At 38.7% G+C, this 62,789-nt stretch overlaps 1 protein-coding gene across 3 annotated transcripts; it reads left to right on the top strand.

The window, feature by feature from the left end:
- The first annotated feature begins 5,512 nt into the window (after positions 1-5,512).
- On the top strand, positions 5,513-37,959 carry LOC114900842 (desmocollin-2-like). Of its 3 annotated transcripts, XM_029232347.1 has the most exons (17): positions 5,513-6,025; positions 12,483-12,567; positions 13,460-13,659; positions 14,773-14,892; positions 16,168-16,323; positions 17,587-17,731; positions 18,725-18,891; positions 22,979-23,113; positions 23,365-23,550; positions 24,970-25,220; positions 25,349-25,491; positions 30,194-30,421; positions 32,712-32,942; positions 33,321-33,445; positions 34,710-34,997; positions 35,555-35,598; positions 35,683-35,806. In XM_029232347.1, the coding sequence occupies exons 1-16, from the start codon at positions 5,957-5,959 to the stop codon at positions 35,579-35,581; spliced, it is 2,556 nt and encodes an 851-aa protein (XP_029088180.1). In that variant the 5' UTR covers positions 5,513-5,956; the 3' UTR covers positions 35,582-35,598; positions 35,683-35,806. The 3 variants fall into 3 exon arrangements, with proteins under 3 accessions (XP_029088180.1, XP_029088172.1, XP_029088187.1); XM_029232339.1 differs by lacking the exon at positions 35,555-35,598 and having other exon boundaries at positions 35,683-37,959; XM_029232354.1 differs by lacking the exon at positions 35,555-35,598 and having other exon boundaries at positions 34,710-34,966; positions 35,683-35,849.
- Positions 37,960-62,789: the final 24,830 nt, after the last annotated feature.

The following is a 62,789-nucleotide window of genomic DNA, read 5'->3' on the forward strand; positions in this document are numbered from 1 at the left end:
CCCGTGAGCCATGGCCGCTGAGCCTGAGCGTCCGGAGCCTGTGCTCCGCGGCAGGAGAGGCCACAGCAGTGAGAAGCTCGCGTACTGAAAAAACAAAACAAACAAAAGAAGATACTGATCATGACCTTAACGTGGAACTCCTGAACCTGGATATGAGTTTCATCTGCAGCCACATTCAACTGTGAGTGTGTAGCAGTTGGGAGGGTGGAGAGTTAGATTTAATCAGGGAGTCACTTTGACAAGGAAGCGTGAGCTTCCTAATTTTTGTCAGTCCAACAGGTGTAAAGGATATTTTATGATTTTAAAATGCACTTCTCTGGTTTCCTAAAATATGCGTTGTAGGCTTTGGGATTCCTTTATTGTAAAATGCCTGGTCACACCCTTTGCCCATTTTTTTCTATTGTGGCTCCTGTCATGTGTAAGAATTCTTTGCACATTCTAGATATTATTCCCTTGTCTGTTTTAGTCATAACTAATGTATTCTCCCAATCTATCACCTATTATCTTTATTCATGGTGTCCTTTGTTGAATAGAAAGCCTGAATTTTAATGTAATCAAATGTATCTTTTAAAATTTTCTTTATGGTATATGCTTTTTGGGTGTTATTTTAAAAATCTTTCTCTACCCCTGGGTCATAGAGATGTTCTATATTGTCTTCCATTAACTTATATCTTTGTCACCACAGGAAGTTTATCCCATCTGGAGTCCACTCTGTACATGATGTTAAGTAGAGAATCAGTTCTGTTTTGCTCCAATAAAGAATCAGTTTTCCTAACGACACCACTAAATAATTTCTTCTTTTTTCAGTGGCGTGTGCTGTCCACACTTTTATCATATATTAAGTTCCTATTTCTGCACTGGTCTCTTTCTGAATTTTAAAACTCTTTAGCCTATTTGTCTGTTCTTGTGCAAAAACCATACTAGAAATTCTTGGTAGGCCCAGCTCACATTTTAACAAATATACTAGTACATGTCCATTATGTTTGAGACCAGATTAGGAACACTCACCCTGCTAAATTTGACTCAAGACATCATTTTAGTAGGCCTATAAACATTAAAATTAGAAAAACAAAGAATTACTTACCAAAAAAACCTCCCAGGAGTCATTCATTCATTTATTCATTTACTCACTCATTCAACAATTATTTATTAGGCATCTACGATGTGCCAGGATTCATGCTGGTTAGTGCCAGGGATACAGGGAGAACCAAAAAAGGTCAAGTGCAGTCATGAAAATGTATAGTCTTTGGTGAAAAACAAATATTAATCAAATAATTACTCAAATTTAACATTGTAATTGTGACAAGTGCTCTAAAGAACAGGCAGTTGGTTTTTTGGGGGGTTTTTTTTGTTTGTTTTTTTGCAGTACGCGGGCCTCTCACTGTTGTGGCCTCTCCCGTTGCGGAGCACAGGCTCCAGACACACAGGCTCAGCGGCCATGGCTCACGGGCCTAGCCGCTTCACGGCATGTGGGATCTTCCCGGACCAGTGCACGAACCCGTGTCCCCTGCATGGGCAGGCGGACTCTCAACCACTGCGCCACCAGGGAAGCCCTAGGCAGTTTTTTAATGAGGAAGATTTGACCTGATCAGAGAGGGATTTGACCTGGTGGGAGAGAAAATAAAAGTTGCTATTTATTGGATGGGCCAGGCCAGAGACAGAAGAAAGTTCCAGGTAAGGGAAGAGCATATACAAAACACCCATGGTAGAAGGAGCCTCTCGAGTACAGATCTGAAAAAGTGCAAATGTGTCTGTGTGTGGCAATATTTAGAAGTCAGGTCGAGCAGAGGAATCCAGGCGAGGAGAATGCACAGACCCAGCCAGCAAGGGAAGAAGAAAACAGGAAAAACAGGAGACATGACTGTCAAAGAAGCCAAGAGCAAATATGTTCTAAGTGAAGTGATCTCACAAAACAGTGAGTTTCCTGTCCCTAGGTCCGTTTCAGAATTTAACACATGAATTTTAGTCGGTGATTTTTCATCCTTATAGAACACTCTTTATATATCATTTTGCACTTAACTTGAGATTAGTCTTTTCTTTCACAAAAGAGTCCGCATGAGGTGAATAGCAGGTGGAGAGTACTTGTTCAGCCCAATTGTACTTCCTTAGGCGTTTCCTTCCAGCACATGCCCTTTCTGTTTTGCTCACCACAGCATTCCCAGGGCTGAGAAAATGCCTGAGACATAGTTGATACTGAATAAATACTTGTCAAACTAGTTAGTTAGTAAAGCAAATAATTGAAAATTCTGTGGTTTTAAAGATATATTTGCTCACAGCACTCCAGAGTGGCACATGTCAATGGCATTCTATTAAAGGCAAGAGTAGACATGGTCATGTTCAACACAACTGCCTCAGAATTCATTCATTGGCTTGTTTTTTAATTGAGGGTCTTTTAAGTGAAAGTACTTCGATAAGAACGGACTGATTGTTTATTTCACACTCTACCCCGTATTTATTTCAAAAATATATTTTGAAAGGTAATGGAAGTTGAATTTGATTAGTACACTCTTTTATTGAGGACAATTTTGAAGAGAACTTCAAAGAAATATGGCAGCATTAAAAAATAAATATTTTATTTATCGAACAAGGCAGCACTTAAAAAGCTTTTCTCCCATCATATAAGAATTCTGATGGTCCTTGCCCTAAGAAGCTCACAGTGTAAAATGAGAAATAGAAAAAGTGAACAGAATTTCTATTCAGTATGTTAACTGCAATACTAGGAATGCATGCCAAGAGGGCTATGGGCATACAGGGTAGACATTCAATAAATGTTTGTTAAATGTTGAAAACAAATTGGTCCCAATTTTCAGTAAGTACAAAACCAGCGCGAGCTGCGGCATCTCATTTTGGTATTGCATAGTTAATCCTTCTGAATCAGATGAGGTCTGGGGGTTGTGTTGGGGGGACAGAGCCTGAAGGATTTGGAAGTGGTGAGTGAATTAACACTGGGGTTCAGCCCTAGACCAGTACCTGAGCAAAGAGGAAGAACAGGAACTAGGGAACTGTCATGAGCATGAAGCCTGGTGGGCGATGAGTGGGTTGTAAAGGTATGGTAGCAGTGGGCAGAAGAGGGATACCCATATTAACCAACATTCATGGAGCTCTTAGAATATGCTAGGTTTTATTCTGCATCATTTAATCTTGTAACAACTCTGAGAGGTAAATAGTCTAATTGTGCTCATTTTATTATGGTTATCTGATGTTTTCCTCTTCACTTTCACCTGTAAAGTAACTAGACAATGTTCTTCAACCTCATTTTTCCCCCCTTAGGTCTGTTTCCTTTGCTTTGAGGTTCCATTCTGTGTCATTGGCCACGCCAAGATAGAGGCACCCTAAAGATCACGTGTCCACATGGACCCTTCTCCCCAGGCTTCAACAGTGGAATCACGCAGCTCAAAGAGAGCTGTCCCTGTGTACATATCAGTAAGTGGTATTTTTTTGTTGCCATTAATATGTTCAGTTTCCGGTTTCTGAAATTAGAAAACTGTGAAGCTAGGTTGCAGAGATGTGCCCCAAGTGCCTTGCTGTTTGTTCAGTTTTTTAAGGACAACTCTGGTTCTGACTTTCTACTTGGAAAGGAACACCTATTTCCAGCTAACTTCTCAAAAATAAGCCACAAGGAGTCTAAGTAGTTTAATTTTAGATGTGGAAGGTGCCATAGACAGCACCTAGTATTACTTTAATTATCTTACTTAACAAACAGGCGTGCTGAGCGCTAAGGTTACATGAGTGGCCCAAGACACAAAGGAACTTGGTCCTGACTTTTGGTCCGGTGCACTCTTTACTATAGCAGAATGGAAAACCAGTTCAAGTCAGCAAAATCATCTTCACAGCCAAAAGACATACTTAAAAATTTCATCTTCCCATATTTCATTGTCTCTTCAAATTTATACCTGTTGTTTCAAAATTGTAGTATAGAAGAATCTATTTCAGAAGCCATATAGTCTAATTTAAATCGATTAAATTAATTGGGCCCCTTGTTTAGAGTTTATAATTCATTTCTTTGTTTAAAGAATCACAATGAAACAAACAAATCACCATCTTAGTAGCCTCAATCAGTTACGTAATGTGAAAGATGAAAATAAATATCTAAGGCGAATTCTTTTCAAATTGCTCTTCTCCCCTTTTCTGGAATGTGGAAAAACATGAGCTACCCTTAGGCATTTTAGTTGAGGGGTAGGCAAGAGTTTGGAAATGTCCTATTGTCAAGGGCTATGATGACAGCCTGAGTAGATTTCTTAAACCTGAAACTAGCTTGCTTCTCTTCCTCTGGAAAGCTTCACGCTAGAGATCATGATATCTTCATTAATAGGATGAGGTGTGTTTATGAAAGCATTGCTGGAAAAAACATGAGGGTTAAAAAATTATGGAAACAGAACGATGTCAACCATAGTCTCGTGCTGATGACCCAGGCTTATTTTACAAGCAAAGTTTCAATGATAAATTTTATATACATGGAGACAACAGAACAGCTCATTATTTGTCATTCAGTAATAAAACAGAGCATGGGACTAATACATAGAATGTAACGCGGGTACTGTTTGACAATACTTTTGAATTTAAGTATATGGTCAATATTATAATAATTTTGGCTCTGTGTATAATGGTATTAGGACTGTACATGTTTTCAAGAGCTGAAATGTATCACGGCTGGCTTTTCAAACAAGTTTTCTCCACACATCCCTGTGGAGACAAACCAAATGAAATGGAACAGACAAGTTTCTCCTTTGTGGTCAGCATTCCCTGGTTTAAGCCATAATTGAAAAGAGGTGCAGGAGGATGATTCAGAATGCCCTGTCATTGCTTTCTGAAGAGCTGCAAGCATACCTCTTTTATACTTTAATCTTCCAGGTTAAGTACTCCTATAATTCATCTAGTTTAAGTATACTTCAAACCAAAACATACATTTTATCCTATTCTTTTTCTTTTCTTACCACGAACTCTGGTTTTTATGGTGGAAAGGGAAGAGAGAAATCTCAGACGTCCGGGAGTCCAATTTAGGAGGTAAGTTACAAGAAGGTCAGTGGTTGGCTTTAACTGTGACAAAGGAGGGTCTTGGATGAAATCAGTAGGCCCACATTTAACCAACGTCTACAAGATGTATTTTCAGTAGTAACTCACCCTTGATGCCTGGATTCCCTTATTTTAATTGATTAATTATTGTAATTTCCTTGTATCATTGCTATACTGGCCAGGACATTTCTGTTAAAAAAAAAAAAAGACCAACAACAACCAAACAAGACCCCAAGAAAGGTGTGCCACAGATGAAACCTCTGTCTGAATTGCACTTGGATGTCTGCAGTAAATTAACTCCAGCAAAGAGTGTATAAAACAGTCTACCTGGGGTCAACCCTCTAATAGGCGGGTCTTAGCTAGCTGTGACACAAAACGCGACCTCTCCAGCTCCCAGGCGGCCTTTGCGGGTCTGAAACTGGCCGCTGCGCACGGGGCGGAGTCGGGGCCGGGAGCGCGCCCCCTCCTGCGGCAGGACGCGCTCGGGGACCGAGTCTCGTTACAGTCCGGACTTCTGCTGGGCAGGGTCAGCTGTTAATCCTCAAGGCGGATACCGGGGCGGTGGGGAGATGGGGCATATGGGTGGTGTCCGTCGGTGAGAAACACCTAGCACAGAAAAAGGGTGGCGGCGAGAGGGAGTTCCCACCTGTTGGCGTTCTTCCAGAAATAAAGACTTGAGAAAATACCAAGGAGGGGCCGATCGGTGTGTTTCGGACGCGCCTGGAACCCCACCCTCGGTCAGAGGAAAAGCTCCTGGGGTGAGACGCAGGAGCTTCAGAAAAACCAAGAAGAAAAGCAGCTCCCTCCGCGCGCCACGTCCTCTGCCTCGCACTCCTGCGCGGCCGGCCCAGCCTGCGCCTGGCCCGCGGCCCTTCGCCTGGCTGCGCCTTCCCACCCCGGCCTTCCGGGTGCCTCAGCCGGCGACCTGCCTCCGAGTCCTCCCATGGCGGTAGCGCGACCCACAGGCTCCGCGAGCGGAGCCCTTTGCTGGCAACTCCTGCTGACCCTCGCGGTGAGTGGCTGCCCGGACCCCGGTCCCGAGTGGGCGCACGGACCCATGGGGGAGGGAGGGGAAACTTTGGGAGCGGGGGTTGGTGGTGGCGGCGGCCCATGCGGGCTGTTCTTGGCCCTGGGGCTGGCTGAAAAAAGTGCCGTAGGCTGGGGGAGGGGGGAGGGCAGACAGAGGAGAGCGAGCTGGGCGCAGCGATCCCGCAGGGGAGGGGAAGAGTGTCTCCGGTAGATGTGATCAGCGCAGGCAGATGAGCGGCTGCAAACGCCCGTCCCAAACCGTGGCCTCTGAGTACAAGCCGGCGAGCGCTGCGCGCCGCGCGCTGCTCCTCTGCGCCTCGCGCACCTCCCCGGGCGGGGCAGTCCGTTCGACCTCAGTGCCGGGCTCCGGGCGCAGACGAGGGGAGCCGCTGGGGATCGAAATCGCAGGTCCTTGGGTGAAAGGACTAGGCGACTTTTGATCTTAGTGTGTGAGTGAAGGGGGGAGGGAAGAGCTGGGGCTGGGGCGGTCTCCACCCTCTGCGCCTAAAGATAGTAGATGGGCCGGCCCTAGGTGGTCCTTGGTACGGTTTCCATTGTTGTCAGCACGTGAGATTTCATCCCCCTTGAACTTCGGGGAAGTGGCTTTCCCGATCTCTCGCCTCGGAGGCATACAGATTCTCCCCGCTCCTCCATCCCCCGCCAAGCCCTCTAGCTCTAGTTTCCTTCCCGCTTTAAAGAACCCAATAGCAAAGACCCCAAAGCTGGGAGGGAAAAAGGAGGTGGCCTTATTCGGAAGGGATAGCCCCCCTCCCTGGCAGGAAAGACCGAGGTCTCTTTGGGGGACCTCAAGGCATAGGAATCCAGTGCGGGGAGAGCAGCCCCTGGGAGACTGTGGGATCAGAGGTTCCCCAGTCAGGGCTTCCTGGGTCCCCTGGAAGGACAAAATTTACATAGACCAAGTACAGAGGTCAAAGCGCGTAGTGTCCTTTCACGTTGAGCCGCAGGCGTTAGGGCTCCAGTCCCTAACCCTGAAGGACAAGGGGACGAACCTGGAGAACAGACAGAGGGAGGATTCCTTCTGGGAGGGGTGCAACTGGCGGCGGGAAATATCCGTGTAATTTCCCTTACTCTACCGCTCTCGTTTTACAACGAAGTCCTGAAATTTTTAACTAATGAAATTGTAGTTGTTACTGTTATTAGAATGCCTTTCCCATGGAACTCCAGGGACTTCAAACCCTTAACTAAATTCCCGGGGCACATTAATAACATACACAGGGCCGGGTGCACAGCAAGTAATAGTTCACAGCTGAGGAAATCAAGAGGGGAGTAAATAACGGTCGTAAGATATGTCTTTGATGACAAAAGGAACGGATTTTGCTTAGATTCTTAATAAAGTTGACGCTTTTTTTTTTTTTGACACTTCTTTTTAAACATTGCCCTTGAAGGAAAAGGCATGATTAGGCACGGGTACTAAAAGGCACAGGCCATAAATAGCTTTGATCTTATATACGGACACACACAACTTTCCGTGTGTTCTCACTTCCTTTTTAGAAGAAAGCACATATAAGGGAATAATAATAAAGTTGAATAATAAAGTTGAATAATCCTCATTCTTTGGCCTTCCTTAGCTTCAAAGCTGGATAGGCCAGAAGTGGGGTGGCTGTGGCTACCCGCCTCATCCTACTGCATTCTGGCTGGAAGGCTTGGTGGGTCTTAAGCTGTTCTGATGCTCATGTGCATGTCTGTGCAAAGTCCTGCTAGCCTCAGATGCTTGTTGTGGTTGTGAGCCTCATGTGTGATAGACGTGTTAAAGAAAAGTAGGAACATTACTAAATAAAAATGGCTTGGGGGACACCCCTTACATTTCCCTTCCATCACCCTTCTGTGAATCAGCTTCTCCCAACTTCCTCATCTTGCCTCACCTCACACATTTAGTAACCACTTGAACGCTGCCTCTACCTAAACACCTAATGAAGTTTCTGTCTCTCTGAGGTCATCAGGGATCTCCACTGCTAAATCGAAATCATTCCTTATACAATTCCATCTTGTGGTTGGAGCTCTTCTAAGTCAAGAAGTCCAGCATGAACATGGACCTGAAAAACCATAAAGTAATAAAAATGTCCCATAAAATATTTCAGCCTTACTCATAGTAAGGAAAGATGAATTTAAAACTACATTGGTTGTAAAGCAATTATACTCTAATAAAGATGTTAAAGGAAAAAAGAAAAAAAATGGTCTATATCAGAAAAAAATCTTTAAAAAAAATAATTAAAAAATGGTATTGCAAAAAAAAAAGAAAGAAATACATTGAAATGTCATTTCTCATTTGGCAAACATCCAAAAGTTTGACAACAGGCCCTGTAGGCAAGAATGTGGAGAAATAGAAACTCATAAATGGCTAGTGAGTGTTAACAAAAAGTTACAACCCCTATGGTCTATATACAATTGTAACAAATGTAAATAGAAACTTTTACTTCTTCCTTTCCAATTTATATGCATCTACTCTCTTTCTGTCTATTCATATACCAAATACTGCATTGTTTTAATTATTGAGACTTCATAAGACCTTTCAGTATCTGCTAAAGCTAATATCCTTTCATTGCTTTTCTTTTTCATAATGTTTCTATCTTTAATTGTTTATTTTTCCTTATTACATTTTATATCTGCTTGTCTAGTTCCAGAAAAAATATTGATGGGATTTTTTTTTTTTTTTTTTTTTGCGGTACGCGGGCCTCTCACTGTTGTGGCCTCTCCCGTTGCGGAGCACAGGCTCCAGATGCGCAGGCTCAGTGGCCATGGCTCACGGGCCCAGCCGCTCCGCGGCATGTGGGATCTTCCCGGACCGGGGCACGAACCCGTGTCCCCTGCATCGGCAGGCGGACTCTTAACCACTGTGCCACCTGGGAAGCCCAATGGGATTTTTATTGGGATCATAAACTTTATAATTTAACTTAGTGTAAATTGATATACTTACGTTGTTGATTTTTTACTATCCAAAATAATAATATATATTTCTTTTGTTCAAGTCTGCTTTTGTGTCCTTCAGAAATAGTTTCAGGTTTTTCTCAAATAAACTTTACATGTTTCTTGTTAAGTTTACTTTTTGGTATTCTAACTTTTTATCACTTTTGAAAATGATTTCTTCTTTTCCATTATATTGTTTAACAGATTTTGTTTATGTGTAGGATGACTAATGATTTCTGTATTTTAATAGCTGTTTCTGCTCCCTTATGAAATTTTCTTATTGTTTTGTGGTTAATTTCCTTGGGTTTTCCAGATAAATAGTCATATCAAATGCAAATAGTGGTTTTTTTTAACCTCTTTCTTTTCAATTCATATGCCATCTAATATCATTCTCTTGCCTAATATACTTTAATGTAATGTTAGCTGTAGATGATGACCCTTGGGAAGTCTATCTTGTTTCTGAGTTAAGTGAGGCTACTGCTAATGCTTTTCCGTCGATGATGTCATTATAATATAAAATAAAATTCTATTGAAGTAGCACTTATCAATTCTTATTGGGGGCACTTTTTTTAAAAATTTAAGAATGGTTATTGACTTGGTCAAATGGTTTTCAGCACCTATGGTGCTGATCACATGCCAGGGCTTCTTTAAACTAATTAGCGGCTTGTGTTTCCTAGAACAAATGAGTGATGTGAATGTGGATCACAAATCCATGTGAGGACCAGTTTACTTCTAGCTTACTCTTACAATGAAGGTTTCGCATTTGGAGATCCAGATTAATGTGGACGGATCTTCTCCTAGATCTTAGGCAGGTCTGTGCTTTGATTTCACTCCCCTCTCTTGAGGCCAAAAAGCCAGAATCTAATCTTTTCAGATTAGAAGTTGTTTCTGGTTACTACTGTGTTCCAGCTTTATCCTCAGGTTTTGCCTAGCTGGATGGTTTTAGGATGGTTTAAAAACATGTATCCATCATTTTTAGTTTTGGCCTGGGGGTTGGACTGAATGCCCTAAGTCCCATTATTGGAAATGAAAATTGTTCCCCTAATTCATTTGTCACACTGGTCAGAGTTAACCTTATTCAAATAGAAAGCTGCTTATGTAATTTATCTGCTTAAAACAAATCTTTGGTTTCTTATTATCTTTAGGAAGAAAAATATATGTGTGTACTTTGTTAAGGCTGTTCAGGACCTGTCCCACACCTACTTCTGTGAATCCATTTTAAACTCCTGTCCCTCTTGTGCTATATGCATCAACCATCGCAAATTGCATTTTCAAGTCTGTGTCATCTCTGGGCCTTTGCATATGCAGTTCCTATGTTTGCAGCATACAAGCTCTGCCTCCCTGTGACATGGCTAACTTGTTGCCCCTCTTCACCTGGCTCTTAGAGGAGGCTGGTTCCTAGTGCTCTCCCAAAGCATCCTGTACTTCCCTGTCATAGCTTTTATCCTCCATTATTGAAATTACAAATAAGTCTTATCCTTGAATTGAATGTTTCATGAGAATCCCTTTTACTGTGCTGTGTCTAGTACATATTAGAACATTCAGTAAGTATTTGTTGAATGCATGAATGACTGGATGTCCAGGATACTGTTATCTGAAATATTGTCTTAATTCGGCCACTTCTCACCTTTTCCATCGTTTTTACCTTAGTCCAAGTCACCACCTCTCCTCTCAGATAGATTCCTCCCAATGGGTCTCCTTGCTTCCACTCTGTCTTCCCCATAGTCTGTTCTCACATGGCCACCGGAATGAGTCTGTGTAAATACTCACCACGTGACACCACTCCACAGTGTCTAAACCTACTGTGCTTCTCTTTGCCCTCAGAATAAAATCTGCACTCCTTACTGTGGCCTTTTAGACCTACATGATATGCCTATGATTGTCTCTTCAATATCATGTCCTCTCACTCTTCCCTCACTGTGTTTACTGCTACACCCTTCTTTTTGTTCCTTCAACGCACCAGGTGAAGTCCCCTCCCAGGGCCTTTGGCCTGGCTTTTCGCTCCACCTGGAAGACTCTTCCCCAGTTAGTGAACTGGTTTGCATCCTGCTTTCACTCAAGTTTCTGGTCTTTATCACCCTCTCTTCCTGTTTTATTTTTCTCGTAACACTTACTCTTGGCATTGTGTGACCTTTGTGCATTTGTGTATTTACTTTTTGTCTTTTAGTGTAAAATAATCTCTGTGAGGTCAAGTTCTCTTTGTTCACCGTAGTAGCCTTTGAACACTTCCTGGCACCTAGGCAGAAAGAAGAAATGTTGGTTGAATGAATCAGTGGGTGTATGCCTTCTGTCACCTTGAGCTGGACTCTTCACATGTCTGATTCTACTCCTATTCTCTCTGGGCTATGCAACCAATGAAGATTCTTTTCATCTTTTTATTTCTAATTCAAGTACAGTCTCTTTGTCATGTCCATCTCTGAGTTCCAAATGAAATGTAATCTCTGCCATGCTTGGCCCTTCATACATAATTAAATTAGATACTTAAAGGGTCTTTAGTGTATTTTGGAAATAAAAATTTTCATCCAAATTTTGATGATTTTAATTTATGTTTATAGACTTTTAAATAACAGTGTAGGGACTTCCCTGGCGGTCCAGCGGTTAAGACTCTGGGCTTCCACTGCAGGGAGTATGTGTTCGATCCCTGGTGGGGGAACTAAGATCCTGCAGGCCGCGCGGTACGGCCCAAAAAAATAAAAGCTTAAATAACAGTGTAAATGCTGGTTGGCTGTTTTGCTTTTCGTCAAAAACCTTTGCAAAAAACTGTGAAACTTTCAGAAGCATCCATTATAAACTTTCAGAGAGAACAGAATTTATTTTCAGTGTGCTCAAATATATATTGTATTGGAATTGGTTCAGCATAAATCACTAAATCATTTAAATTTTTTAAGTGAAATATTTTTAACACTGACCTTAATTCTCATTATTGAGAACTTCAAAACAAGTTCATATTTCAAAGTCGTGTGCTTATATGCGTGGGGTCATATGTAAATACTTTTTAAGTCACTCCATGGCAATGAGTCAGTGCTTCTCTTTAAAAGCATTGGAATTTTCTTTAGGATATTTTTGATTTGGTAACAAAACTCATAGACAGTTGACAGTTAATTGAAACAACTTGCTGGCTCATTAAATTTGTTTTTGTTTCTCTTTCCTTTTACATACCTGTGCTGCCTTCCTAATAGTTTCCAGTGCTTTCCCACAAAAGGGTGTCATTGGTTTCTCAGTATATCCACTAAGTTAGTGAAATTATTATTAACTTCATTTTACAGACTAGGAAACAAAGCCCAAGAGGATAAGCAGTTCTCTGAGTTTACATGCTTTGTGAGGGAGGGATCCATGGCTCTTAGTCTGTTGTTTTTATTCTTCTCTTCTATGCAGTTTTTTTCTGAATTCTTAATCCAGTGTATGTTTTTATTTTATTTTGCTAATTATATAAACAGATTTATAATTACACAAATTTGTATAAACTATGTACACATGAAAAGGCTCTTTTTAATGTATAATACTGATTTTTTTAGATCTTAACATTTGCCTGTGATGCCTGCAAAACAGTGACACTACATGTTCCCTCCAAACTAGATGCTGTAAAATATATTGGTAGAGGTAAGAAAGTGCCAAAATATGTACTAAATCCTAATTCAGTATATGATCTTGTAAAATTAGTGTAATCTTTAGGAGGATAACTCTATTGGAACTAATAGTTAAAAGTAATATAGTACATTCCAATACTTTTTAAAAAATATATATGGTGTCAATCCAATGAATGGAATATTGTACTTTATTGAAAAACATGATTATATAAAGTAGTTAAAATTGTTTAGTTTGAGTAATTACTAATATTTACGTTAGACGAAGGATATGGTATATGTTATAACACGTCTATGAAATTGAAAAATAGTATTGAAACTATTTCTTGAGTTTAAAGGTGTTGCTTTTGGATTTTTATCCTAAAATATTTTGGCATCTTACAACATTTACTTCCACATATTTTTTTTCCATTATTTTTTTCATATAACTCAAATGTATACCAAAAGATCAGACCAATGAAGACACAGAATACGATGACTATTTAACAACAGATGCAAAGAGTTCAGTAATAATTTAATGTAAAAACTGCCAGTTTTAATCTCTAGATTCTGTTTAACTTATTTTAAGTGTTCTCATGTATTGCTCTGTGGCTAGTTTCAGTTAATAAAGAAAAACTTTTTTGGTGTGAGTTTAATATTCAGACTGTAGAGTTCACATGCTTTGATTTCAGAACAAATGTCTCTTCTTTAAAAGGCTGTGAAGTAGATATCAGAAGTGATGGATACGTTTAGTTAAGCACAACTGAATTAACCGTATAGTTTCATATATCCTTTTAAAAATGCAAAACTTACAAGTGTCAGTGTAATTAAAGTTTTTGACTGCCCCACCTCAAATGCATAGCTTACTGTTAAAGCTGTATATTGCTTTGTTTTACCTTACAAATGATTGCTCTGTACATTTTCTACAGTTAACCTGAAGGAATGCTTTAAATCTGCAAATCTAATTCATTCAAGTGATCCTGATTTCCAAATTTTAGAAGATGGTTCAGTCTATACAACAAATGCCATTCTTTTGTCCTCAGCGAAGAGATCTTTTACCGTATTACTTTCCAACACAGATACCCAAGAAGAGAAGAAAATACTTGTCCTTTTAGAGCAACAAACAAAGGTATACCAAAGTATAAAAATGAAGTATGACGAACTGTTTTCTTCAGGTGGAACTAACATGACTAGGGAAAATGTGAATCAAAAAAGATATGGGATAATTTAGCTTGAAGAAGAATAAAAGTCATGACTCAAGTTAACATTTTTGAAATGGAAAAGGGTTGTTCAACATATGTTATCACAGATTATAATTTCTTTTTATTTGGGACATAAAAGGAGAAATTGGGATATGGGACAGCATGAGAACTTGAGATTAGACACAGAGAAGCATTTCTTGATCTTCACTGTGGAATAGGTTTCCAAAACAAGAAACATTATTGTTTAAGATATTTGTATATAACTTGGACTTTGTAGCTTTTAATTATTCAAGAACTCATATGGCATGTTAATGACTTAGGATGGTGTCCTACTCTAGGCAGCAGTATAGGGTCATGACATGGTTAATTACTCTGAGATACATGAGGCATCCAGAGATAGGTCTCATGTATCTTAGCATAATTTTTAGTCTTAGAAAATGGAGGACTATTTTAGGTTAAGGTTTGGACTTCACACATACTTATGACTTTTTGACATCCAAGATCAAAATGACTTCATTCAACCACTGGCCATTACTCATGACAGCTGTTTGAGAGTTGTCACCATGTTTCTCTCCTCGTTCTGACACAGATCTCTCTGTTGGTCCCCTGGCTCTTCCTAGTTGCCGGTGAGTGGAAGATGCTTATGCTAAATTTAGAAGGGCACCTGTCTACTTACATTCTTTGCATATTTCTCCTCCCATGTTTTTGCATGGCAGTGTGGCAACAGTACAGTTGTTTTTTTTTTTTCAGTTTTGCTTCTAGGCTTCCAATTTCATCTCTCTCTCTTCCATGTTCCCACCAAGTTATTTTCTCAAGAGGATTGCTGTGATAACAGTTAGGGCAGGGATTTCTTGGTTATTTTTTTTCTAGTATTGACATTTCGTTTGGTTTTCAAGCACTACCATGGTCTTACGCCTCCCCAGCTAATCCTCGTGAGAGGAGAAAGATGTATCAGAGTTTTAAAGTTTGAAAATAATGTAGTTGTTGGCTTTTAAGTAAATAATATTTATTATTAATATTTTTTTGTCTTCTAAATTGAGGTACTGAGGAAAAGGCGTTCTCAAGAAAAAGTTCTAATACGTGCCAAGAGAAGATGGGCTCCTATTCCTTGTTCAGTGTCTGAGAATTCCTTGGGTCCTTTCCCACTTTTTCTTCAACAGGTATAATTTACTTTCCTTCCACTGTGAGAGTCTATGGTTTCCATCTTTGTAAAAAATTTAGACAATGAGTATGCAGTTATTTAAAAAGTATGTGTGTATGAATGTATGGGTATGTCTATCATATGTTTCAATATATGGTATAAATGCATCTCTCTATACCTACATATACTTTTTTTTTGCAGTTTTAGTCATGCAAAAGCCATTTATAAAACTGTAAAACCCATATAGCACTGTCAAACACATGCTTCCTTAATGAATTTTCATATCATCAAGGGTATCTCAGAGCCTGGGCATAGTCTAGAAAATCCCAAAACATCTTCCATAACAAAGGATGAAATTGTTGATAACAGGTCAAATGCCATGAAGGGGAAAGACACGTACACCTTTCCATGGTTTCTTCCCAGGTCCACTGCTTAAATCATACTGGATCCACATTTTCTCTCCCGTTTCATTTTTAGTGGAAACTCCAGCAAATCTTCTTTCCTTCCTCCCTTATCAGTGGTCACTACCATTCAGTTTAGCTCTTAGGTTTCTTTTCCCCCAGTTCTTGAAATGGTGAGAGAGAATCCTTGTTTATATCCCATCAACAAATTCAATGCAGCTGAGAAAAGAGCATTTTAAAGTTGAGAAAGAAATTGTTAGAAAATAATTGTTAGTCATCCTAATAGATAAGGATCCTACTAAAAGGATAAAAACAATTTGGAAAAAAAATTTTTTTGAATCAAATACCAAAGTAGCACACTTGCCAGGATATTACGTCATTTCCATTCTCACTCATTTTCATCCTCCCATTTAGCCCCTATAATAGAGAAGATGCTGAGAAATAACAAAAACTAATTAAGGAAACCACTTTCCAAATGTTTGCCTGCTGACAGTATACTTTAAAACCAGTGTCTCAAATATTATGTTATATATAATAAAACTTGAGGTGTAAAACTTTGACAGAAGGATAAATTTTCATGCTCAGAATACTTTGTTATCTAAGACAGGGAAAGTCCAAAATGCTTGATCCATGTAGTTACATGTAGCCTTTAAAGTACTTCTTAGTTATTCTGGAAAGCTAAGATGCTATTACATTATTTTCCTCATGCCTTGCTCTTGAATTTCACAATTATTAAGCTTCCTTATTCTATTGCTGCTTTTTATTCAGACATAATAATAAATTAAAGAGGGCAATTACTTATTGTAAAATGTCAGTATGATTGCATAAGTATATAAATGAAGTTTTGCTGAAATACAAATTTGTCTTTTATGTATATGATGTCTACTTTCTAGATTCAATCTGATACAGCACAAAACTACACTATTTACTATTCCATAAGTGGGCCTGGAGTTGACAAAGAACCTCTAAATTTATTTTATGTAGAGAGAGATACTGGAAACCTGTTTTGTACTCGTCCTGTAGATCGTGAAAAGTATCCATCTTTTGAGGTAAAGTCTAAAGTTTACATATTGTATTAGTAAAATTAAACGTGGCTATTTCGTCTGCCTTCCTCAGTTCATTTACTCTTGACTGTTTTCTGACTTTTGGCATCCGTGCTCTGGGTATATCTGGTAGTACGGACCTGACTGGCAGCAAAAAGAATTTTATAGAATAAATAGCCTTCGATTCTATTGGATTGTTCTGGGAATTACAGTTTACTATTATTCTTTTCAAAAGAAAAAAAGAGTACCACTTTGAACAGTAGCTATTTATTTGGCAGAAAAGATCTGTGAACCTCCTTATGGTACTGAGAGTGATACCGTAGGAGGTAAGTCAAGTTCAGAAGTTAAGCCTTGGTACCTTTGCAATGAGAGAAAGTTAACTTGTGGTGAGCAAGTAAGGAGTGTGGACAGTGCTTAACTAGGATAACTAGGTCTTTTCATCATCTGGGCAACCTCCTGTGGTGGGATGAGCGTTAATATATAAGAATTTAACCTAATGTTGTGTTGATTTTCCAACAGGAGCTGGTCATTTTGCTTAACTTAGTTTTAATTATTTTATATCTATTTTGGATGATGTAATTACTTAGCTTTAGAATTACTACAACATGACCTTCTAAGTACCTGTGATGGTCTGTTCTTTCTATGATAGCTGTTATGAGAAAAATTGGAATTGAAATTCATATTATAAAATCAAAAGAATAAATCGCACTCTAGACCCAATTTATAACCACTCATTTGGTCCATTTCTGACTCCCCCTTTTTAAATTAAAAAATTCTTATGAAGAAAGTTATCTAAATACAATCATCAATATGCCTAAAATTCTAATTAGAAAATAAAATAATATCTCAGTTAACTGCACCTGGGGAATTTGGAATCCTAAGAATTCAAAGTTATAAAAGATCCAGAAAATTGTATTTAAAATTCATGCACCTGAAACTTTCAAACAAAGCAAAATAGTTCTCAAGACACTTTCGGGAAAATAATAATAAAAACCCTTACACTCATGAACAACAATACAGCAATGGTGAGGTAACCAAATTTAGCTACGTTATTATCTTAGATAAATTTAAACATAAAATGCTATAGTGCACCATGAAATTAACCATCTCTTCTGGCATTAAGGTTATGTTCACATCCAAAAACAGTAACAAATGGTGAAATCCACACTGTGATGCTGAACAGTCTCCAAATGAAAGCCAAAGCGAAAGCAAGTTTGAACCATATTTTTTTTTGCTTTTATTTCTTTTTCAATTTTACTCTCTTCACAGCTAGTTGCCTTTGCAACAACTAAGGATGGATATACTCCAGAACTTCCACTGCCCCTACTAATCAGAATCGAGGATGAGAATGATAACTTCCCAATTTTTACAGAAACAACTTACATTTTTAATGTTTCTGAAAACTGCAGAGTTGGTGAGTACCTACCGTGGCAATATACGGCAACTTAATGTTTAAATTCATTAGCTGAGTTTCACTGTGGCCCCTGGGAGGTGGCACATCCTGCTGCCAAGAACAAGGGACTTGCCAGACAGGTGGCTGTAGGTGGCATTTTACTCTGCCTTTTGCTAGCTGTCTGACATGACCCTGGGCAAGTTTCCTAATCTTGACAAGCCTTGGTTTCCTCATCTGTAAAATGGGATATTAATATACAAGGTTGTTTTGAAGGTTAAATGAAGCACAATATACCTTGAAGGCTAAGCACAGTGCCTGAAAAATAGGAGTGACTCAATGTTACTTTGCCTTCCTGTGTGAGGTAAAATAAATACTTTTAAGAGACCATATTTTCTAAATATTCTAAGAATAATTTTAGAATATTCTTTTCTGAAAAAGAATAAGTCTTTGAGCAATGGATGTCTTGGCCTTGAAGAGAGCTGGCTGATGTTCTATAGTGATTAAATGATAGACAGTATTCTGAGCATTATCATAAAGGTCATGGAGAATAATATATTTTCTCAATCTTTTGAAAATTGACCATTTCAACTAGGAGTCGGAATGCAGATTTTGAGTCTTCCCTTAGAAAGATCTAACTAAACCAAGAATTTTCAGAGCAAACTGACCCATATGATCAATTTAAGTGTAGGCTTACAAATAGAAAAAGGTTGAAGAATAATTGGAATTCTTTAGTCTAGGAATACAAAGGCCATGGAGGGATATTATCAACATTTATAAATTTATACAATAAATACAGTAAATACAAATATGGTCACCAAATTCCAAAATGTTGGAACGCTGGGATATTTAAAAGTAAGTGCTATTTTATATAGAAGTCTGAAAATGTATAAAACCTATTACTATTATCAATTATGTGGTCCAAAACTTTTTTGTGGTAGATGGAGAGGAGTCAAATAAAGGGAAAGTTGAAACTGTAAAAGTTTTTGAAATTAAAGAGGATTTTTCTATATGTAGGTACTACCGTGGGACAGGTTTGTGCAACTGACGAAGATGAGCCTGACACACTGCACACGCGTCTAATGTACTCCATCATCGAGCAGTTACCAGCATCACGCACCCTCTTTTTTATGCAGCCAGCTACAGGTGTGATCACCACAACATCATCTCAGCTAGACAGAGAGGTAACATAAATATTAACAAATAAAGCCTGATTATCACATGGCTACTTAGCAGTACCTGCATATCTCTGTATACCACCTGCAGATATGCTTTTGAAAAGCATGTTGTGAATCTAATTTAACAAAAATTATTTTAGGTAGGTTGATGGAGGTCATTGACCTTGCAGTGCTCAATTTCCTAATATAAACATATTTATAGTTGTAAAAAACAAGAAATGTCATATATGAAAAGTAAAACTTTCAGAATTTTCTTATCTACAGATAACAATGCTTCTTTTTCTATCTGTGTCATTTCTTCATCAACAATCTCATCTATACTCTTTCCCCTTACATAGATTAAATGAAAAGTTTATCTGTCTCTGATCTCTGGTTTAACATTTTCAGTTGACTGCTAGAAATCCTTATTTGAACATTTCACAGGTACCTAAGATTCAGTACATCTAGAAATGAATTCTTCTTTCCTTCTAAACATGCTCTCCTTCCCATGTTCTCTAGTTAAAATGCCATTAGCACCTTCTTTTCCTTTACACATTTTTTCTAATGTCACCTCGGATTCATGTTCTCAAAATTGTATTTGATGTCTCCTCTTGTAGATCAAATTACTTTCCAAAGCATTTGATATTGACTCCAAAGTGATCGTAACATTCACATTCTGTCCATTTCTCCTGCAACTACCCCAGTTTAGTAATTGTTCATTTTGTTATTAAACTATTACCTCCTCCACCAAACCTTTATTCTGGCCTACTTCCTATGTTTATAATCCTTAATATTAAAATATAGTAATATGTGTTTGTCACGTTTTTCTTTGATTCCTAAAACTCATATCGATTCATTTCCTCTCCCTCTCGCATGGATTAGAGAAGTGGTCTGCAACTTTTCTGGTCTCAGGACCCCTTTACAGTCTTAAATATTATTGGAAATTCCAAAGATCTTTTGTTTATGTGGGTTATATTTATCACTATTTAATCTGTAAGTGTTTAAAACTATAAAAGTTTAAAGTATGTATTTATTTACCCAATTAAAATAATATATTACATGTTAATGTAAATAATATTTTTATAAGAAATGATTACATTTCTAAACCAATAAGTAATTTAGTGAGAAGAGTGGCATTATTATGCATTTTCTAAATCTCTTCAATACCTGACTTAGTATAAGACCAATGGATTCTCACATCTCCTGCATTCAGTCTGTTATATAGTTTTAGTCGAAGCATGTAAAGACAATCCAACATGATATGAAGTTAGAAAAGAGTATGTTAACAGTAATTTCAGATCATTGTGGAGAGTCTTCTTTGATACACCAAATCTTGACAAGTGGTAGTGTCATAAATGTGTTCTGCAATGTGCACTCTGAAGAAGCCTTGTCCATGAACTTTTTTACTTTGTTACATCAAAATACATTGGTCTTTCTTCTGCTATGAGTGCATAGTTTTACCATGTGTGATTTTGTAACATCGTGCATTAGTCATATGGGAAATATTGACTCAACTGAGTTATGTAGATCCTCCAAATATTGACACATCTAATTAAACAATATTGGAAAAAATCACCTCCTCATCTCCATTAATATCACGATGGTTCATAAAAGTTTTCCAGAATCCTCATTTTGGCTTGAAAACTCCAATTGACCATTGGCAACAAATAGCTGTTTTCCTTGAAATGACATATTCACCTTACCTATGACAAAATGTCTTCCAAATATACCAGTCTGAATAACCATAGGTATCTTTCATGTAAAAATGGTATTCTATGAAAAAAAACCCAATAGCTAGTTCAGCTTATAAATCAATCACACAAGTACTTTTCCATGAAAAGAACATCGTACTGTGTTATGCAGAAGTGCTTTATATATACCTCCCATTTCTTTAGATAGACTATGGGTTGATATCTAATAAAATTTATTAAAATTAATCATTTTTACTGCATTTACAAGGACATTCCTAGGTAAATTTTTAATTCAATTTTATAATTTATAATTTATTTATTTTTACCATGAGTACATGCCAGTGAAGAATGCAATTTCGTTTGCAATGCAGATTCATTCAATTGCTGTCACAGCTGTACAAATTATACAGATTCTTCATGGAATTTATGTGCTCAGAAAGAGCAGATTATAGACCAAATTCTCTTTTATCATCAAGCCTTGAATAGATCCTTCTGATAAATCAGTTGAAAACATTTTACTAATGAAGGAGTCTTGGAGTGCTTTTACCCAAGAGAGCTCTGGACTCACTTTCTGATCCCAGGTTTCCAATTTTTTTTATTGTTGGCCTTCAGCCCTTTAAGCTCTTTAAACATCAGAATTTTTCTTCCATCTGAAGATATCACAAGTTAATATTTAGGTCCCAAACTTGATTTCTTTCTTTGTTTTATCAGCCAGTTGATCATTCCCAATAAATCATAGTTTATTACAAACAGAATACATATTCCCTCCCATAAGTAATACTAGTATGAGCTTTTAAAATTTTTTTAATGAAATAAGGCCATGAAGTTTTAACTCTCATGTGACTGATTATGAGAGAAGAGTAAATTGGGAAAAATTGGGTTTGTAAAAAGCATAGTGATTGAGAGAAATATTATTTTTATTTTAGGTAATACATGAGGGCTAGAAAGTTTAAGAGGTCTAAAGGGAAGAAGGTGGCTTTTTTAAAATAATTAATTAATTAATTTTATTTTTGGCTGCTTTGGGTCTTCATGGCTGCACGAGGGCTTTCTCTAGTTGCGGTAAGTGGGAGCTACTCCGTTGCGGTGCGCGGGCTTCTCATTGCAGTGGCTTCTTTTGTTGCGGAGCATGGGCTCTAGGCACGCAGGCTTCAGTAGTTGCGGCACGCAGGCTCAATAGTTGTGGCTCGCGGGCTCTAGAGCGCAGGCTCAGTAGCTGTGGCGCACGGGCTTAGTTGCTCCGCGGCATGTGGGATCTTCCCGGACAAGGGCTCGAACCCATGTCCCTTGCATTGGCAGGTGGATTCTTAACCACTGCGCCATCAGGGAAGCCCAAAGAAGGTGACTTTTTAAGAGAAGGGTGAATATTCTAGGTGGACAGTTAGGATAGTTTTTTACATATAATTTAGTCTTATGAAAAGAGGTGAATTATAAAGGAAGGTGTTGTTAGAATTTTATAGAAGAGGAAAGCTAGGGAAAAATATGTTTCCAACTGCCCAAGAGTACATTTGTTATTTTTGAACTTGGAAGTAGAACCCAAGCCTCCTAATGTTCAGTCCAGAGACATTATTATTAGTGTTGTTAATCCTTCCATATCTCAACACTTGTGACAAATGAAACCATTATGAGGAGATACACTTTTTTTTTTTTTCTGCGGTACGCAGGCCTCTCACTGTTGTGGCCTCTCCCGCCGCGGAGCACAGGCTCTGGACGCGCAGGCTTAGCGGCCATGGCTCACGGGCCCAGCCGCTCCGCGGCATGTGAGATCTTCCCGGACTGGGGCACGAACCCGTGTCCCCTGCATCGGCAGGCGGACTCTCAACCACTGCGCCACCAGGGAAGCCCGGAGATACACATTTTTTAAAACCAGTGATGAGCCTTCTGTAATCTCTGAAGAACGGAAAACCCTTAAGAACCAGAATCTATTTTCCATGAAGAAGAAAAAATTACATAGTTCCAGAACTTTGTTTTCATGCTAATTTAATGATCTTTTAGTAAATGTAAAGTAAATATTTAAAATCCACCTTTTTTTACAGGAGGATACCTTTATTGCTTCATTACGAGACTGGTATAGAGTAACTGTTGTGTATTTTTGAATATAAGAATGTACTTTGCATAGGAGATAAAGATTTTGATTAATTACTAGGCAATTTAAAATGTACTATGACTATATCTTCTCTTTCTGTTAAGTAATGCTAAAACCAGTTACTTCCATGAGTAGCATTTTCAATTTGAGAAACTACTCTATTTTTGTAAATTAATTGAAAATTACTAGTGTGAGGAAATTGTTCTTCTGCCAGTACATGAAAACTATGAAATCTAATAGTGTACCTCTTAAATTTTGAATGCAAGGGAAATTATAGAGTGTAAATTAAGATTTCATTTACAATGTTGCTTTCACTCAGTAATTAATACTTACTTTTCAGGTAACTGATAAATACCAATTGAAAATAAAAGTACAAGACATGGATGGTCAATATTTTGGTTTGCAGACAACTGCAACTTGCATCATTAATATTGGAGATGTGAATGACAACTTGCCAACATTCAACCGTTTATCTGTAAGTGTGTGATATTAATAAAAGAAAAATGTACAATGTAGTGTTAGTTGCTACATATGTGCACCTCCACCCATGCCCCATGATTTCAAATGAAGTATTCCCAGCCACGTGTCAGTAGTTTGGACTTGGGGTTTAAAGTCATGTTAACCCAGTACTTTAGAAATTAGAAGAACTGGGCTGACTTTACCTGGTGTTTTATTTTTGTGAGAGTTACTAATTAAACTTTTTTTTGTTGTTTTTTATTATTTTAGTATGAGACATCAGTGGAGGAAAATATAATTGATGTGGAAATCTTACGTGTTGCCGTTACGGATAAGGATTTAATTAATACTGCTAATTGGAGAGCTAATTATACCATTTTAAAGGGCAATGAAAATGGAAATTTTAAAATTGTAACAGATCCCAAAACCAATGAAGGAGTTCTGTGTGTGGTTAAGGTAAGAATAACTTAGGAAATTAGTTATTTGTAGCTTATAATGTCACAGATTAGCATACTAGAGTTTAATGAAAAGAAAGGAATTATGGTAAATGTAGGAATAAAATAGATATTTAGGTAAATGTAAACACTATGTTTTTCATATATATAGTGGGATGAATATACAAATTTTGGAGAACATTTTTTTTTATAAAGGCATGATAGTTTAAAGTGATTATATATGCATGTTCAATTAATACGATATAGTACCCACTTTGTAACCAGTATCTCTTAACAATTAAAAAACTAGCACAGCTTTGACACCAGTGGGACACTGCCAAACTTTCCTAGTCCATTCTATCTATAGCTGTGTCCAGGAGCCTCTACTTAATTACTGAATTTCCCAGATGATGAGTTATTCCTGGTCAGACCCATAGGGAAGCTGTTTATAGATCTGTTCATCTGTATCCAGTGTACATTACATTCATAGCTTCCTGGTTCAAAATGGGAATCCTCACCCATTTGAAGATGTAAATACTTCTAAAACCTCTTTCTAATAATATTCTACAATTATCTCAGAAGACATCACTGCGAATTCAGGAGGCAGAGTTAACCCATAAAGTGATCTGAGCTCTGGCTTTGGACAAAACCATGGGCTTATTTCTTCTGCCTCTAACTAAAACATGATTCTATCCTGGGTCTCTGTAGCTTCCCTTCTGTATATATTCACAAGGAGAATGGATCAAACATGATGAGTTCTTTTTTTCTTACAATGATGAAAATTAGCTGCAGTTTGTGGGTTAATTTCTGTTTCAAAACAGCAAAGGGATTGTCCCTTAAATCTTATCTCTTTCTTCAGATATCAGGCAAAATAAAATGAAAACCTTCCATTAAACTTGGTACTACCCATGTTTTAGAGAGTAACTGGGATAAAAGAGATTAAAAAGGAAAGTGTAAAGCCCATAAGCTTTCTATTTTCTTGTCTCTTATCTTGAATACAGTTCATAAAATTTGACCCACGTTTTCTACCCCAAACCAGGTACGAATAATTGTACTCATCTCAGAAGTGTAGGAAAAGTGGTTCCAAAATTAATGGACTAGTAAATTACTGTTGATTAGGGTATGGAGTCCCTAAAGTAATATTTCAAATAATATTTCATTAAATACTATCTGAAATTGCCATCGGGACCTATAATATTACTTGTGTTAAATTTGCAGTTGAGGAATTTTTTTTTTTTTTTTGCTGGCTCCACCCAAATGCTCAATCAGTTGAAGGATTTCCCTCCTTCCACCACCATCATATTTGTGGGTATATGTTTAATATTTTCATGACTGTTCCCGACACAGCACTTACATATTTCCACAGCTAACTAGTTACACACTAGTTCACATTGCCAAGTACTATTTCTTGATCTGATTTCCAACACGCTTGCTTTTGTAGCCGCTGAATTATGAAGAAAAACAAGAGATGACCCTACAAATCAGTGTAGTTAATGAAGCTCCAAATTTTGCTAGTTCGAGATCAACCATGAGCATGGCGACAGTCACTGTTAATGTACAAAATCAGGATGAAGGCCCTGAGTGTCGCCCTGCAGTGCAAATTGTTCGTATTAAAGAAAATGCACCAGGGAGCACAAAGGGCATTGGATATAAAGCACATGACCCGGAAACAAATAGTAGCAGTGGCATAAGGTACTTGTAATTCTATTTTAGTTGATTTCAAATTTACCATGTTTTTAAAATGTATAACTTATTTTGATACCAGTATTGTAATTTGGCTTATGATCCATTTTGCTATTTTAATTCATCATTACTTACAGGTATAAGAAATTAAGTGATCCAGAAGGATGGGTCAGTGTTGATGAAAACTCAGGATCAATCACAATTTTAAGAAGCCTGGATAGAGAGGCAAGGACCATCAGAAATGGTATATATAATATTACAATCCTTGCCTCAGACAAAGGTAAGAACTTTGTGTTTAAGCCAGCTGTATACACCCCCAACTACAGACATCCTCAGTTTTTAAACAACATACATTTTTAAGTCAGCTGCATACATTCTCAAAATTTATTTCACCCCAGATGACAAATAGAGTAATTGAGAGGTTTGCTATAATTTATTAACTCATGTCTGCTTTCTAATAGTACCCTCAGTTTTGTATGTAATTATGGTATAAAATAATTTAGTCATAGAAAATACTTGAGACTATAATTTATTAAAATTAAATAATCATTAAAAATTGAGAAAATTACTTTAGAAAAATTAGCTTCAATTTAGTCATATCTCTTAAAATATCCACTTTGACAGGAAAATTTATTACAGAGAGAACATACTTACTGCCTCATAGGTCAGTACTCAAAAAGTTATATCTTTCTACAGGAAACTGACAATATACTTGGCAGCTAGTATTCTGATATTATAAAATTAGAAAAATTCTGTGAATCCACAAAATCACATAAAATGGAAAATCATTTTCTATGAGCCCTGTAAAATTGGAATGTGAGCACAGTGATTAGGAATGAGATCCTTTTACTGCATAAAATATAATTTTACTGTAATATACATTTGAACTTTTTGCCTCTGTAAAATAAATATGTTAACTACAGTAAACATAAATTATTATACTATAGCTTGCAAAATTAGAATTTAGAAGTGATTTTGGAAGATGTTTTAGATATTTCAACTTTTTCTAAATTAAAGAGAAATGGCTCATATCCATTGATTGAATTGGTAAAGTTGTAATCATTGTTAACTTCAACCAATTAAAGACTGCCCTTTAAGGCCTCAACTTCCTTTGTCCCTTTGTCAAAACATGCTTTTTGGTCAAAGCAAGTGAAAAGAAGAGAAATAATATGAAAATCAAATCCATTATTTTTACATTTTTAATTGCACTTGGCAAATCGTTTTTATCAATGAGATAAAAATTACTGTCTGGAATGAGAGATTTTGGATGTAATTTTATTCCACATTTTCCTCTGTTGAACAAATGTTTTTATAGCATTTAGAAGAGAGGCACGGTTAATCATCATTGTGGTCGAGAATAAATGTGTAACAGGGCCTTTTCCATTAATTTCTTTTGAAGCTGGTAGGGGATAAATAACTCCACATCTTTTTATTTTCTGAACTGAGATCATACTAAAGTATGTTTTTTATTTGTTTTTGTCTTTTACCTTTTTTAAAATCTATCCTGGCTCATTCCTTCTGAGCCCTCCCAGCTGCTGCTTCCGTACGAGAAATGTTCCCTCCTGTGAGCACTGACCTCTGAGCCTGTGCTCACTCCCTCTCCTACTTTCCTACAGTGCTTGTTTCCTCTTTTTAAAACTCTCCCTCAAGGATTCTATGTCTCAACTTTTCCACACATTTCTCTCTTATCTACATGCATTCTAGCTTTACTTCCTTCTCCTCTTCTAAACAGAGCTCTTTCTTAAGCTTTAAGTTCCATTTCTCTTCTCTTCTCAATCTAACCTCAGTTGGCAGATTCGCCCAGGTGTTTCCTCTGTATAGCTGAGTTTAGGTTTCTACTTTTGTTGTAAGATTCTAACTTTGGGGAGGAGGAGTGTGCTTTCAAACTTTTAAAAAACATTTATCAGAAGAGTACCATGCACATAAATCATGGACCCATAGGTGACTCACCTTCCAAGACTTCATTTTAGGAATTGATATTTACCCGTATAGAATTATATTAATATTAGAAGGTGAGCATTGTATGCATACGTTCCAGTGAATAAAAGAATATTATTTATTAACAGATGAAAAGCAGAGCTGTGAAACACTGAGTTAGATGTCTAAAATCTTTGGTTGAAATATTGTCCACTACTCATCACAATGTGCAAAAACAATGGAGTTTATTGAACAACTCTAAGTATTTCATGGAAGGGAAATTCAAGCATTTAGCACCGTGGTAGCACAGCAAACACTGTAGAGGTCAATTTTTTTTTTAATTAATTAATTTATTTTTGGCTGCGTTGGGTCTCCGTTGCTGCGCGCGGGCTTTCTCTAGTTGTGGTGGGTGGGGGCTACTCTTTGTTGTGGTACGCGGGCTTCTCATTGCAGTGGCTTGTCTTTGTTGCAGAGAGCGGGCTCTAGGTGCGCGGGCTCTAGGGCACAGGCTCAGTAGTTGTGGTGCACAGGCTTAGTTGCTGCGCAGCATGTGGGATCTTCCCAGACCAGGGATCGAACCCGTGTTCCCTGCGTTGGCAGGTGGATTCTTAATCACTGTGCCACCAGGGAAGTCCCGAGGTCAATTTTTAAAGACTTTATAATTAACCAGATTTAATCAGTAAGACATGTGTTTTCAACTCCATGTGTGGCCTCAAATGGAAAGAAATGGTCAAGACATCTTGCAATCCCAATTTTCAGAGAGAGCAAGAAAATACCACATGGCATAAGAACGAGAGAATTTGAGAGACGAGATTATTGTGTCCTAATAGAAAAGTTTCTCAGATGGATAAAATACATGTATACATGTCTCCCTGCTTCCTTTGTGTCTCTGTCTTTTCTTTAAAAGTTGTCCAGGGCTTCCCTGGTGGTGCAGTGGTTGAGAGTCCGCCTGCCGATGCAGGGGACACGGGTTCGTGCCCCGGTCTGGGAAGATCCCACATGCCGCGGAGCGGTTAGGCCCGTGAGCCATGGCCGCTGAGCCTGCGCGTCCGGAGCCTGTGCTCCGCAACGGGAGAGACCATAACAGTGAGAGGCCCGCGTACCGCAAAAAATAAATAAATAAATAAATAAATAAAAGTTATCCAAAGTGAGAGATAGTTGCATTGTTTCTTGTATCTCATTTCTTCTCTCCTAGTTCCCTTTTCTTCCTGCTGAACTATATCCTTTACTAGTTCCTTCAATGGTGCATTGTGGGTGATAAACCCTGTCAGTTTTATTGTTCTGAAAAATATTTTAATATTGTTCTCATGCTTGATTTGATCATTTGACTTGGTTTAGAATTTTGAGTTAACCCCTTCTTTCCCTCAGTACCCTGCAAGTGGTACTCCATCATCTTTTGGCATTACTTGTTGCTCATGCATATTCTACTGTCTGTTTAATTATTGTCTCTTTATAGGTAATACATCCAGATAACTTTTATAGTTCCCTAGGTTGTGTTCTATATATAGTTTTAATTCAGTCTTATGCTGAGAATTTATTTTTATTTACCCAGCACTACAGTCAGAATATATTTTAGAAGATCCATTTTTTTTTCTTTAATTCTGGGATATTCTCAGCAAGTATTTCTTTGAGTATTACTTCCCTACCATTCTATTTATCCTTTTTTTCTAGAGTCCCTGTTAGATGAATGTTTATTTCTACTGGAATTTCAGTGTCATTTTCATGCTTATTTAAACAGTTAACCTTCTTTATGCTTTTGAAGATAGTAAATATACGTGTTTCGAAGATATCTTGGATAGAGTGAATTAATCTTCTGATTGTTGATTTTGTTGGTTTTCCTTTAAGCGTTAATCTTGCTCATTCAGGCATTTTAATTTGCAAGCTTACATTAAATGGGAGGTATTGGTTTGCCTCTGCTTTTGACTCTTTTCTTTCTCCCACTTTACCTCATAGTGGTCTTGTAGTTGCCTCCACCATGTTCTTTTCTGTGGCCCACATTTCACAACCCCTTCTTAACTTGGTGGGCTATGGCTCCTGGCCCACGATGACCCTGGGAATATCACAGGTTCTTTTGCTGGGTGGAGGCTGTGACTGCACGCCAGTGCCTGGTCTTCCCGCTTTCCTATGTGGGCTGCTTCGTATAAGGCATAGCCCCAGATCGCGGGTGGCACAGGTTTTTGTCATCCTCTTCTCCACCCCTGATGTTCAAGGCCTTCTTATTAAACGGAAAGAATAAACGATTTAGAGACACAAGTCCTGGATTTATGTTCAACTCCAGACTTCACAACCGTGTTACTAATTTGTGGCCGGGACCCATGACCACTTCATTTTTGAATCTCCAGATTTTCCACTGCAGTGCCCTGTACAAAGTAGCTATTCAGTAAGTTTTTATTGAATACGTAGATAGATGAATTCCTTAGGCTACACCTCAGAGTGATTATTCTGGTTTGAAAGTGTTTTTCCACTTCTGGAGTCTTTCATGCTTTGAACATTTCCGTGTACTAGTTTTGTTCTAATCTCCCAAATACATGCCTTCTGTCTTTCACTTTTCCTGCCCCCAAATCTTAAGTGTTTTCTAAATGCATATTAAACTCCAAGCTCCCTACGTTGGCTTTCAAGGACCCTTGGTTCTTCTTTCCAGCGTTAGCTCCCACCAGTGTGCCTTCCTCTTCATTATGTCCAGAACATAGGTGTGTGTATGTGCTTTCCCACCTCCTTAAATCTCTTTGTGCTTTTAAATATACCAGAAATATCCTTGTTGGTCCCCTCTTCCTTCCTCTTTTTAAAAATCTGTCAAAGCTCACCTCCATAAAAGCTCCCATGTCTATTGCAGCTCTTTAGTGAATGAATGACAAATCTAAACAGCAGTTATTTTCTGTACAACCCATTTGAAATTGATAATGTCTTTCTCTTAACTTACCTTAAGGACATAGCCTGGGACTGTGCTTGTCACTCTCATTTATATGGTACAAGTGCCTAATAAGTAATAAATTTTTTGCAATGTGTAATGTCCCAGTGAAAACTCAAAACATTAAAAAATTGTATTTTCATATCCAATTTTCTAGGTAAGAGAACATGTACTGGGACACTAGGGATTATACTTGAAGACGTGAATGATAACGGCCCATTCATACCTCAAAAGACGGTGATAATCTGTAAAACTGTCATGTCATCGGCGGAGATTGTGGCCGTAGATCCCGATGAACCCATACACGGCCCACCCTTTGACTTCAGTTTGGAAGGTGTTTCTGATTCAGAAGTACTTAGAATGTGGAGACTGACAAAAATTAACGGTATGTGTTTTTAAACATTACTTTGTCCTTCTCAGCATCAGGATATCTAAAATATTTTTTTTCTTGTTGGAGTAGAAGAATAATTCACTGAATGGTAACCGCCAACAAAAGAACATGAGTTTCTCAGTGTTGATGTGGTGGGAAGTGCCGGTCTCTGATCAGTCCTGTGCCGGGTTTCCCTTTGGTGTTGGGTGAATTCTCATTCGTACTCCACCCCCCCACCCCAGACGAGGTCTGATGTAACCACTTCCTGACTTGGGTACCTCCCACCTACACAGAGTCTTCATATGACAGCGGTCTCCTAAGTCATAAGGGAATCCCCATCCCTTGCGGGTATGCTACCCAGGAAGCAGACTCTGAGACAGTCTTTCCAGGCTGAATGTTTATCAAGGAGTTTCCTTGGCATTAATACGTGTGAAAGGAAGGGAAGCAGGATTTAGCAAAAAGAGAAATCAAGCTGTAGCTCAGGCCAAAGGACAGCCTCGGCTGACTCACGGGGGGTCTGAACTAAATGGCCCTTCAGAATGGCCATTCTGTTCTGTGCTTTTACATTGCTTCATCAGTGGGTTGGGCTGCCCACAGGGATGTGACCTTTGGCAGGAAGGCACAGTCACTGATGGTGCTGATAGCCTCCCAAGCAGCTGGGACAATACATCCCTGATTACAGGGGATCTGGGTATGCATCACAGTGTCCACCGTAGGATCCCTTCTTTCTGCACTGCATTGACTTCTGACCATTTCTTGTCTACTGTTTTCTATGTGGGATTCTTCCCCCACTTGGTACCAGTCTGTACTTCTGACTTTACCCATGTTAGAATCTATGGTGACAAGAATGGCAAAGACAAAGGGAACCTCCCTTTGTCCCACCATTGCCTCATTCTCTACGTCAGCTCTTAACTTTCCAGCACATTCTGCGTCTCCTGACCGCACTACAGTACCTGTGCATCATGATGTCATGTCACTCCAGCTTTCACGACTCAAGATCCACTGTAAGCTGAGTGGGGGGTGCCCTTGAAAGGTTTTCATTCCCATGCTTTCAATGAGTATTCCTTGACTTCCTATTATGACAAGTTGCCCTGTGAACTGACAACATTTTCAGTGGTTGTAACAGCATTCTAACGTGTGCGTGCTTGAGAACTAACCTTATATTTAGATGTCCTTTCTACTTATTTGGTGTCATAATATTTCTTTTTACATAATGTTAAAGGAGGTGGTAATTTTAAAAAATATTCCTACTTAGTACAATGAAACGTCGTCAGGATTATGTTGGTCAAAACTTTGTTAGTTTAAAGTTTTACTGGGCTGTGAAAGAGCCCAAAAGCCTGGGAAATGCCAAGTTAAGAAGAACGTATCCTAAAGAGGCTTTAGGTCTCGCCATGCATCAATTTACTCATGTGTAAAATGGGATTATTGGGGGAAGTAAACAAGATAGTCAATGCAATAGACCATGGCATGTTTTGAATCATAAATTGTGGTTTTGTTAGTCTTATTATGATTTCTTACACATACATAGACTCACTGGGTTAACCATGCTTTCTCTTAAAATTGACTTGATTCAGTGATTTTTTTTTTTTACCCAAATATCCAAGTTTATATTTAGAGCTTCAAATTATGAAATAATGAAAATGTCACACTGAGCCAGTTAAGTGGGGAGGATTATTCTTGGGCATGGGCATGTGTCATCTACATGTAGAGTAGTATATTTTTGGCATTCCCAAGACTAGGATTTTGACCTGGATATTTTCTACTGTTGACCTAAGAAAGCATACATCGAAACCAAAAAAAATACAGTTGGTCCCAGTGTCTTGTAGGACCATGAGAAGAAGTTCCAGCAGCATGACTCATGCCTTGAAAATATGTTCAAGGTTTGGCACAATGTATAGAAAACAAAATAAGGGGAAACATCCAGAATTTTAGTCTATGAAATTCTCTGATGAATCATGCATAAAAGAAAATATACACTGACTGGTATTTTAAAAATTTAAAAATTTTAAAGATGTGATAAAAATCAGTCTCTAAACAAGTCTGTTATTTGTTATAGGAAGGATTTGTTTATCCACAGATAAAATATATTATTACAAAAGCCAAAAGAAAGACCTTTCTAAAAAGAGGCAGTGTAGACAAACTTTTATATGATTAGAAAGACTTCGTCCATTCACGTTTACAATCGTGTAGCACTTGTGCCATTCCCATCAGGAATATCCAGTTGTAGGGAAATATGAATATTCTGTCACTAGTTACTTATTTATGCTCATGACATTCTATAATGCTTGGTTTTATGTCCTTTCAGATACAGCAGCACGTCTTTCCTATCTGAATGACCCCCAGTTTGGAGAATATACAGTACCTGTCAGAGTTGCAGATAGGCTTGGCCAATCACTTGTCACTCAGTTAAAGGTGATATTATGTGACTGTGTTACCCAAAGTGACTGCAAGATTCGCTCACCTGTGATTGCCAGAAGACTGATACTTGGAAAGTGGGCCATCCTTGCAATATTGTTGGGCATAGCATTGCTATTTTGTAAGTCCTTTCATGAATTCAAATGATAGCTTTTAAAATAACTTTCAGGACACATTCTTAGGATCAGCACTGTTATCTATGGCTGCTCATTTGTATATAGCTACATTTCTATTTAACACACACATATTTAATTTATTTATTGAAAGTGCATTTAGGTATCATTTTAGTGCTATCCTAATTAGCATAGACATAAAATTCAACACAAATACAGCACTTAGCATTGTTTGTGGCATATCTGGTTAGGGCAGACTTTTCTACTGGATGCTACTTTGACACAAGCAATACTGTTTATGTTTTCTGGAAAGTTGTTTTCATATTTGTCATCATAAATTCGTAACATTGTTTTACGATAAACTGAACATCTCTCTCATCCTCCAGGTGTCCTATTTACCTTAGTCTGTGGGGCTACTGGGGCAGCCAAAAAGCCAAAAGTATTTCCCGATGATTTAGCCCAGCAGAACCTCATTGTATCAAACACTGAAGCTCCCGGCGATGACAAAGTGGTAAATTGTTTGTCCTTTCAAAATACATACAGACGATAAATTGGCCTAACCAACAATAATGACCTTTTCTGGGCAAAGTTCTTTTCAAATCAGGTAACTTACAATATATAAAATGTCATCAGTCCCAGGGGACAGATAAAATGACATTGATCCTATGGTGATATATGGCATTTCAATTCGGCCATATAGTGTCACTTAATAGTAAAAATCCTTCGGCATGTCATTATTATTTTCTATTTCAAGGGTGTCATGGCTTCAACTTTAGACCCAGTCTTTTTTATATGTTGAAGCTGCTGGTTGTGTGTAAAAATGTTTCATTTAGTTATTCACAGATCATCAGCATGTGGTTTTAATTTTTTTTCTGGCAACAGCAATAAAATGACTACAGGCTTTGATCATCGTGGGAAGAACTTTAATGGAGGCTTTCAGGCTCTGATAGGTTAGAAAGGAGCCTGAAGTCAAATATATGAAGCAGTAATGCTAACAGGTGATTACACGGCTTCTGCTTTGTTTTCCAGCCTAATATGTGGTTGAGGAACAAGTAAATTCCCTACAAAAAGCATAATTGGTGATTAGAGCAGGAAGGATTTAGAAAACAAAAGGATGTTGACATCTAGGAAGGTATTTGAAAAAATAAAACTTAGAGTTTCCTACAGAAACGTAACATGGAAAATTAGTGGCCAGAGCTTTGGTGTTCTTATTTTCTCTGCTGATTTATTTGTATTGAATTAGATCACACGGATTTAGTATTGCTGCTAAGATTTTTACAGCAACTTTTATTTCTACTGATTTTGTTTCAGTTGAAGGGAACTCAGTTAGACACTAAATAAAAATACTGATTATTATTTCTGTTTCTGTTACAGTCAGGTGAAGGGAATCAAGGGTCAATCCATGTGAGACAATAGTGTACAATCCTGATCTTGAGATGTGAGATGCTGGAAGGATTTCACAAATGAAGTTGTACAGTAGTCTAAGAAGTTTTTGAAGAAGGAGTATACATCAAGCTTTCTGACTTGTCTCAAGGCTCAGACCACTTGGCATCTATAGTTTGCTTCTTGTATTGGACGCTACGTGAAGTACTGGGGTTACGGTAGTTAGGTACTTGGGATTGCCAGGACAGATGGGGTTCCTGCCCTCCAGGATGAAAAGTCCTGGAGGGCAGGACTTATAGCATGAAAAGTCACAGCATTATCTGCATGATTTGCTCTTTTTCTCATTTTTTGTTCTCCTCCGTATTTCCCCAATGCCAACTGTTTTGTTTCAGTATTCCACCAACGGCTTCACAACCTATACTATGGGAGGCTCCACTCAGGGAATTTGCAGCACCCTGGGATCCGGAGTGAAAAACGGAGGGCAGGAGACCATTGAAATGGTGAAAGGAGGGCAGACCGTTGAGCCCTGCCAGGAGGCCGGGCATCATCACACCCTGGGATTGTGTAAGGGAGGTGGACAGCACACCCTGGATTCCTGCAGAGGAGGACAAGTAGAGGCAGACAACTGCAGATACGCGTACTCTGATTGGTACACCTACACTCAGCCCCGCCTTGGTGAAGTGGGTTTCCCTAAGTGACCTACAAATCTATTTTGCTTCCTTTTCAACTTTCTAAATGATTACAGTTTAGTGGCCTGATCTTTATTTTCAATTAATGATTAACCTACTAATAAGAAATTTGATTTTCCTTAATTTTGATTTAGTTATGATCAGATGTTAAGTGGATATTGACTTTTCCTCATATTTTGTTTGCTTTTTAATTGCTTCCGAAATCATATGATATTCAAATTCTTTTTCTCATGACTTTGTGTTGCCATTTCTCTGATGCCATTGTCATCAGACAAGTCATGTCTTAAAGGCCAAAAGTGGGGTCCAAGGCAATTCCAGCCTGCACAGCTACTATGCCTATCTGGAAAGCTCTGAGCCCACATGCATTCAGGTTCAGTGTAAGGGATGCATTTCACATTAGCCATAATCTTGAAAGAGAAAGCAGTGATTACTTAAAACGAACACTTGTATACTTGCTGCCACATGTGTGACTTTTAGAAACATGCTATGTAGTGAATTGATGGTATGATTGATGATATAGACCAATCATGGGTGTTTTTTATATGTAGGAATCCATTAGAGGACACACTGATTAAAAATTAAACAATGAAAGGTAAATCAAAGCAATTATTTTTATGCTAGTAAGTTTCGGTGTTTAAAATAGTAATAAAATATGCTGTGTTTTTCCTCTTGGCAGAAGGTCCAGCTGTGTAATCAGGATAACAGTCATACGCATGCACAAGACTACGTCCGGACGTATAACTATGAAGGAAAAGGATCGGCGGCTGGTTCTGTGGGTTGTTGCAGTGAACGACAAGAAGAAGATGGGCTTGAATTTTTGGATCATTTGGAACCCAAATTTAGGACACTAGCAGAAGCATGCATGAAGAGATGAGTGTGTTCTATTTAGTCTACAAAAGCCAGTGGCTTTAATTGTCTCTTTTAAATTATTATTACAAGCCAGGTTTTTTTTAAAAATAGAAGATGCTGTTTTGGGGGCTTTTCCCCTTTATTTTGTTGAGATCTCTTTAGCCACATGTGCTTTTACAGAGGGATGCTGTGAACAACTACACAAATTTCCTGATTTTTCCATAGTTTTTAAATACTTGTCTTCCACCTAAGGACACCTGCAGATAGACAAGTTGAGACAGTATGCATTATTGTTTACATTTGGGTATAGTGACAGCAGCCAATTTGTAGTGCAATAATATGTAATTAACTCAAGTCTATATCATAGACTACTTGGAGTATAACCGAATGGAAAATTGAAGAGGTCTTGCTCTAACATTATCTTCAGTTACCTAAATTAATTGTTTGTGTGGTGCTTGAAGACTGTTGTTCTTCTAAACATTCTAAAGTGTATACACTGCATTCTTGCTATTGTTTTAGTCTTGTAACATGACCTTGCTTCATAAAGCAAAGGGAGATTCCCAACTAAGCGTTGACTGTTATTATAATTCCACTTTGGTGGACTTTAGTTTTTGTGTTGTATTCTCTGTGAAATCCGGCACTGAATCTACATTTCCTCTGTTACCCACCTTCTCCGCAAAATTTAAATTAAAAAAATGCTGAAGAATGTATTTTTTACTCCTGCAAGGTTTTGGTCTTTGGTCCCCGCCACTCCCCACCACCCCTTCTGTCTGCCTCTCACCCTCTCTCTTCCCTCTTTCCCCCTCTCCCTCTCTTTTTCCCTCTATCTCTCTCTTTCTCTTCTTTTTTGTTCTTAAAATTCCGATTTGGGTTGGAGAATCTAAGTATGTTTAAAAGCCGCCTCTTTTTCCCTCGCTTATAAAGTGACTTATTCTGTGTTTCTGTTTTATGTAAGCACCTGTATTCTTGGCTTTTCTTAAAATCAATGTAATGTCAATTTTTTTGTTTCAGCTATTTTGGTGATTGCTTCATTATCTCCTCAACAAAGACCCTTTACTTTTGCCATTCAACTGTAGAAGTATGTCATGCTTTTATTTGATGCAACACTCTATGTTAACAAAAGGAATAGTGTAATTAAAATTAGTTTAGTATAAAATAGTATATTTACAGTTCATTATTGCAAGGATACAGTTTATAAATGCAAAATAGTGATGTTTTTTGAAATAAGCTTTGCAATACAGGGATTGTGAAATCTCTAGGAATAACTTTTATAGCTTTTTAGATCAGGTGGCTAGTTATAGCTATGTGTTTGTAAAGTTTTTTTTTTTTTTAATATTTTGAGATTACAGTTTTTTAACAAATGTCGAACTGGTTCAAACTATTTAAATTTTGAAATAATAAGACAAAATTAAACTTAATAGCCAACCAAATTCCAGGCTACATTTCACAGCTGATTTCAGTCAATGAATTTTCTATCCGTACTAACCATATGGACATTTTTAAAGTATTTCTGATATTTAGGATTGTTAATAATATGCCTATTTTGAATTCACAGGATTGGCTTATAACAATTATTTTTAAAAATTAACACTGGGTAATTTATTCAATAATCAGTTTATCTTTTCAATAGTTTCATCACTACTCAGTCAAAAATACTATTTCTCAAAGTTATTTTTAATAAATTATGTATAAAATTCTTGTATATTACTAGTTATGATAAAGTAAATCAAGTAGTTTTTAAAACTCAGTGTGTTTGTTAATCATGTGTCTGATATGAGCTTATGGGATTGTATTTTTCTTACTTAGAGAAGTGAGTCTCTTTTTTAGAATCCTGTTCTACATTTTTTAGAATTTTAGAGTTTGATTTGGAGAGGAAATTGGTCCGTTGTTACATTTATCTAATTTTACTATTCTAAAGACTGTGATGCTATGGGATGTTGGTTAAGTTGCACAATTTCTCTGTGTCTGGTTTTCTTCATCTAAAATGGGGAATAATAATAGAACTCCTTTCCTAGGGTTCTATTAGGGTGGCTGTAAGACGTTTGAATAAAAAATGGTTTTTAAACATGAAAGTCAGAGTGGTCCACCTAAAAGGCACTCCTAATAAAACCAAATAATTTAAAATAAGTCACATATACAACCCATTTCATATTAACAGAAATCAATTAAGAAAACAGGATAATGAAAAGGTTGGGTTTTGGGGGGGATTATTTTTGTTTTTGTTTTTCATTTTTGAATGTTTGTCAATTGAGCATATGTTTCTCCATAATGATCATCTGATGACTGGGTCTTATATTTCCTGTGGTTCAGAACATACATTGCAAAGATTGCTGAAGTATCTGCAAAGGATTGCTTTGTTTGAAATACTGTGAAACTACTCTATTCAAATTGGCTGGAAAGAGGAACATCCGCTTCTTAAAAAGGGCACTAATTCTAAAGCTCTTTGAAAATTACTTGTGCTTAAGATTCCTCCTGTCAAGCCCATCCTTAGCTGCTCTGCTAGCTTGTTCTGCTAAAGAATGGTTTGCCTCCGAGGCAAGCAGTTGCTTGCCTGGGAGTTTAAGACTCTTGGCAGTCACCATGGTAATCTAAATGCAAAAACTCAAAAACTCCAGAGAGACTACCTTGATGCAAACTCCCAGCGCTACCCTTATTAGCTGTGGGTTTTGAGAAGTCACTCAGGCTTTGAGTCTAGTTTCCTCACTTGTATGACACCTATTGAGGGGGTTGGAGGAGTCTACTTCATAGTTTTGTTGTCAGTTAAATGAGTTAATTCATGAAAAGACTTGGTACTGGGTTAAGCCCTCAATATATGTGTCAGCTGCTGCTATTATCATAGGGGCAGAGGATGCCATAGCTGGGAATAATCATAGCTCCTGTATCCACTTCTCTACAGCTGACAACTTGCCATCATGTTCCCGTTCATTTTCCCCAGAAGCTCGATCAGTGTTTTTACCTGTGATGGTCTTTGGGAACTTCATGGCTAATAATAGTTTCCAGGTCTCTGATTCTTGGTAGTCAGGAAGCTACATCATATCCATAGCCCACAAATCAGTGTGTGATCAGTCTTAAGACTTAAATGAAAAGCAGATAAAATTCCTAATAAGCCATACATTGCCTCAGGAAGCAAAAAGGAGGCAAAAATCTTAGAGGTTTCCCCTACAAAATGTTGCTTCAACAGAGGAAGCCAACAGGGATCTGCCGTTAGTTCAGTGCAATCTGCTTTTGCGATCTCTGTATAATCATTTTCTGCTTTATTGGATTCCCTGTTTTAAGACAGGGCTTTATCTTCGTTCCTTTTCTTTCTTTTTTTTTTTTAAGTGCAAAATCTGACTTTGACCACAAGCTTTCCCTTTAGTCTCTACCTCCAGCCTTTTTTCCTGGGCTCAAGACTGAAATCTCGACCCCAGATTTTGCCCTGGTCGACCCCTTAGGCAGTAACGTCCTGAGGACAAAATGCTTTTCCTTCTATGTACCTAGAACCATCCTTTTTTTTACCTCCTTGAATAATGAAGCTGTAAGAGGTTACATGATATCTGTGTAGGGCTACAGCTCTTATCCAGTTCTTCTTTAAGACCTCTATTATCCTATTATTTACTTTTAGGTCAAGACCTCTGTTAGGCTAGTACTTTTAACTCATTATGCATAAAGACAAACAGCATGTTGCCCCATCCAATCAGGCCTTCCTGAGTTTCCTGTATAAATAGTGTCCTCCTTCTTATTACTTAGGCTTGAAGCTGAGAAGCCTTAGCTTCTCTTTCTTGTCTGCATAGCACATCCTATTCATTGCCCCAAACTGCCAAATTTTCTGAGAATTTTAAACACAATTTCATTCATTCATTTTTTTGCATACAGTCATTTAATGCGCTCCCATTTACAGCCATGTAAGGCCTTCCTAATACAGACTGTTTGTGCTCATATGAGAAGGAACAAGCTGAATCAGCTACTCTTGCACAGGACAAGGCATGGTGTAGTTGTCCCTTACATCCCTACAGGAAACCTGCGCAGAGCTAAGAGGTTAGAACTGTGGAATTTCTGCTAGTTGCCTGTTTGCTTTTATTTATGTTAGGATACAGGAAGGAGGATGGAGCAAAATGCTGGTTCTTTCACAGTAGACAAATAGTAGGGTGACCTTGCTGAAATATTTGCTTGCACTATTTTTTAGAGTGTGGTTCACCGATCATCTACCTCAGAATCACCCATTGTGTTTGTTAAAATAAAGATCCCTTTGGGACTTCTCTGGTGGTCCAGAGGTTAAGACTCCGTGCTTCCACTGCAGGGGGTGCAGGTTTGATCCCTGGTCAGGGAAATAAGATCCCACAGGCAAAGTGGCCAAAAAAAATCCCTTGAATCAGAATCACAGGGATGACAGGTTATTGGGAAGAAGTATGGAAGGCCACACTTTTTAATAAGTTTGCTAGGTCACTTTTACACCCTTTAAAGTTTGAGAACCATGAATAGGGATTAGTATCTGGATTTAGGTGATTATTTGGAAGTTTATGAAACTGAAGTATCTAAAGTTTGCTTCTTCATATCAGATACATTACACAAAATGCTAGAAATGTACCAAAAAGTTGAAACACATTAGTTTGTAAAATTCCACAATTTCAGTTGATTAACCATTTCAGAATGAACTCTGCTCCGTGATTCCTGCCAACCACATGGAAGGGAAGTGGAGGCATGGTCTTAAGGTAGAATCGTGGGATGAAGACAATCAGTAAACACTAAAAAAAATGAGCTCATTTTGCCACATAAATGCTGCTAACCAATAACATGCATGCAAATTATGTTGCATCTCTTCCCAAAACAAGTCAGGTTGTCAAACCTCCAAAGACAAATGGGGCAAGGAGGGTCAGCACCAGGTGCAAGAGGTGACCCTGTCCATGAAGTGGCAGATACTTGGCAGTGCTATGCTGTCATGTGGAAGCCGTGTCAGGCAGGGTGACAGGCAGTGCTCACTGGGTAACCATGGCTAGGAGCTTCAGAGGGTTTTATGAAACAGGGAAGGGACGTGGTGGAAGAGTCAAGACTTGCAGCTTAAGGAGTGTTCCCATGGGAAGTGGGCCAATTGGAAATTTTCTAAGAACCAAGGACATGAGGTGAACCTACAGGGAATGAGATGTTCTGAAAGCCATCGTTGAAAGGAGAGGGGCGGGGTCAACCTACAGAATTCTGATGCAAAATTACCAGTAAATCAGGTAAAAAGAATTTATCCTGAAAAGGTAGGATAATGGTGCAAAGATTCCACACACATGCAAGGATGTTTATCTCAGTAGTATGAAATATGTGGATAATTGGAAATAAGCTAAACGTCCCATGATAGGAAAGTAAATGATTTATAATACATTACTGTGATACAAGTTACCATAAATGAGGATAACGGATGTAGTGACGATGGGCACTGACTTTGTAGTCTGAAAGACATGAATCCAAATTGCAACTTTGTTATCACTAACTGAGGAACCTTGGTAAGTCATGGGAGCATCAGATTTGTTACATATAAAATGGGGACAAAATAGGAATAAATGACGTAATACATGTAAAGATCCTATCTTTTTAAAAAATTTATTTATTTGTTTTTGGTTGCCTCGGGTCTTAGTTGCAGCACGCGGGGTCTTCATTGAGGCATGCGGGATCTTTTCATTGCTGTGTGGACTCTTCGTTGTGGCACGTGGGCTTCTCTCTAGTTGTGGCATGCGGGCTTAGTTGCCCCGCGGCATGTGGAATCTTAGTTCCCGGACCAGGGCTCGAACCCGTGTCCCTTGCGTTGGAAGGCAGATTCTTTACCACTGGACCACGAGGGACGTCCCAAGGATCCTATCTTAGTGCTTGACTCATCAATGAATTAATAAAGATAACTATTGCTACTATTGTTATGATGATAATGGAATATCATGCAATTATTTTATTTTGAAGGCTATTTAAGAAAAGACAAAATACAGTATTAATGAAAAAGTAGGACAATTCTCTAGTATAATTCCAAATTCATATAAATGTAAGATTCTATGTAATATACTAAAATATTGAGTGGTAATCTGCAGATGAAATATTTCTTTATTGTGTTTTTGTGTTTCCATTTTACAATGAGCATTTATTATAAAATCGGGGGAAAATAATAAATGAAATAACAAGAAAAGTTCATAGGTTTTAGATTTTTGGAGATTTATAGACCTGTGAGAAAAAAACCTTTAAATCTTAGCCTTACAACATCAAGGCTACAAGGAACATGTTACATTCACAGTAAATGACTGAATTGAAGCAAAAACAATATTTTATCATCTCATAAGAATTGAGTGCACTCGTGTTTTTCGTCTAAAAATTTTGCATTAGCACACAAATTTTATCATCAGTAAATTTTCATGTGCTGGCTAGACTAAGAAAAAGTAATCAATTTACTAGACGTACCAAATGAAATATTTCAAACAGTATTTGCATGAGTGCAAGGGTGAACCAAATAAATTGTTCATTTTGTAGCAAGCCTAGCTTTCCCTCTTCCTCCTGCCATAGACACAAAGTTAATCTCTGCACAAAGAAGACCTATGGTGAGGACTTCCCTGGTGGCACAGTGGTTAAGAATCCGCCTGCCAATGCAGGAGACGCCGGTTCGAGCCCTGGTCCACGAAGATTCCACATGCTGTGGAGCATCTAAGCCAGTGTGCCACAACTACTGAGCCTGCGCTCTAGAGTCCACGAGCCACAGCTGCTGAAGCCCGCGTGCCTAGAACCCAAGCTTTGCAACAAAAGAAGCCACCACAAGGAGAAGGCCGTGTTCCGCAACAAAGAGTAGCCCCCGCTCGCCACAACTAGAGAAAATCCACGCGCAGCAGCGAAGACCCAACACAGCCAAAAATAAATAAATAAAATAAAATTTAAAAAGACTGCTGAGTCTTCATTACATTTTAAACATTGTAACATTGTGGTCTGGTCTGGAGTCTGTACTTTTTATATACATATAAATTTATTTCTGGCTGCGTTGGGTCTTCGTTGCTGGGAGCGGGCTTTTCTCTGGTTGCAGCCAACGGGGGCTACTCTTTGTTGCAGTGTGTGGGTTTCTCATTGCTGTGGCTTCTCTCCTTGCGGAGCACGGGCTCTAAGCACGCAGGTTTCAGTTGTTGTGGCGCGTGGGCTCAGTAGTTGTGGCTCGCGGGTTCCAGAGTGCAGGCTCAGTAGCTGTGGTGCACTGGCTTAGTTGCTCCAGGGCATGTGGGATCTTCCACGACCAGGGATTGAACCCGTGTTCCCTGCATTGGCAGGCAGATTCTTAACCACTAAGCCACCAGGGAAGTCCCTGGAATCTGTACTTTCTTTTTTTAATTGAAAAATAGGAGTCATTTTCTAATTATTTTAATGTCTCCTTTATGCAAAATTTTCATATAAACATCAGTAATTTAAATTCTTCCTTTTTGCATAATGCATATAGAAATCTTAGAGAATAAATATCATTTAAAAACTTCTAATTAATAAAATTATTTCTAAAACTCTTTATATGGTTAATTGATTGTTCACAGTAAAAGAATTTGGATAGTTTCCTAGAACAGGATTTAACTTGCAGACACGGTTTTGTTTTTTATGGTTATAATTGGGTGCTGTTTCTTCCAACAATAATAATAATTTAAAACCTGCCAATACATCTTAGGTTTAAGCAGGAAAGAAAAAAACAACATTATGGGTTTCAACCATTTTTGGTTTTAACAGATTAATTTATCTCCATAAAGATTTTTTAAGAGAGGGTATATGGGTCCAAAATTCTGAATTTTTATCTCAACATTCTAAAAACTCATCTGCATCTTTAGGAAAATCACATAACTCCTTCTTTGGGTGTATGTTTCTTCAATAAAATGAGGAGTTAAACCAGGTTAAATATCTAGTCACTTTGTTATAATTTTCTATGATTCCATGTTAATCAAATATAAGTGAAGTGGTAATTCAGTCTTAGTATATCATTGATTTCCAAACGTCCTCCAAGTCAAAGAGATTGTATTGCAATGTCTGTGGTGTGTGGGGATGTATGTCAAGGACAGGGCAAGGGTAGTTGGAATAGTTTGATGTTAGCTCCATGCCGACATGAAGCTGGTAAGCAGCCCCGATAAAATGTCTTTAACAGATAAATGCACACGTCTATCCCAGAACTCTTCTGATGCTTTGACTTATATAGTTTGTCTGGATATGTGCCTGAAACTCAATTACTTAGGGAAGTTCCCTTTTTCTGTTTTTTGGCTGAGTTTCTTTAGGAAATCTTCCAATAACATCTTTGGCAATTTTCGGTCTCTTGTAAAACAATGAAAAACTTTTTCATTGTTTCATTGATCTCATCATTTCCTTCCTTTCTCAACTTCAATTTATTCATTGCTTTAATCTATTCCACTATAACTTTAACTTCTTTTCCCTTCTCTTCTTTGTAGTTACTCAGCAAAACCCTGTCACTGGATTTGCCAGCTTTTTCATGAATTTTACATGAACCCTGGAACATGGCTCAAGAAAAAACATTTAACAATGTTGTCAGTGCTGACCCACAATTCTGCCCTGTTACCTAAGTTCAGGGTTTTTCAAACAGTGAGATACAGCCAATTGGTTGAAACACAGCCAATTAATTCGAGGGATGGCCACCTGCATTATTAATAAATTAGAAGGCAATGAACAGAAATGGTCAGTGTGTGTTACACATGGGAAGAGTAAGCGTTATTCATGAAATTTAAGTTCCAGATTACATGTATGAGCTATGTACCAGTTCACAACATATTTCTTACTATGAATTAGAGTTAACAATTCAAAAGACTGGTCTAGTCAATTTCCTGTTTTACACCTACTCTTTGCTTAAGTCTCTAGACTACCTTCCTTGCTTAACATAACTTTGCAACTGATTTTAATGACAAAATAGAAACAGAACTCTCTCATCTTTCCACCACCAACTCTACCAGACTACCAACAGCTATACCATGTACTTTGACCTCCATCCTTTATAATGGATGACTTGCTCTGCTCCTATTTAAGGCAACCTCTCCATTAATACACTGGTTCCCATGACCTTTTCCTTCCTCAAGATCTTTGTTCATGAAATTAACCTCTCCTACATCGTCCATAATCTGCTCTTGCCTGGATCATCTCCAATAATAAACAGAAATGCTTAATAGAAATAATAGTTAACATGGATATAGTAGTTTTCTTGTGCCATATTGTAAAAACTTTACATATGTTAATTCTTTTTATGCTCATTCAAGTTAAGAACTATTATTATTCCCACTTTATAGATGAGAAAACTGAGACACAGAAATGTTAAATGACTAGCTCAGGGTAGTGGTACTAGGATATGATAGAATCAGTATTTGACTAGGCAATCTGACTCCAGAATCTACGCTCTTAGCCACCCTGCAATTTGCTTCTGTCATGTGCATAAAACTTGTTTACCTCAAGTTGTCCTTCAGCGTTTGCCTCATTTTCTCCGTCCCTTTTCATAGAAAAACCTACGTAACAGAGACCCAAATGATGCTGTTGCAGAAGGCTTTGAGTCCTATAGGACAACCCTTCAACACCCAATTTTAGCATAGCTGAGGCTGACAGCTCCACACACCTGCCAGTGTCCACCTGGAGCACCTGCTTCATCATCTCTCAGTCTTGTGTGTAGATGGAGCCCAGAAAGTCAGAGGAGTGACTGCTCCTCAGGGCCCACCCTCACCGTAAAGGGAAGAGAAGTCAGTGGACATGTGCTCCAGATTCCTGTTTGTTAAGGTGACCCTCCAACGGTTCCTTGCCTTTTGGTGTCCATGATTTTGAGTAATCTCCTCCTCTGGAATGAGGGCTGGGCCTCATTGGCTAGAAGGCAGGGCAGGGCTTCTATTGACTAGAAGCAAGTCTATTGACTAGGCTTGCTTCTAGTCAACAGAACATGGCAAAGGCAATGGGATGAGACTTCACCCACATCGCGTATGATTATGCTATATAACATCCCATTTTAGTGGACCGGGGAAAGAGCTTCTTCTTGCTGACTTGCAATAAGCAGCCGTATTAAGCAAGCCTATGTGACAAAGAACTGGCGTGACCTCTAGAAACTGCTGGTGGCTTGTAGGACTTAATGCTGCCCACCATCCATCCAACAGCCACAAAATCAGGCCATTTGTTACACAGTCATAAGGAAACCTGCCAAGAATCAGCCTGAGCTTGAAAGTGGATCCTTCCCCACCTGAGCCTCTGGATGAAAATGCAGCCCAGCCGACACCTCGGTTGCAGCCTGGTGAGAATAAAGCAGAGCACCCAGCTAAGCCATGTCCAAATATCTGACACACAAAAACTATGGATAATACATGTGTGTTGCTTTAAGCCTCTAAGTTTGTGGTAGCTTAGAATTGTCTGGTCACGTACCCTCTTTCCAGAATACAACTCTGAAGTGCAGTAGACCTCATTTCTCAGAGTGTGACAAATGGGACTGAGCCCACAGCATTAATCAAGTCAATAACACAACTTTTAGTGACTTTTATATTTTCCCAGTCTCTGATTCTGCCTCCAGGATTATCTCCCAGTAGACTGTCTTCTCTCACATCTGTGTTTCAGGCTTTGTTTTCAGGTGGACCAAAGTGTGACAGGTGCAAGGAAGCGAAGATCTGAGAGTCGCTTTTGTCTCTATTTCCTCATCACCTCGCCTAGTCCATGTGCGCCTCTGCAATCGTACCTTCGTCACCTCTACTCCAAGGAAACTCACTTTCCTGTCATCACCAATGGCTTAGTCATGTCCAATCCAATGACTTGTTTTTAGCCTTAATCTTACTTGACTTTTCAAAAGCTTATGTCACAGTTAATTACTTCCTTCTTGGTGACAAACTGTCTTCCCTTGGCTTATGGAACACCATGTTCACAGATCATCCCATTCCTCCTTAGTGTCTGGCCACTCCTCCTTAGTCTAGGAGAAGCTGTTTCCTTTTTCCTTCCTGACTCTTGGAGTAACTAAGGCATCTATCTTCACTCATTCCCTAGATTTTCTTTCACTCTCAAAGTTTTAAATAATACATCTTAGCTTGGGTATGTAATAGATATCTCAAACTTTACATGTCCAAATAAAACCCTTCATGTCTTAAGCCAAACCAGTTCCTCTCCCAATTTCCTTCCTTCATTCGGTCACTGTGTTCACACTGCTGCTTAGTACAAAGCCCTTGGTAGGCACCCTTGAATCTTCTCTTTCTCTCACATCCCATCTCCAGTCTATCAACCAGTCCTATGAGGTTTAACTTCAAGTTATACCACAAATCCAAACTCCATCACTAGTTGCGTCACTGACTTTCATAGGTCAAACCATCATCACCTTCCGCCTGAACTGCTACATCTGCCAGTGTTGTCCTCTATAATCTCTTTTCTTGCAGCAGCCGTAAGTGATTAATAAAATATATACATCACATCACGCCTGCCTCCCCCCCCCACCACCCAAAAGCCTTTCTATGCCTTTTTATGAACAGATGAAATTAAAATAAAACCTAAACTCATTAACGGGGCCGATGAGTTTTTTTAAATCTCTGTTGCTTCTTTTTATTGCTTGATATGCTAGTAGCCTTCACTCCACTCCAACACTTGTTGGCTTCTCTCTGTTCTCTGAACAGACAAGCTTGTTCTTGATTTCCAGGGCTTTTATACTTGGTATTCTCTCAGGCTGGGATGCTTTCCCTCCAGATCATTTGTCTCCTCTATCATTCAGATCTCCAAGTTCACACCTCAGTACATCTTTCCAGATGACCCCTATAAAATACCCATTTCTCAGGATATTTAAACTAGCTTGGGTGTCAGGACTGTTTGGTCTTCCTAAAAGAGGTGTGGCAGAAAACTTGTGGTTTCAGGAAGCATGCCTTCACCACTGTCAATTATATGTGTCTTGAGAACATTTTTATTGTCCCAGTTGAGAGTGTGCAATGGAAAGATGAAAAAGTAGGTAAAGCATGAGCTAAAGGAAGAGATTTTCAAAAACCAAAATGAAAAACAAGACCCATAACATCTAGGTAGAGATGAACAGAGGTATCTCAAAGGGAAGCATGATTTTGTTTCAAGACTGGCATTAGTCCCTGAGTAATAAGATACTGTGTTTCAGTACTTAGTATGAAGGCAATGGAAACACCAATCTCTGTCCTGTGTTTACTGTGTCATGATGCTAAAAGTCTTACATGATAGCTTTGGTTATCTAAGTGGAAAGAACACCAAAACAATACCTGATTTTTTTTCCTTTTTGCCAATAGCTGTGGACATCAAAGTAAATCGTGAGAATTGTGTCAATTGTAAGCAGAGGGAAGTCTTAATAATATAGACAGTTTATCTGGAAACCATTTAAAAGACCCAGACCCAAGAGTTACAATAAATATTCTTGTACTAGAGATAGGAAAATGGAACCATTAGAATCTTTCTAGCCATTAATATTTCACCAAGGATAGGAAACATCTAGACCTAAATGGGTGTGTGGAAGAAATACTTCCTTGATATATATTTCTCCTGTAATTTACTGAAATCTAGGGAAAGACTTTGAAAGTAAGAATAAACGAATACAGGTAACAACAGTCCAGGTAATAAACGACGTGGAAAGCACAGTACATTTCATCATGCCCACCATGAAAGGACTTGAGGAAGTACACAAAAGCAGACCTAAGCCTTTCTTGTAAAGTATTGATTAAATAGATTATATAAATGCTACAAAGAGGGCTAAAAAATGGGAAAAGGAGATTTACATCTAAATCAAAATGAAACATTTAAAAAAAATTTAAGAATCTGCATCTTAGAAAAACCCAAAGGCCTGAATTCTTCCAACGTCAATTTCATCATTTCCTGGGTTTTGTATCTGTCATATTTCAGAGTGAGTAAAGAACTTCCACATTCCTAGTGGTGCTTGTGCTACTGGTTAAACAACCACATTTTGAGAACTGCTCATCTAGAGCAAGAATCTCATTTCTGATCTGTACAGTAGAATACTCTGGGAAGCTTTTAAATAAAACACTTAAGAGAGCCCCTCCTTCGGAGAATCCGATGTAATTGATCTGAGGGGGGGGCCTGAACGTTGGTGTTTATTAAAATCTCCCCAGGAGATATCAATACGCAGTGAGAGTTACGAACTACTGCTCCTGGTGGTGATATTCCTAAATTTGCAGTCAGTCCTGGACCCACTGCAGCCTTCCCAAACTTTTTTTGTTTTGTTTTGTTTTGTTGCGGTACGCGGGCCTCTCACTGTGTGGCCTCTCCCGTTGCAGAGCACAGGCTCCGGACGCGCAGGCTCAGTGCCCATGGCTTACGGGCCCAGCCGCTCCGCGGCACGTGGGATCTTCCCGGACTGGGGCACGAACCCGTGTCCCCTGCATCGGCAGGCGGACTCTCAACCACTGCGCCACCAGGGAAGCCCCCTTCCCAAACTTTTGAGTCAATTACAGAACTGGGACATTCTCTTCCATAACTATAAATTTTATCTTGGCATCCAAAGAGAAATTTAAAAAATGTTTTGTGGTCCAAAAGCTCAGACAATAACATTTTCTAGAAGATACCCTTGCCTCCAACTTCCTACTTGTAAATCCAACCTGTGAAACACAAGATTTTAACAGCTCCTGTGACTCTGGAACCACTTTTGAAATGAACATCAGCCAATATAAAGATGAAAAGGAAGAGGAGGAAGAGGAAGGAGGAGGACTTGAATTATGTTTTCAACAAATAAAATTCTATTTAAAGTGTACAAAATTTGAATTTATATTTAAATAATTTGTATATTTATTACACATAAATAATTTAATTTTTAAAATATGTAGTAAATATTGTCACAAAACAGTAATGAGGAGACAGACGGTGCAATTGTACTTAACATGGCCAATAAGCACTTGAAAATTTGCTCAACATCATTAGTCATCAGGGGAAAGCAAATTCAAAACATAAGATATCACTTCATCAGTGAAATGCAAATGAAAACCACAATGAGACACCCATAGTGGTAAAATTATAAGACTGACAAAAATGTGTTGGCAAGGGGGATTCCCTGGTGGCGCGGTGGTTGAGAGTCAGCCTGCCGATGCAGGGGACACGGGTTCGTGCCCCGGTCCGGGAGGATCCCACATGCCGCGGAGCGGCTGGGCCCGTGAGCCTTGGGCGCTGAGCCTGCGCGTCCGGAGCCTGTGCTCCGCAGCGGGAGAGGCCACAACAGTGAGAGGCTCGTGTACCGCAAACAAACAAACAAACAAAAAATGTGTTGGCAAGGATGTAGAACAACTGGAACTCATATATATTGATATATGCTGGTGGGGAATTGGTCAGGCAGTTTGAATGAAAGAGAAGTATAGCCTTATCCTATGCCCTATGTCCTAGTTATTCTACTACTAGGGATATATGGGGGAGAAATGAAACTCTATGCGCACAAGAAGACTTGCACATGTTCATAGCAGCTTTATTCATAACAGCTAAAATGTGGAAACAACACAAAAGAGAAGAATTAAACACACAGTGGTGTACAGACAATGCAATAGTACTCAGTAATAAAAGGGACAAGGTACTGATACACTCAACAACAACGTTGAATGAAAGACATCGGACACAAAAGCATACATTCTGGGTGGCTGTCAGCCTCTAAGATGGTGTCCAATGATCTCTGCCTTTTGGTGTTCGTGCCCTTGTGTAATCGCCATCCCTTGACTTTGGAGTGCTTCTAGTGACTTACTTCTAGCCAACAGAATTAGGCAGAGGTGACAGAATCTCACTTCTGATGTTGTGCTACAAGAAGACTGTGGCTTCCATTCTGGGCACCTTATCTTTCTGGTTTGTTCTGAGGGAAGCCAGGTACCCATGGTGTGGGCTGCCCTAGAGAGGCCCATGTGGCAAGGAACTGATGTCTCAGCCAACATTTATCAAGGAAAGCCTGCCGAAAGTCATGTACAGGAACTTAAAAACAGATCCAGTGGAACCTTGATATGACTGTAGCCTCAGCTACACACCTTGACTGCAACCTGAGCTAGAGACAGCCAGCTAAGCCTGGATTCCACAGAAACTGTGAGATAACAAGTCCTAGCTGTTTTAACCCACTAAGTTGTGGAATAATGCAAAAGTGATGTCCAATAGATAAAAAGTGATGCTGTAATAGATAACTAAGTTAGTGTGCAATTCCATTTATGTGAAATTCTAAGGAAGCCAAAACTACTCCTTAGTGACAGAAAGCAGAACAGTGGTTGCCTCAGGGTGGGGGTATTGACTAGGGTGAAGGAAATGTTCTCTATCTTGATTTGAATGAAGGTAACACTATGTATATATATATAGATAAATAATTGGGTCGGCCAAAAAGTTCGTTCGGGTTTTTCGTAAGATGAAAAGCCCTAACGAACGTTTTGGCCAACCATATATATATTTATGTATATATTTGTCAAAAAATATATTGAAGGAAAAAAAAGCTTATTGAAGAGTATGCTTAAGGTCTATGAAATTTACTCTATGTAATCCAGATGTAAAAGGAAAAATCTTTTCTAAAATTTTACATTTTTACAAGATGGAGAGGCCAGAGATTTAAAAATTACCTACCCTAGGGCAATTATGTCAAACAAGTTAACAGGCAATTTAAAAATTCAGTTAGAATCTCTAGACAGATGGGGTTAGAGTACCCAGGTCAGGCTGACTTGGATCCCTGTTACATTTGGAGGGGAAGGGGAGGAAAAAGCTAGAGGGCCTTGGACAAACTTGGGAGAAATAAAAAAACCTGGCATATTCCTTGCCAAATGCCATGATAGAGTATGCCCTTCTCCTTTGAACAGATGAGTCTGGAAAACTATTGCTGAGAGAGCCCAATAGAGCAAGGCTCAGGCCACCTATTCTCAGGGAATACTTTGTATACTATGATAAATGAATGTGGCAGAAAATAAGATGTCTTTATGTTACATTATGTCATGAGAACATGTGTGTCCTTATCACTTTTCAGTATCTCTCTGAAGAGAGGAAACCTTATTCTCGGTGTGCCAAATGAGAAAGGAAAAGTTGATAGTGGATGACATTGGTGTCAATTATCTTGGGACTATTACAGAAAGGCAGGTCACCATAAGGGGAAAGATGTCATAGTTACATCCACAGCGCTTGTCCATTCCAATTTCGTTTTGTCCACCCTTCCTAGGATAAGACAAATGGGGGGAGGCAGTGGGCTCCAGTCTTTGCTTGGACCTTTGGAACAGTACGGCAGTTGAGGTCAGATAACTCATCATTAGATGGTTGAGAAGCTGTTCCACATAATATCTGATCACTACTTAACATTGTTTTGTGTTTTGTTCTTTAAATTATTTTTTATACAGCAGGTTCTTATTAGTCATCAATTTTATACACATCAGTGTATACATGTCAATCCCAATCACTCAATTCATCACACCACCACCCACTCTCCCACCGCTTTTCCCCCTTGGTGTCCATACATTTGTTCTCTACATGTGTGTCTCAATTTCTGCCCTGCAAACCAGTTCATCTGTACCATTTTTCTAGGTTCCACATATGTGCGTTAATATACGATATTTGTTTTTCTCTTTCTGACTTACTTCACTCTGCATGACAGTTTCTAGATCCATCCACGTCTCAACAAATGACCCAATTTCGTTCCTTTTTATGGCTGAGTAATATTCCATTCTATATATGTACCACATCTTCTTTATCCATTCGTCTGTCGATGGGCATTTAGATTGCTTCCATGACCTGGCTATTGAGAATAGTGCTACAATGAACATTGGGGAGCATGTGTCTTTTGGAGTTATGGTTTTCTCTGAGTATATGCCCAGCAGTGGGATTTCAGGATCATATGGTAATTTTATTTTTAGGTTTCTTAAGGAACCTCCATACTGTTCTCCATAGTGGCTATATCAAGTAACATTCCCACCAACAGTGCAAGAGGGTTCCCTTTTCTCCACACCCTCTCCAGCATTCGTTGCTTGTAGATTTTCTGATGATTCCCATTCTAACTGGTATGAGGTGATACCTCACTGTAGTTTTGATTTGCATTTCTCTAATAATTAGTGATGGTGAGCAGCTTTTCACATGCTTCTTGGCCATCTGTATGTCTTCTTTGGAGAAATGTCTATTTAGGTCTTCTGCCCATTTCTGGATTGGGTTATTTGTTTTTTTAATATTGAACTGCATGAGTTGTCTGTATATTTTGGAGAATAATCCTTTGTCCGTTGATTCGTTTGCAAATATTTCCTCCCATTCTGAGGGTTGTCTTCTTGTCTTGTTTATGATTTCCTTTGCTGTGCAAAAGCTCTGAAGTTTCATTAGGTCCCATTTGTTTATTTTTGTTTTGATTTCCATTACTCTAGGAGGTGGATCAAAAAAGATCTTGCTGTGATTTATGTCAAAGAGTGTTCTTCCTATGTTTTCCTCTAAGAGTTTTATAGTGTCCAGACTTACATTTAGGTCTTTTACATGTAGCTGTCCAGTTTTCTCAGCACCACTTATTGAAGAGACTGTCTTTTCTCCATTGTATATCCTTTTCTCCTTTGTCATAGATTAGTTGACCATAGGTACGTGGGTTTATCTTTGGGCTTTCTATCTTGTTCCATTGATCTATGTTTCTGTTTTTGTGCCAGTACCACATTGTCTTGATTACTGTAGCTTTGTAGTATAGTCTGAAGTCAGGGAGTCTGATTCCTCCAGCTCCGTTTTTATCCCACAAGACTGCTTTGGCTATTCGGGGTCTTTTGTGTCTCCATACAAATTTGAAGATGTTTTGTTCTACTTCCATAAAAAATGTCATTGGCAATTTGATAGGGATTGCATTGAATCTGTAGATTGCTTTGGGTAGTATAGTCATTTTCACAATAGTGATTCTTCCAATCCAAAAACATGGTATATCTCTCCATCTGTTGGTATCATCTTTAATTTCTTTCATCAGTGTCTTATAGTTTTCTGCATACAGGTCTTTTGTCTCCCTAGGTAAGTTTATTCCTAAGTATTTTATTCTTTTCGTTGCAGTGGTAAATGGGAGTGTTTCCTTAATTTCTCTTTCAGATTTTTCATCATTAGTGTATAGGAATGCAGGAGATTTCTGTGCATTAATTTTGTATCCTGCAGCTTTACCAAATTCATTGATTAGCTCTAGTAGTTTTCTGGTAGCATCTTGAGGATTCTCTATGTATACTATCATGTCATCTGTAAACAGTGACAGTTTTACTTCTTCTTTTCCAGTTTGGATTCCTTTTATTTCTTTTTCTTCTCTGATTGCTGTGGCTAGGACTTCCAAAACTATGTTGAATAATAGTGGTGAGAGTGGACATCCTTGTCTCATTCCTGATCCTAGAGGAAATGCTTTCAGTTTTTCACCATTGAGAATGATGTTTGCTGAAGGTTTGTCGTATATGGCCTTTATTATGTTGAGGTAGGTTCCCTCTATGCCCACTTTCTGGAGAGTTTTTATCATAAATGGGTGTTGAATTTTGTCAAAAGCTTTTTCTGCATTTATTCAGATGATCATATGGTTTTTATTCTTCAATTTGTTAATATGGTGTATCACATTGATTGATTTGCATATATTGAAGAATCCTTGCAACCCTGGGATAAATCTCACTTGATCATGGTGTATGATCCTTTTAATGTGTTGTTGGATTCTGTTTGCTAGTATTTTGTTGAGGATTTTTGCATCTATATTCATCAGAGATTTGGTCTGTAATTTTCTTTTTTTGTAGTATCTTTGTCTGGTTTTGGTATCAGGGTGATGGTGGCCTCATAGAATGAGCTTGGGAGTAATCCTTCCTCCGCAATTTTTTGGAAGAGTTTGAGAAGGATGGGTGTTAGCTCTTCTCTAAATGTTTGATAGAATTCACCTGTGAAGCCATCTGGTCCTGGACTTTTGATTGTTGGAAGATTTTTAATCAGTTTCAATTTCATTACTTGTGATTGTTCTGTTCATATTTTCTGTTTATTCCTGGTTCAGTCTTGGAAGGTTCTACCTTTCTAAGAATTTGTCCATTCCTTCCAGGTTGTCCATTTCATTGGCATAGAGTTGCTTGTAGTAGTCTCTTAGGATGCTTTGTATTTCTGCGGTGTCTGTTGTATTTTTCATTTTTTCTCCTTTTTCATTTCTAATTTTAATGATTTGAGTCCTCTCCCTCTTTTTCTTAATGAGTCTGACTAATGGTTTATCAATTTTGTTTATCTTCTCAAAGAACCAGCTTTTAGTTTTATTGATCTTTGCTATTGTTTTCTTTGTTTCTATTTCATTTATTTCTGCCCTGATCTTCATTATTTCTTTCCTTCTGCTAACTCTGGGTTTTGTTTGTTCTTCTTTCTCTAGTTCTTTTAGGTGTAAGGTTCGATTGTTTGTTTGAGATTTCTCTTGTGTCTTGAGGTAGGGTTGTATAGCTATAAGCTTCCCTCTTAGAACTGCTTTTGCTGCATCCCATAGGTTTTGGATCGTCATGTTTTTATTGTCATTTGTCTCTAGGTATGTTTTGATTTCCTCTTTGATTTCTTCAGTGATTGATCTCTTGGTTATTTAGTAACGTATTGTTTAGCCTCCATGTCTTTGTGTTTTTTATGGTTTTTTCCCCTGTAATTGATTTCTAATCTCATAGCGTTGTGGTCAGAAAAGAAGCTTGATGTGATTCCAATTTTCTTAAATTTACTGAGGCTTGATTTGTGACCCAAGATGTGATCTATCCCAGGGAATATTCCGTGCACACTTGAGAAGAAAGTGTAATCTGCTGTTTCTGGATGGAATGTCCTATAAATATCAGTTAAATCTATCTCGTCTATTGTGTCATTTAAAGCTTCTGTTTCCTTATTTATTTTCATTTTGGATGATCTGTCCATTGGTGTAAGTGAGGTGTTAAAGAAGATTTCCTGTTTTATAGCTGTTAGCAGATGCCCTATGTATTGAGGTGCGCCTATATTGGGTGCATATATATTTATAATTGTTATATCTTCTTCTTGGATTGATCCCTTGATCATTATGTAGTGTCCTTCCTTGTCTCTTGTAACATTCTTTATTTTAAAATCTGTTTTATCTGATATGAGTGTTGCTACTCCAGCTTTCTCTTGATTTCCATTTGCATGGAATATCTTTTTTCCATCCCCTCACTTTCAGTCTGTATGTGTCCCTAGGTCTGAAGTTGGTCTCTTGTAGACAGCATATATATGGGTCTTGTTTTTGTATCCACTCAGCAAGCCTGTGTCTTTTGGTTGGAGCATTTAATCCATTTACATTTAAGGTAATTATCAATATGTATGTTCCTATGAACATTTTCTTAATTGTTTTGGGTTTGTTTTTTTAGGTCATTTTCTTCTCTTGTGTTTCCCACTAAAAGAAGTTCCTTTAGCGTTTGTTGAGAAGCTGTTTTGGTGGTGCTGAATTCTCTTAGTTTTTGCTTATCTGTAAAGCTTTTGATTCCTCCATCGAATCTGAATGAGATCCTTGCTGGGTAGAGTACTCTTGGTTGTAGCTTCTTCCCTTTCATCACTTTAAGTATATCATTCCAGTCCCTTCTGTCTTGTAGAGTTTCTGCTGAGAAATCAGCTGTTAACCTTATGGGAGCTCCCTTGTATGTTATATGTCATTTGTCCCTTGCTGCTTTCAATAATTTTTCTTTGTCTTTAATTTTTGCCAGTTTGATTACTATGTGTCTTGGCATGTTTCTCCTTGGGTTTATCCTGTATGGGACTCTCTGTGCCTCCTGGACTTGGGTGGCTATTTCCTTTCACATGTTAGGGAAGTTTTCATCTATAATCTCATCAAATATTTTCACTGGTCCTTTCTCTCTCTCTTCTCCTTCTGGGACCCCTATAATGCGAATGTTGTTGCATTTAATGTTGTCCCAGAGGTCTCTTAGGCTGACTTCATTTCTTTTCATTCTTTTTTCTTTATTCTGTTCCACAGCAGTGAATTCCACCATTCTGTCTTCCAGGTCACTTATCCATTCTTCTGCCTCGGTTATTATGCTATTGATTCCTTCTAGTGTAGTTTTCATTTCAGTTATTGTATTTTCCATCTCTGTTTGTTTGTTCTTTAATTCTTCTAGGTCTTTGTTAAACATTTCTTCCATCTTCTCGACCTTTGCCTTCATTCTTTTTCTGAGGTCCTGGATCATATTCACTCTCAATATTCTGAATTCTTTTTCTGTAAGGTTGCCTATCTCCACTTTATTGAGTTGTTTTTCTGGGATTTTTTCTTGTTCCTTCATCTGGTTCATAGCCCTCTGCCTTTTCATCTTGTCTATCTTTCTGTGAATATGGTTTTTGTTCCACAGGATGCAGGACTGTAGTTCTTCTTGCTTCTGCTGTCTGCCCTCTGGTGAATGCGGCGATCAAAGAAGCTTGGGCAAGTTTCCTGATGGGAGGGACTGGTGGTGGGTAGAGCTGACTGTTTCTCTGGTGGGCAGAGCTCAGTAAAACTTTAATCCACTTGACTGCTGATGGGTGGGGCTGGGTTCCTTCCCTGTTGGTTGTTTGGCCTGAGGCAACCCAACACTGGAGCCTATCTGGGCTCTTTGGTGGGGTTAATGGTGGACTCTGGGAGGGCTCACGCCAAGGATTACTTCCTGGAAGTTCTGCTACCAGTGTTACGCCACCCCCCACCTCTGCAGGAGACCCTCCAACACTAGCAGGTAGATCTGGTTCAGTCTCCCCTGGGGTCACTGCTCCTTCCCCTGGGTCCCGATGCACACTCTACTTTGTGTGTGCCCTCCAAGAGTGGAGTCTCTGTTTCCCCCAGTCCTGTTGAAGTCCTGCAATCAAATCCCACTAGCCTTCAAAGTCTGATTCTCTAGGATTCCTCCTCCCGTTGCTGGATCCCCAGGTTGGGAAGCCTGACATGGGGCTCAGAACCTTCACTCCAGTGGGTGGACTTCTGTGGTATACGTGTTCTCCAGTCTGTGAGTCACTCAGCCAGCAGTTATGGGATTTGATTTTACTGAGATTGCGCCACTCCTACCATCTCATTGTGGCTTCTCCTTTGTCTTTGGATGTGGGGTATCTTTTTTGGTGAGTTCCAGTGTTCTCCTGTCGATGATTGTCCAGCAGCTAGCTGTGATTCTGGTGTTCTTGCAAGAGGGAGTGAGGGCATATCCTTCTACTCCACCATCTTGGTTCAGAGCTCTACCTAACATTGTTTTGAGTAGGAAATAAAGTTCTTAAGGATGTCTCTGTGAGTTTGGAATAATTTATTTTGAGATGTCTAACAGTACTATTTATTACTTTGGGGGCCTGAAAGGGTGATTTTGGTCAGAGATTCTCATTTTTAAAGTGAAATATTATAGTTAAGATCAAGTCTTTCTCGGACCACCATCCAAACAGAACTTGGAATCTGGGAGAAGCAGCCAATTTCATTGCACATGTCAAGAACACTGCAACCTTAGGAGAAAGGGACAACAAAATAGGCTTTCTGGGACATGCCTACATGCGTAATAGGAATATTTCTAGCTTCTCTCTCTCTTTTTCTTTTAACATTCAGGTAAGATCCCTGCATTAGGGTTGTTTAGAGGAATAGGGATCTGGTATAACCTTGCATAGATGTGTGCAAGTTAAGACTAGAACTTATTAATTAGGGAAAAGTGCAGCTTATCATAATGTTGAAAGGCAAACACAAGTATGATGCTTGAAAGCAGTGCAAGGAAAGAACCTTGGTGTTTGGCTTGTTCAGTGAACACTAAGTAGCTAATTGGTAGAAAACTACTCCTTATCTAGTGACAGAAGGGCTTGGGAAACTGGGCAGGCTGAAAAGAAAAAAACAAATCAAGTTGAATAAATCTTAAATAGATAAAATTAATGAGTAGATAACTAAAAATAAAATCAACAATTAAGAACAATAAATAATAACTGCTGAATTAAATAATTTACTGCCCATAGAGAACTGGTGGGAAAATCTTTCTCCACTCCTGAGCTAGCTGATAGGCATCTGAGCTGGGGGTCTGCCACTTCCCCAAGCTGATTTTGAGGGATGGTCCTCCTAAACTTCTGGGAAAAAAGAAGGCTGACGGGCCAATGAATCAGATGAATGACACATGGCATCTGGAAGTTGGCCCATTCACACCTGTAGCCTTCATCCATGAGTAATGCTCTTTGAACAACAGATGCACACAATGCGCTCTCCTGGCGACATGAGAACATATAGGAGAAACTAAAGCCTCACCTGGTGGGAAGAAATTTTCACGCTGACATGAAGCGAAGGATTATGGGATGATTCCAAGATAGGAGGGACTAAATTGACCCTGTAGCAGGGCTTTGTTACCCTGGGTTTGTGTAGTTAATGTAAGAAGTTATCACTCACACAATGGAGTTGTTGTCTGTGTGGAAATCCGTCTTCCTTCCAGCCTGGTGAGAAGTCACCAGGAGGCCATTCCTCTCTCCTTGAAAGGCCTGTTTGCAGAAGAGAGGCTATTTGTCAGGGCTTCTGAAGATTTCCGTGGAGAAAGAGTAAAACTATTGTAATAGTTCTTGAATCATTTATTAATAAGGAGAGACTGAAAGGGAGCCTTTCTGAGCCTGGCACACCCTATCTGGATTGGACTATTATCATGGTGTTACTTAAACTGGATATTTCTGAGTTTGAGAGATGTACAAATGTTCAATTTTTGAATGTTTGTTGCAAGGTTAGAGTGAAAGGTCACACCTCTGTGGCTGGGAGTGTTTTCTCCGGAAAGAAATGGGTAATCTTACTGTCAATCACTCTGGGTAGAAATTAATCCTCAGGAGTAAGGACACAGCACAGAAAAGGAGGAAAGGTAAACTTCTGTTCCCTGGGAGGCCAGGGTTCATTCTGGTCTAGGCTCGAGGTTCTGTTTGTTTCCCGGAGCATTTCCATGGGGGTGGAAATAGAGCTGGGAGGGGTGCTTGCCGTGAGGTTGATGGAGATGGTGGATGGCTCTCGTCCGGATCATCAATGCAATATTATAGGTTACTCTTGACGTCAACTGTCTCCAGCAGTCTTTTTAAATGACAAAAAAAAAAAAAAAAAAAATCAAGGCCGTTCTTAGCGGCGCTGTGGGAAATTTGTGGAGGACCTACCGCCACACTTTGGGAAAGGTGCTACAGAAAAAGCAGCATCCTCTCCTGGAGGCTGGAAGGGCAGTAGCAGAATTTAGTAATCTTAGAGGAAAACAGTAGTGGAGATGAGAGAATCCGACCGCCCAGTTGCCAAGCACCAGGGAAGAGCCTTCTCTAAAAGAGCAAGTGGATACACTAAGGGGAGCTAATTTCTAAAAATTAAGTCTGAGAACGCTCCCGGCATTTGAGTACATGTTTGTACAGTATTCCCCACTCTTGCTCCAGCAAGCAATTTGTTTGAGTACTGTTCATTACCGTGACTATTTACCCTAAATAATATTCTACAAATGCTTCGGAGCTAACGTCTCAGGGCAGAACTCATTCTGTGTCACTAGTAGGACTATTCAACATGAAACTTTTACTTGGTTTTAATTTAAGCTTTTCATAAATATCTCTTCCCTTACCAGCAAATTTGTTCCAAACATCATGCAGTTGTACTGGTTGTGTTTTATAGGCGTGTGTGAGGGGACCCACATTTGCGGTGTCACCGCCCATATAAACCACTGAGGTGAGTGGGTGTGTGAGACCAGCACCTGTGGGTGCGGAGTTGTGCAAGGCAGCCTTCTCAGTGGGCTAGGAGTCGGCTCCCAGCTCCTAGGGTCTTTACCCTTTCTGTGGCCAGAGATCCCTCCTAGCTACAGAGAACTCTTCCTGATGACCTTAAGTTTGCTTTCTACTGAAAATTTGACAATTCACCTGGATCCCTGAAGTTTTAGACGTTAGCTTAAGATCATCTTCCATTTTTGATCTTCTATTTATTGCTGCTCTTACCCTCAAACTAAGAAGATAACAAGGAAAAATCATATTTCTTTCCCATTTTTGTACATTATTCTTTTAGTCGTGACTTCCAACTGACTTCCAGTTTGGGGTACAGGGTATTAAAATAAAGAATAACTCTTTATGCTTTATGATGTCTCATGATGATTTAAAATTAATTTTATTATAGAAGGCATCCAGTTCTAACTATATTCAAACTAAAGCTCAGGTTTTAAATAAATTTTCAACAATTTCACTTAAAATTATAATCTCCACAGCAGAAATAAAAGCAATTTTTAAATTTGTCTTCAAGTCATATTTATAATTATAACTGCCTATGAAGATTCTTTTCTAAATTATAAAAACACATTGCTTTTTATTAGGACTTTAATATACTCATGGTGGACAAATACATGTCTTAGCAAAACAGGAAATTCCAAGATAGTTATACTCCATATTGTTATTATTCAGTATTCATATTGCACCTAGAATTTTACAATACAAATAGAAAATATCACCAATATGCTTTCTTACACTATTTCTGGAATAGATTCCTATAATTTTTATTTTGTAGAAGCTAAACATAGAAGCTCAGAGTAACTGTCATATATAGTCAGTAGGTTTAACAATCGCCTTAATTATACAGCAAATGATAGCTATCTTATGGTTTTAGTCACATGCAAGACAGTAGTAATCAGGTCAGACTCTATTAGACAAAGTTGAAATCACTGAAAACTAGGGCTACTGAGCATAAAGAAAAACATTTCAAATCTTTTATTTCCTAAATATTAAGGAAAAGCTATATCATGGCAGAAACAGGTTCATTAACGAAGTTAATGAGCCCATTAACTCACCCAAAGTGATCATCTTTCTTACAGATTGAGTGGATGATTCTCCATCTCCTCTAGGATGAAATTCAACTCCTCAGCCTGGTTTGTTAGAAGACTACCTTTCTAACCTGATTCTCAGCACAGGTCTTCCATCCAGTGGTTCTGAAGAAACTCCTTCCTATTTCCTTGATGTGGGAAACCCTTACAAGACTCCTGAGAGCTCCACTAGGGCTATTACTATGGTCTTTGCCCAAAACATGTTCCTACCCTTCTCCTTGGTTCTTATCTCAAACATCATTTAGTTCTGGAGGCTGAGGGTCCAAAATCAGGTGCTAGCCAATTTGCCTTCTGATGAGAGCTATCATCCTGGCTTGTTTCTAAAGTCGGCCTGGGGCCAGAGGACACTTTGAGAGGCTCGGTCTTGAGGTCATGGGTCAAGGTGAGGGTCTGGAGGATGGGAGGTGAAAATGGTTGGAGTGAAGTATGGAGAGCGTTCTCTGAGGTTGGAAGAGCTCTTCCATACGAGGCCTCCAGAGGTGAAACAGGATCTTTGATGGGTGCATAGGAGCCTTGCATGCCTCAGAGGTGGGACTGGGAAGCTCAGCTTAGGGTTTGAGACCTGAGAGCTTAGGCCTGTGAGTTTTAGGGAAACACGTGGCTTAGACAAGCAGCCTATTGGGGTGACCAGGGTGGGATGAATGAAGGCCTTAGTGCCTTCTCTGATTAATCTGCAGTGTCTGAGGGTCCTGACCTTGGAACTTGTGCACGGACTTTATGAAGCAACAGCACATATGTAAGAGGGAGTTCATCCTGAGTCTACTAGGTGGGGCCTTAGAGGACACAAAACTCAGTCTAGAGAGAAACAAAGGAATGTGCCCTAGTGTTGTAAACTTCCTTTCTATTAAAAGGTTTCGCATACTGGGCTATGATGAATGCCTTTATTCCCTCATAGACTTTGAATTGCTTTGGGCAGGAACTGGGTTTTGTGCATTTTCTTTCCTCCAGCCCCAGTGCCTGTGCAACTCTGGGCAGTGATAAACATTTGTCGAATGATATTGAATCTGTAAGCCTCATTTTAGACTAGAAGCTTTGGTGTGGTAGATTTTTCTTTTACCACAAACCGAAAAATTGCGTCTTAGTATAATTACCAGGTAATTACTCAAATCAATAATTTCATATAAGAAGAACAAATTCTTAGAAGGCTCAGATAAGGCCACGAGATTGGCAGGAAATGAAAGTTTTGAGTGTAATCCCTCATATTTTGGGTGCGTGAAAATGGTAAGATATCAGAATTCCCTTTATTTGCTTTTAATTTCTGGTATAACAAGTGTCAGCTTATTCATGCCTCTTGGGATAATTT

Source organism: Monodon monoceros, unplaced genomic scaffold (genome assembly GCF_005190385.1).
Source record: "Monodon monoceros isolate NGI ecotype Baffin Bay Population unplaced genomic scaffold, NGI_Narwhal_1 Super_Scaffold_1, whole genome shotgun sequence".
In the NCBI taxonomy this organism is placed as follows: domain Eukaryota; kingdom Metazoa; phylum Chordata; class Mammalia; order Artiodactyla; family Monodontidae; genus Monodon; species Monodon monoceros.

Coding starts and splice junctions, on each gene's coding strand:
- LOC114900842 (XM_029232339.1), top strand. CDS start 5,957: ATGGCGGTAGCGCGACCCACAGGCTCCGCGAGCGGAGCCCTTTGCTGG. Junction 14,893..16,167: donor TCCCACTTTTTCTTCAACAG/GTATAATTTACT, acceptor TCTACTTTCTAG/ATTCAATCTGATACAGCACA. Junction 25,221..25,348: donor AATAGTAGCAGTGGCATAAG/GTACTTGTAATT, acceptor CATTACTTACAG/GTATAAGAAATTAAGTGATC.